Genomic DNA, 72,089 nt, shown 5'->3' on the forward strand with positions numbered 1-72,089 from the left:
AAAATAAAAGATGCTAATGGAGCTGACACAGAAGAATTGAAACCAGAGGAAGACTGGACCACATCAGAAGATACAGAAGCTCTTGGAAACTCTAAAGCATTGAATGCTTTATTCAATGGAGTTGATCAACACATGTTCCAACTGATCAAGAAGTGTACTCTTGCTAAAGATGCTTGAGAAATCTTGAAAACCACTCATGAAGGAACTACCAAAGTAAAGATCTCAAGACTTCAGATGCTGACTAGAAAGTTTGAAAATCTCTCAATGAAAATCTCTTATTTGAATAAGCACTTATATGAATAAGCAATAAAAACGCTACTGCGGGTGTAAACTGGGTTCTGGGGGTGAAGCAATAGCAATCTGCAACACCAAGCCCAGCCCGTCTGATTTTCGTCCAAACAAACAAAAAAAGCAAGAATCTAGTGTGGCATATGCAAAGAGGTGTACAATGGACGTCATGGATCTGAGCCTTTTGATTAAATCAAGTGGCTTGAATTTAAAAATCCTAAAACAGATTTCGGCCCTTGGATCCTTTAAAGAAGATCTAACGGACATTTTATAAACTTGGAGGGATCCATTGACGTGCTAACACGTCATCGTCTCCTACCTCTATCTTCTTCAACCTCGCGCAAGAGTGAAGGGAAGGAAGCCATTGAAGCTTCATGAAGCTCTCAGCCCCTAACAACAACTACATCAATTCTTGACCAAAAATTGAAAGTGGATATACCATTTTACTCGAAATTTAACACTGGTTATTAAAATGGTTTTAGATTTTCAAAAGGATGCTTAGTTTTCAAAACACAGTTCAAACTTTAAAAACCCCAAAAAATTGTAAGCTCAGATTTGACTATAATCAAGCAAAACGAACCATCCAAAAGCTTCAGTGGAATTTTAGAAGCATAAAAAAACTGAAACTCACTAGGTTTGAGCCTCGAGTTGGATTAACCACTCCAAGCTTTTTTTTAGCAATTTTGTGATTTGGGTAGGCTTTTCTCGATGCTTTTCTTCGTGTTTTCCTTGTTGGTTTATTGGATGAATAAAAGTGAAGGTTTAGTGGTGTTTGATGATTTTTCGAATTTTGGTCAAATCACTCAAATGGTGAAAAGAGATGAAATTTCTGGTTATTTCTCCGCTCTGATTTCTCTCTAACTATCGCCTCCCTTTGCTCTAAAATGTTGCCTCTACTTATACTAGAAAATTAGGGTTTTTTGGTGAATCAAAAGACAAAATTGAGAGTTAGAGAGATTGTGACATGAGGAGTGTTGATGCAGTGGTTCAGTTTTGCAGTAAAACACAAGAATGACAAAGAGAAAAGGTCAGTGAAGAAAGAGGGCAATATTAGAGCTCAAAGAAGGAGATGAGATGCAAGCAGCAACATCAAAAACGTGCTGCTCTGTTTTTTGTGTTTGTCCTCTTCTTCTTCAATTAATAACCCTAAATTGTTGGCCGGTTACATTGTCCCTTGATGACTTCGATTGCAAAATTCTATATTGGAGCCTTGATAACCAATTGTTGGCTAAATGCAATTTCTATATTAATGTTTATTCATAATTTGAAATACATGTTGAAATGACCCTTGATGCAATTATACCGGGCATTTTTCATAAATTGGATGATGGTAGTGTACTAATGTGCGCCTTGGTAATCTTAGATGTAAAAATTTAATATATGTCTTTGATGACTTGAATGCAAAATTCGATATTTGAGTCTTCATACCCTGAATTGGTGGCTTAAATGCAATTTTATACTTTTTGAGTATGTAGGGTTTATGCATACTATAATTTAGAGAAGAAAGCACTAGATTATGTTGTTCAAAAGGCATAATATCAAGAGCCCTTTCTGCACAAGGTACATCTTATGTTACAATGAAGTGATAAATGTTAATGTACCAACTCTTCAAAGAATGAGAAAGATGTTATTATGTTTTTTTTTACGAATCGAGTTTTGTTTGTTGTTCAAATGTAGAAATCAGTTGCTATTTGCTTGATGGAAGTTGTAACATATAAAAAATAGTAGGAAATATTGCTCATCTATTGTCAATACCACCGGATGCGTTCTTATTTAGTCGACATAAACTATTAGAGGACTCTTTCACTTATTTTCTGAATGTGCATAACATCTTTCTATTCAGAGAGTTAAACAGTGAAACCATTTGTATTGTAAAATGGTTTTATGTGTTTACTGAAACCAATATTGTCTTTTTATGGTTTTAAAAATCCTGGAAACCATTATGCTGGTTAAATGGTTTCAGATAGTTATACACTGAAACCATTTGTATTGTAAAATGATTTTACACTAAATGATTTAATGATTTTAAATACTGAATATTACTGAAACCATAAGTATGGTTTAATGGTTTTGATAGTTTTCTATGTGAAACCAAAATAATTGTCTAATGATTTTGTAATAAAACAAAAACCCAATGATTTCGTCTAATGATTTATGTTAATTGTAATAAATTAAACCATAATTACAGTACATGTTTTAGTATGTAATTTTAAATTAAAATATAACTATATAATCATCCAACACAATTAATTGAAAATAGATTCTTATAATATGTACTTCAAAGGAACAAAAGTTATTATTTAATTGGAAATGGGGGGCGTTAGAAATTTGGGGGATGCGCTAGAAATCTGGAGGAGGAAAAAAAAATTGGGGGGCGCGCTAGAAATTTGGGGGAGGGAAAAAAACTGGGGGGGCTAGTAAGAAATCTACGGGAGAAGAAGGAAAAAAATTGGAATTGAGGGTGCGCTAAGTAAATGGGGGGCGCGCGAGTAATTGGGTAGCATATGGGGGTGCGCAAAGTAAATGGGGGGCGTGCGAGTAATGGGATAACATATGGGGGTGCGTGGAGTAAATGGTGAGTGCGTTGAGTAATTTTCGTTGTTTATGCATAGTGCATAGGAAAGAAGCTTATACACCATAACCACACCCACTAAACAGTACTAATAAAGCCAATGACTTTTTTTTTAAAGTATCATTATCCTTCAAAAGGTCAAATAACATGCAAAAGAAAAAGTAAAGAATTAATCCAAACTTGGCAGGTAGCCGCACAAAACTTGGTTAATACCCATAATTTAGAACGCGTAATCTAGCTGGCACCTCCACCAGTCACTCCACACCCTCCCCCATAATTTGACTTCACCAAGTACCTCTCTTGCCTCTTTCCTTCAACTTTCCTTTCCAATTCATTCTTACTAACCATATATGTATATATATACCTATAACCTCATCTTACCTTTCCATCACCTCACTACACACAACACAACAATTCCCTTCTTCTACTTCTTTGTGTTTTTTTTTTCAATAGTCAATACAAATCCCAAATGGCATCTTTTAACATAAGTCTAATCTTTACACTTTCTCTCACAATTTGTCTACTTGATATGATCTCAGCTAGACAACTCACAGAATCGGATCAACAACTTAAATTTCAATACCACAAAGGCCCTCTCCTAACAGGCAAAATCTCAATCAACCTCATTTGGTATGGAAAATTCAAACCATCCCAAAGAGCCATCATAACTGATTTCATAACTTCCCTCACTTCTCCCAAACTAACAACAACTAAATCACAACCCTCCGTCACCACGTGGTGGAAATCAACCGAGAAATATTACCACCTCACCAACAACAGGAAATCAGTTAATCTCGTTGCTCTGTCTCTTGGTGCTCAAATTCTCGATGACAAATACTCTTTAGGGAAATCTCTCACAACTAACCAAATCCTTAAACTAGCATCGAAAGGACAACAACAAAACGCAATCAACATTGTTCTAACAGCGGCTAATGTAGCAGTTGATGGTTTTTGTTTAAATAGGTGTGGCACCCATGGTTCTTCTTATGGTGCACGCGTAAATGGAAAACGTCATAAATTCGCGTATATTTGGGTTGGGAATTCAGAAACTCAATGTGCTGGTCAATGTGCGTGGCCATTTCACCAACCAATTTATGGTCCACAAAGTGCACCATTGGTTGCACCAAATAACGACGTTGGTCTCGATGGAATGGTCATAAATGTGGCTAGTCTTTTAGCTGGAACCGTAACGAATCCTTTTGGTAATGGATATTTTCAAGGACCCAAAGAAGCTCCTTTGGAAGCTGCTTCGGCTTGTACTGGTATTTATGCTAAAGGGGCATACCCTGGTTATGCTGGCAATCTTTTGATGGACAAAACAACTGGTGCTAGTTACAACGCAGATGGTGTTAATGGAAGGAAATATTTGTTGCCTGCAATTTTTGATCCTAAAACCTTAGCTTGTGCTACGTTGGTGTAAAACAAGAGTGTGCTTTATTTAGTTGTTAGACAACAAGAGATATTCTTTGATTTGTTAATTCAATTAAATTGTTAAACTTTTTTTTTTATTCTTTTTTATCTAAAATTACTGAACTTACCTATTACTCTCTCTGTGAAAATAGCTAGTGTTTTGATCACCAGCTTCACATTCCTATAAAATCAATTTTTCATAATATTGACATGAGAGTGATGATACGTATAGTATTAATTAAATGGTAAAATAAAAATAAATTAGGGGGTGTATTGGATTAGGATTTCAAAGAATTTTAAAAGAATTTTTTATGATAAAAGAATCTTGTGATATTCAATTAAGACTTTTACAAAAGTTAGATAAATAATGCGCTGATAATAAAAACACCGGGTTTTTTTTTTTGACATAAAGGTGCCACCATTTCACTCATAACTAAATAATGAATACAAGTCGGTACATCAATGAAAATATTAGAGGTAGCTAGAGATGGGCCTACCCTTGCAAGAGCATGAGCTACCTCATGCCCGTAACACGAGAGTTTTCAAGATATAGACTAAATAAACGTTTACATTCCTGTAACACATCCCCACCTCCGTTAAAGCAATCCCTTTATTATGGAATTGATCAACAACAGTTTTGGAATCCATAGCAAAATCCATTTTAGTAAACTCAACACGAGAATTTTCAAGATATAGACTAAATAAATGTTTATATTCCTGTAACACATCCTCATCTCTGTTAAAGCAATCCCTTTATTATGGAATTAATCAACATCAGTTTTTGTTGGAACATGATGAAGGAATAAGAGGAAACTTGGTATTGAAGTAAACACATTTGTTAGAACCATGTGTAGTGTGAATTGAAAAAAGGCTCTTTGAGTCCCACATTGGAAAAATCACACCACTTGGTAGTGTTTATATACCACAAGGTGGCAATCCAAGGGTGTGCCCTTGGGGTACCCACTTTTGTAAGAAAGGGAGACCACACACAATGTCGAATATCACACACGCGCGCGCGCGCCGCCGTCCGTCCGACCGGCCGGCTCGGTTCGGGCCGGGCTTGGGCTTGGGTGATATATTAATTTTTTAATACTAAGAAAAAGAAATTTTTGAAATTTAAATTTCTTTTAGTGTGTCCCTTAATTCGCACATGTTAAATGTGCTAAGACCAAGTCTGAACAGATTTTCATCTGTTACACGGTCAAATGACGTGTCCCTATATTTATGCCACGTTTTGAAATTTTGACTGAGCACTAACGGTCAAAAACGTGTGCCTTCAGCTCCTGAAATCTCTCTGATTCCAGCTCCCTACTTGCCTATATATATACCACTTATTTTCTTCAGTTTTCACTCACTTCTTTTTCTCTGCATTCTGAGAAAACTGCTTCTTTCCTTCTCTCTTTTTTCTTCTTCGAAATTATTGTTTTTGTTGTTTCAAAATTTGAACGGTTGTAAACCGTAGAATTGATATTCGTATATCAATTAGAGTGGTTCGAAATTTTCGACCATACTTGGTGTTATTCTGGCCGATACTACAGTGCAGTAGTTTATCGGTATTTTCATTGAAAACGGCTGTTTTATCCTGGGGACTTCGCGGTTGATATACTACAGTGCACTATTTCGAGTAGTTCCGCGAAACGTCTTAAAGAAAGCGACCTAGTACGCGACTCAGCCAATAATAGTTTCGTTGCCAATTTTTTAAAAATCGTTTTCCTGTTTTTATTAAACTCAGTAAACCGTTTTACAACAATTTTAAGACGTTTCGAAAATATCATGGCAAACGAAGAGATTATTGGTAACTCATCTGTCGGTGCTACCGAAAGGCCGTTTAAGTTTGAGGGTAATCATTTCAAACGTTGGCAGCAAAAAATGTTTTTCTTTCTAACTCTCAAAAAGTGTGCCTACGTTTTGAAACAGCCCATTCCTGTGGTTCCTGCTGAAGCTTCGGCTTCTGGAACTAATGAACAGACCGTTAACACCAACGGTGATGCTGTCTCTGCCGAGAAAGATAAAGGCAAGGCCACGGCAGAACAGCTTAAAGAGAAAGCGCTGCAACTAGAAATAGATAGGAAGCTCTGGATTGATAATGATTATGTTTGCAAAAACTATATCATTAATGGATTGGAGGATGATCTGTATGATTATTACAGAACTTATAACACAGCCAGTGATGTGTGGGAGGCTCTGAGTAAGAAGTACGATACTGAGGAAGCTGGAGTGAAGAAGTATGCTGTGAGTAGGTATTTGAAATACCAGATGGTTGATGAGAGGTCGGTGGAAGTGCAGTCACATGAACTGCAAAAGATTGCTCATGAGATAATAACTGAAGGTATGCCTTTACATGAGCAGTTTCAAATTTCTGTTATAATTGATAAGCTGCCCCCTAGTTGGAAGGATTTTAAGAATCAGCTCCGTCATAAGACAAAGGAATTTTCCATTGAGGGTCTGATTACCCGTCTTCGTATAGAAGAAGAATCCCGGAAACAGGATATGAAAGAGGAAGAAAAGATATTGGTTGTTTCTAACACCAATAAAAAGAAATTCGGTGCAGCTCTGAAGCCTACGGGCAAACCTATGAAAAATCAGAATCAGAGCCGCGTACAAAACCGAGTTAAGAATGGTAACCCGGTTAGGGGCCATATTGCTAAGCAACATCAGCAACAACCACCTCCTAGAAATGACGCTGTTGAGCCATTTTACTGCTTCAATTGCTGGAAAACAGGTCATATATCAAAGAAGTGCAGAAATCCAAAGAGGCCTAAACCGGCCAATCTTGCACATATTAATGTGAATGTGGCTGATGAGCCATATGCTGCTATGATCACCGAAATTAATATGGTCGGTGGTACTGATGGATGGTGGATAGATACTGGCGCTACCCGCCATGTCTGTTATGATCGTGCTATGTTTAAAACATACACGAATGCTGAAAATAAGAAGGTGCAGATGGGTAATGCTCACACCTCTGATGTTGCTGGTATTGGAGAGGTTGTTCTGAAGTTCACCTCTGGAAAGACTCTTATCTTGAAGGAAGTCCTTCATGTTCCTGAGATGAAGAAGAATCTTGTTTCTGGTTTCCTCTTAAATAAGGCTGGGTTTAATCAAACTATTGGGGCTGATATGTACACCATCACTAAGAATGGTATTTTTATTGGGAAAGGGTACGCCTCTGATGGCATGTTTAAGCTTAATGTTGATGAAATGATTATTAATAAAATTTCTCCTTCTGTTTACTCTTTGTGTGATTTTAATATTTGGCATTCTAGACTTTGTCATGTTAATAAACGATCTATTTTGAATATTAGTAACTTAGGATTAATTCCTAAACTTAGTTTTAATGACATAGAAAAATGTGAATTTTGTAGTCAAGCTAAAATAACAAAGAGCAAACATAAATCAGTAATACGAGAATCTGAACCAATGGACCTTATACATTCTGATATATGTGAACTAGATGGAACCATGACTAGGAATAACAAACGTTATTTTATCACTTTTATTGATGATTGTTCAGATTATACTTTTGTTTATTTAATGAAAAATAAAAGTGATGCTTTTGACATGTTCAAAATTTTTGTGAAAGAAATAGAAAATCAATTTAATACGAAAATCAAGAGACTTCGTAGTGATAGGGGAACCGAATATAATTCTAGTTTATTTAATGATTTTTATAAACAACACGGAATTATACATGAAACGACTGCACCATATTCCCCTGAAATGAATGGTAAAGCAGAAAGAAAGAATAGAACTCTTACTGAATTAGTAGTTGCTATTATGTTAAATTCTGGTGCCGCTAAACATTGGTGGGGGGAAATAATTTTGACTGTCTGCTTTGTTTTGAATAGAATTCCCAAATCTAAAAGAAGCGAATCTGCTTATGAAATATTAAAGAAAAGACAACCAAACTTGTCTTATTTAAGAACTTGGGGATGTCTAGCCTATGTCCGTAAACCGGACCCGAAGCGAGTTAAACTCGCTAGTAGAGCCTATGAATGTGTATTCATTGGTTACGCAGCAAACAGTAAAGCATATAGGTTCTTCGACCTAAATGAAAAAGTGATCATAGAATCTAATGATGCAGATTTCTATGAAAATAAATTTCCCTTTAAATCAAGAAATAGTGGGGGCACTGAACAGGATAATATTCCTGAGTCGAGTCACTTACCAGTGATACCAAATGCGGATAGCAATGACGAAGTAGAAAATGAACTTCGTAGAAGCAAACGTGTAAGAGTTGCTAAAGACTATGGTCCAGACTATGCGACCTTTACATTGAATGAAGATCCGGCAAATCTTCAAGAAGCCTTGTCATCGATGGATGCAGATCTTTGGCAAGAAGCTATTAATGATGAGATGGATTCTCTAGAATCTAACAAAACATGGCACTTAGTAGACTTACCTCCCGGTTGCAAACCAATTGGTTGCAAATGGATTTTGAAAAAGAAACTAAAACCCGACGGCACGGTTGAAAAATACAAGGCTCGCCTTGTAGCCAAAGGTTTTAGACAAAGAGAAAATATAGATTTCTTCGACACATTTTCACCAGTCACTAGAATAACGTCCATTCGAGTACTTATTTCAATAGCAGCTATTTATAACTTAATTGTACACCAAATGGACGTTAAAACTGCTTTTTTAAATGGTGACTTAGAAGAAGAAATCTATATGGAACAACCCGAAGGGTTTGTTATACATGGACAAGAAACTAAGGTCTGCAAGTTAGATAAATCTCTGTATGGTCTTAAACAAGCTCCGAAACAATGGCATGAAAAGTTTGATAACTTAATGATATTGAATGGGTTCAGACTCAATGAGAGTGACAAATGCATTTACTATAAATGTGATGGCAACATTTGCACTATAATATGTCTCTATGTAGATGACATGTTGATATTTGGCTCAAACCTTTCTGCCATAAATAATGTGAAATCACTGTTGAGTAACAACTTTGATATGAAAGACCTCGGAGAAGCAAGTGTGATTCTTGGAATAAAAATCACTAGGTCTGAGAAGGGGATATCCCTAGATCAATCACATTATGTGGAAAAGATCCTAAAGAAATACGGTTACTTTAACTGTAAACCTGCCTGCACACCTTATGATCCCAGTGTAAAACTGTTTAAGAACACTGGTGATAGCGTAAGACAAACAGAATACGCGAGCATCATTGGTAGTCTTAGGTATGCCACTGATTGTACTAGACCCGACATCGCCTATGTCGTGGGACTCTTGTGTAGGTTTACCAGCAGACCCAGTAATGAGCATTGGCACGCTATTGAGAGAGTCATGAGATACCTGAAAAGGACCATGAATCTCGGATTACACTATCAGAGATTTCCAGCTGTACTTGAAGGGTACAGTGATGCTGATTGGAACACCTTGTCAGATGATTCCAAAGCAACTAGTGGCTTTATATTTAGTATAGCCGGTGGAGCTGTATCATGGAAGTCTAAGAAACAGACCATTTTGGCACAGTCCACTATGGAATCTGAAATGATAGCACTAGCAACTGCTAGTGAAGAAGCAAGCTGGTTGAGATGCTTGTTATCTGAGATTCCCTTATGGGAAAAACCTATGCCTGCTGTCTTGATCCATTGTGATAGTACTGCAGCTATCGCTAAAATTGAGAATCGTTTTTATAACGGTAAAAGACGTCAAATTAGAAGAAAGCACAGCACAGTGAGAGAGCTCATCACTACAGGTGCTGTGAGAGTGGATCATGTACGCACTAATGATAACCTAGCAGATCCTTTGACGAAAGGACTGGCTAGAGAGAAAGTCCAAAATACATCTGTCAAGATGGGACTAATGCCTATGAAGTGAATTACTTATGATGGTAACCCAACCTAAAAGACTGGAGATCCCAAGAATTAGGTTCCAATGGGTAAACAACAAGTTGTGAGTAATATGAGATGAACATGCAAATTAAGAAGCATGAATCCTGAAATGAGAAAGGTTGAGTTAGCAAAACTCTTAATGAAATCTATACTCTATAGGAGTGGAGTACATCAGGAGTACTCTTGATAGAATCACCTATATGAATGTGGAACTGAGGCCGGTTCCTCTGGAGTTTCGGGGCGAATTCCTAGAGCATTCATGAAACTGGGATATACGTGCAGGGCCATTAATGCACGGGCCTTAGAAAACACCTTACGAAAGGTTGTGTGCTGGTTTGAGGAAAATCTGAGATAGAGTTCCAAGACTAAACGTCACTCTTGCTTAATCAGGCTCTTACTGGCTACGTGAAGGTTCCAAGACTTAGCTCACCTTCGCTTATGCACAATCTTACTGAAACGTTTAACGTTATGACTGAAACAACTTTTTTAAATTCAAGTGGGGGATTGTTGGAACATGATGAAGGAATAAGAGGAAACTTGGTATTGAAGTAAACACATTTGTTAGAACCATGTGTAGTGTGAATTGAAAAAAGGCTCTTTGAGTCCCACATTGGAAAAATCACACCACTTGGTAGTGTTTATATACCACAAGGTGGCAATCCAAGGGTGTGCCCTTGGGGTACCCACTTTTGTGGTATATAAACACTACCAAGTGGTGTGATTTTTCCAATGTGGGACTCAAAGAGCCTTTTTTCAATTCACACTACACATGGTTCTAACAAATGTGTTTACTTCAATACCAAGTTTCCTCTTATTCCTTCATCATGTTCCAACAATCCCCCACTTGAATTTAAAAAAGTTGTTTCAGTCATAACGTTAAACGTTTCAGTAAGATTGTGCATAAGCGAAGGTGAGCTAAGTCTTGGAACCTTCACGTAGCCAGTAAGAGCCTGATTAAGCAAGAGTGACGTTTAGTCTTGGAACTCTATCTCAGATTTTCCTCAAACCAGCACACAACCTTTCGTAAGGTGTTTTCTAAGGCCCGTGCATTAATGGCCCTGCACGTATATCCCAGTTTCATGAATGCTCTAGGAATTCGCCCCGAAACTCCAGAGGAACCGGCCTCAGTTCCACATTCATATAGGTGATTCTATCAAGAGTACTCCTGATGTACTCCACTCCTATAGAGTATAGATTTCATTAAGAGTTTTGCTAACTCAACCTTTCTCATTTCAGGATTCATGCTTCTTAATTTGCATGTTCATCTCATATTACTCACAACTTGTTGTTTACCCATTGGAACCTAATTCTTGGGATCTCCAGTCTTTTAGGTTGGGTTACCATCATAAGTAATTCACTTCATAGGCATTAGTCCCATCTTGACAGATGTATTTTGGACTTTCTCTCTAGCCAGTCCTTTCGTCAAAGGATCTGCTAGGTTATCATTAGTGCGTACATGATCCACTCTCACAGCACCTGTAGTGATGAGCTCTCTCACTGTGCTGTGCTTTCTTCTAATTTGACGTCTTTTACCGTTATAAAAACGATTCTCAATTTTAGCGATAGCTGCAGTACTATCACAATGGATCAAGACAGCAGGCATAGGTTTTTCCCATAAGGGAATCTCAGATAACAAGCATCTCAACCAGCTTGCTTCTTCACTAGCAGTTGCTAGTGCTATCATTTCAGATTCCATAGTGGACTGTGCCAAAATGGTCTGTTTCTTAGACTTCCATGATACAAATCCATAGCAAAATCCACATTACCAAGTTGCAGCTCTTGAACCCACCGGATGGCATGCAGAAGACCAAGTGCCTCGCCTAAATCCACATTACAGATTGGTGATTTCCATATAGTCTTCGCGAGCACAAATCTACCTTCATCATCACAGATGCACATATCAATACCAACACGGCTAAGTTGAGACGAGAACGACGCATCAATATTACACTTGTATCTCCCTCTTGCCGGCTTCTCCCACTTGGCTAATATCAACGACAAGTGTATCATGTCGTTCGTTCATGATGTTCAAATTAACAATATCATTATAACGAATACGAATTTTATAAAATCTATCGTTGGATCGAAAGTTTGTATCATATGTATCGAATTTTGAAGAAATTAAAAATCATACAATATGTTATTGAGATCCATCAAAATTAACATATAATTGGATGAATACTACCTACTTATCCTACCAATACCATTGTGGATAGAATATTAATTTCTTGTACTTTTTCCGACTTATATTTATAATATAGTTTTGTGTTAATGAAAAAAATATTTAAATCATCTCCTAAAATATAAACAGGGTAGAAAAATATTATTTGTTGATTTTTTTTTTACTATTCTACTATTTTCGCTCTATTTTTGTAACACAAGGACGATGGTAATTTGGTAAGTATAGTTTCTATATGCACATTATACTTGATTTATCTTACACATACCCAGCTAATATGAAAATTTGTAGCTGGCTAGCTAACATCATATTTGTAACAAAAAATAATTAAAATAAAAAATAAAAAATTGGACTTGGCTTCTTGATCTTGATAGCATATATTTATATTAGTATATGTCATTGAGCATGAAGCTGATGATTAGGTTGTTTACATTGATCATATTGATCTGTTGATTCATTTTTAGGTGGTTCAACTTGAGAGGCAGTGATTGGCATGTTCATTTGTCCATGTGGTATCATATCTTGAATATTGTGATGGTGATGATGATGATGATGATGATCAGTTCCAACCATGTCATGTTGAATATGATGATGTTGATGTTGTTGTTGTTGTTGTTGATGTTGTTGTTGATGATGAGGATATAATGTGTATCCTTGAGGCCATGCTTGAAGGTTACCATCATTTGGGTTTGCCACGTGGCACTCTCCTATTCCTCTTTGGTCAACATTTGAACTCGTCCCTTGTGAAAATGAACCATACACCGTAGAGGACAAATCCCTAAACACATATTTATGCACAAAAATCAAATTTTCAAATTTATATTTTAGTAACAAATTGTAAAATTTTGATCATACTAAGTACTTCTCAGTGCTAGATCGGTCCAACAAATTTAGAAAAACTCTTTTTAAATGTGTGATATAATAATAATAATATAAAAAGTAACTGTCTTATTACAAAAAAAATTATTCGTTTTGCATATATTTTAAAAATAATTATTTTATTGTCCATCAAAATTGTTTCAAGGAATACTTGAATTTGTAAAAGAAAAAAGGAGTTTGAACCATGAAACACATTCAAAACCTCACATTTGTCAATTGAACTATAACCAATAACTATGGATGAAATTGTAACATAATTAATAATAATGCTACTACTTTACTGGATATTTTTAAAAATTGGATGTTTTTTAACTATATATATAAAAATGCAAAATTTGTCAATAATTTTGTCATTTAGCGTAAGAAACTTTAAATTTGGTCTCCAAATTTATTTTTTTTATCTCTAACTTTCATAGTTATTTCAATTTTAGTGATAGTATTTTACAATATAATTAAGTTGTATAAAAAAATCAAAAATTGAGAAATTAAAACCTGAGAGGATCCAAAGGAGCTGATGCATCAAACAAATGGGGATGATTTTGGGTACCATCCTGTAACCAACCTACATTCTCGAATGATGTCGGCATCCCCTGCCATATTTGTTTGCAATTTTAATTAATTATTATAAATAATGAATCTTTACATAAATTTGTATTACCACTTACTATAAAAATAATCATGACACTAGCTACTATCTTTTCCAAGATATATATGACATATACTACTTGACCCAAAAATAAAAAATAAAAAAATATGACATATACTGAATTACTTTATTAAAAATTTCAATTCCAAAAACTAAATTTGCTAAGGATAAAAATTGAAAGCTGATATTAATTTATAAATAGTAGTAGTTTGATTTAATACCTGAATACCAGATGGATCATATGAAGATAGCTGGTTGTTCAATAAAAGTTCCTGCAACCACAAGTAAATTAACATGCATATTTTTTCAAATAATAAATCACATATGTGAGCATATTTCAGTAAAAAATAAAAATAAAAATACATAACATTTGAAAAAGTAAATTTATTAAGCCCAGCCCAAGACCCAATCTAGTGAGCCAAGATCTTTGGGCTTCGATTCCTTATAATAATAATAATAATAATAATAATAATAATAATAATAATAATAATAATAATAATAATAATAATAATAATAATAATAATAAAAATATAAAATAATAAATAATCAACAGATAGTTTTTTTTTCCTTCAAATTTTTCCTTTTTTTGTACATTCAAAAGATAGATTTCTACCAAAAAAGTAAAAATTAGATAGATTAGTCTGATTATTATTAAACCTTTCTCTGCATGACACGTGCCAAGGTTTCTACAACGTTTTTTTCACTTGTTTCGAGCTCCGCCATAGATGTCATCTTTAATGGTTCGGGTTCGTATATCCTGTGATCATTTTTCCAACATTAGAACAATTATAAAAAAAAGGCCAATATTATTACAAAAAATTAATCATCTATTATATTTGTGATTATATAACCTTATCTGCTCCTCTGCCATTTGAAGTTGTTGTTGTAACCTACTAACTTCTTGTTGGAGTTCCTAATTAAGAACACAATTTAAAGATCATGAAAAAAAGTTTAATCTAAAAAAATTAAATATGTTACATAATTAAATCAATTTTGTAGTGAACATAAAAATTGCAAGGTGACATGTTTTTTACCTCAATCTCAGAGTTAATGTCTCCCGGACTTGATTGAAGAAGATTAAACAATATAGAAAAGGACAAAATATACAAGTTTAGTACTAAAATAATTTCATATATCATCCAAAATTCTATTATAAAGTAATTCAAGCAAAGTTCAAAGATTTCACATATTTACGAACTTGGACATATGAAGAGCTATGTCATTTTCACTTCTCAATTGCTGAAGCGTCCTGAGTAAATACTGCATAATACAAAAATAAAATTATAAAGATATTTTTGTTTTTAAGTAAAGTACAATTCTCGTATTTCCTTATGTAGTAGTATATTCAGAAATAATGTAGTTGATTTTATGTTATGCTTTGCTCAACCTTTAGGGCTTACTACTTCTTATCAAGCTGAGCTTTGTGGTGCCATTAGTGCTATAGAAATTGCTTATCAAATGAATTGGCATAATCTGGTCTGGGGTTGGAAACTGACTCTGCATCAGTAGTTCTGGTTGTCAGTAACCCTTCTAGACATGTAACTTGGTCTCTAAGAAACAAATGGAAGAATGCTATGGTGCTTCTTAAGCAGAAAAATTGTATTGTTACACATATTTTCAGAGCGGGAAACTAGGTAGCATATTCTCTTGCAAATTTGGTTTAGCTTTAACCGATACATGTGTAATTATCTTTCATTCATGTGTAATTATCTTGACTATATATATATATATATATATATATATATATATATATATATATATATATATATATATATATATATATATATATATATATACATTGCTTATTGGAATGAAACTCATTTGTTTATTATAGATAGTTTTGTTAAGAATCAACTAGGTTTGTCTAAGTTCGTTTATGCACCTCTTTGTATTTGTTGCCTTATTAATATATTTTAAGATGTCGAGCACTTGGCTAGCATCCTTTTTATTTTAAAAAAAAAAGTACAAGCGCAATTCTCGGTAATTTAATTTGGAGATTTTCTTTTATTTCTAGAAAAAATAAGTAAATTAGGTGAAAAATATTGAAGGGTGAAAAATATTGAAGAAAATACTCTGTACTGTGTTTTCGAGACCGACAAATGAGACTGACAAATATTACTATTATTTTTTTTACTAACAAATTATAGATGATTATTATCAAATTATTATTTTTTGCTCATATTTTCAGTAAATATATAAACTTTTTTATCTAAATATAGTTAGTGAAATTACCTCTTTGTTCTGAATACCCCTGCAAATAAATTAAATAAGAAATAAATTAGTAACAAAAGAACAAACACTAAGTAAACAGTCACTATTATAATAACAGAAACATACTAATTAAAAAAGAATATTAATTAATTTATTGGTCAAAGAGGTGAAATAAAGGAACCCAAAAAAGAATACTGAGTATACCTCCGGTAGGGCAGCTCTGGAAAACTGACAGCACTGCAAGAAACAAATTACTATAAATAATGAAATTAAAAAGCCAAATGTGTTTAGAAGTTTAGAACCACCGTATAATATAGCTCATACAAAATGAAGTTATTTGTTGAGAACATACTTATCTCTTTCATTGTCAGGAAGATTAATGTACCGAGTTAAAACATCCTCTATCCTGTTTACCACAACAATTTGGATATAATTATACATAATGGATTTATACACTCATAATATATACAACAACATTGTAATATACTACGACTAAGAATTTGTCACTCAAAAAAAATATATAAACAAAAAAAAAAAACACAAAGTGATGAATTCTTTGATACATTTTTTTTTTGAATATATATATATATATATATATATATATATATATATATATATATATATATATATATATCAGTATACAGGTTAACAAAAAATATTTATGAATCTTTGGAACTATAAGAATTATCTGTCCCGTGAACTTAACTAAGTTGGCATGATATTGCATTATATATGTAGGCTAACTGGGATTCAAACCTCGGTGATCCCACTTATATACCTCAAAGGTGAAATTTCTATTCACTAGACTACTTACCAACAAAAAATGGAATTATTCACCTCCATCGTGTACTAATGTAGTACTAGTCTATGAAGCACGGATACAAATACGGACACCGGACAAGACACGAACACTGACACGTCGATACCGATAAAAATTTAGAAAAATGAATTATAAGTGTGGTGTCGTAAAAAGTAAGTGGAATTCATTTAAACCACTATATTGAATGATATGGATGTGTATTAAAAAGTTGAGGAGCGTGAGACACCTTATTTGAGGCGTGGTGTGAGCTACAGTATATGGTTAATAAGATATAGTAGAAATTTGGAGATGAAATTTTCAGAAGAGTGCTCTTGTCCGATGACTCGGAGAATGTTGGGTTAGAATACCGTATTTGAGGAGTGCTAGCAACACACTCCAATAACAAACACACTCTAACACACTATCTTTTATTGGTTAAAATTTATATAGGTCCCATAAAAGTTATATGGGTCCACATTTTTTTATGGGACCCATGTGAATTTCAACCAATAAAAGAGAGTGTGTTGGAGTGTGTTTGTTAAAGAGTGTGTTGCTAGCATTATTCTACCGTATTTTTTATCTAAAATTTTTTGTTTATATATAAAATGGAAAATGCTAACTAGTGCTCCCGGGGCACTAGTTAAGGATACTAATTATAGTAAAATTACATTGAAACTTGTGTAGTCAATGTTTGTAAAGTATAAAAAGTGTCATTTCCAATACAAAAATTGCTTTTTTTGTATCCTTAACTAGTGCCCCGGGGGCACTAGTTAGCATGACTCATATAAAATAAGGGTGATGCTAAACAGTGTCCCGACATTTGTTAAGCACACCAAAAAATGAAATAGAAAATAAAATAAATATTGAAAAGATAACTTTTTATAATTTTAAGTATTGAATATACGCATTTCGAGGTAAAATTTTTATTTTTAAATGCTTAACCAGTGCCCGGGGGCACCGTTTAGCATTAAGCAAACAAGCATCTTGTATATATTGGTTTAAAGAAGAATTAAAACCCATAAACATTTTTTAAAAAATTTAAAAAAAACAACCCATAAACAAAGGAAATTCAGAGTCTACTCCGAGAGGTTTTGAAAATTACTATTATCGTCATTTGATTACATTGAAATGCATTTATTTTTGTTCTTTTGTAAAAAATTATTTGATGCTGTTTAGCAATAAATTATGAAAGCCAGCAATGATTTCAAGACAAATTTTCTAGTCAAGATCCTAATCCATAGGACAAACAAGAAGAATACAAATTATAACTTCTAACAAATAAACAAATTATTATCCTACGAGCCACAACCATTGCATCAGAAGCACCAACCAACAATGATCCAGTTGTAATCTCAACTTTGAAAAAAAAAATTGGGCTCAAACTTTGGATATGCAGAACAAACAATCTTAATTTTCACAAAATCTATCAAAAGCAATCTAATAAATTAACCAATAAATGAAATGAAATCCATATATGATGAATATGGTGCAATTAATGCATACCTTTTTTTACCCGAAAAATGACTAAGACGATTTGATGGAGAAAACATTATAAGGGCAATATCAATATCACAAAGAATTGATAACTCATAAGCTTTTTTGATGAGACCATTTCTTCGCTTTGAAAATGTAACTTGTCGATTTGTTGTGTTCTCTATTCTTTTAATCTCAAGTTTAACACGACCCATCTCGAGATAATATAATGTTTACCAACTCTAATTAAATTGTTTGTGTTCATGCAAAAAAAGGAAATCAAGAATCCATAGGAGGAAATCTAAGATGCCCTCTTTTTTTTTTTGAACAATAAAACAAAAACAAAAATTATAAATGGGGACGTACATGCATGAAGAACCTTAAAAGAAGGAACCGTGGGATAGGAGAGAAAGGGAAGGTAATGGTTATAAATGGGTGAGAGGAGAAAAGGGAGGGAGGTGGAGAGATTTATGAGTTTGTAAGGGAAAGGGTCACAGTTGCTTTGGCTCATTAGTTTGTTGATGAATAGAGCATATATAATCGAGTCAAATAAACCATTAGCTTGTAATAAATTTTTTTTTTTTTGGGTTAATTAAATTAAATGAATAGCAGGGTATATTCGTTCCTAGCTATATGATCTATCTAGAGTTGTCAAATGACCAACCCGACTCGGCCAACTCTGGCCCGATGGATCCAATCACATATATTAATGAAGATGTTTTCTCTCCCCACCCCCGTGATTCTTTTATACCCCCAATATTCCGATTTTGCCCTTGCAAAAAACTTCGGTTCGCAGAAATCGAATTTTTTCTAGTACAAATTTTGAGTAAATTTCGGTTTTCAAGGCAAAAAAAAACTTCGGTTTCTATAAACCGAAATTTTTTGCAAGGGTAAAATTGGAAATTCAGGGGGTATAAAAGAATCACGGGGGGTGGGGAGAGAAAACATCATTAATGAACCATATTAGACCGATATGTATGCTTTTATTGGGCTATAAAGTATATTACACTTGTTTTGATGGGAGATTTTTCGCAGCCTTGCCTTACTCACGCTGCTCTCTGAAATTTCAAAAATACCCCCTTGCAAGATAACGAGTGTCGAACAAATGTAAAATTTGGAAAAGAAAAAAAAATTTGCTACTTAAGTAGCGAACTGAGTTCGCACTTAATAAATGAACCTTATAAAAGGGTGTAGGGGAGACAAATATTTGGATCAATAGTGTTTCAGTTGATCCATAGTTTAATTTATTTTCCCATAAACATACTACTAGTACTATATATATGATAATTTATTATAATTTCGCTAACTTTATTAGTATAATATTAGACGTAAAATTTAAAATAAGCTATGCTAGCACAATTGGTTGTTCATACTTAAGTGACAATTCATGTAAACATCATCACTTCCTTCCAAAACCGAGATATTATAATAAGGTAGTTAGCAAAATCCCATTAGTGCAGCATAGCACAATCCTATTTAGTACAGCCGATATCATGCATTAAAGATGTAACAATGCCAAAACCATCGTAAGTACATATAGAGCTAGCTTTTGAGGATGAGATCTAAGCATATTTAACACAAACGACATTAAGCGGTAGCGATTTTAGAAGAGAGACACGCATCTACGGCCTCTCCAACAGTGAGAAAAACCCATTGTTTCCCAATTTTGTCCACAAAGTGTGCAAGCTTGAGCTTATGAATTACGAGCCATCTTGGGTTGACCATAGCTAACTGTAAAAATCATCATATAGCATACATAAGTGTTAGAGCATAAGGGTTTAATATATACTCTCTGAGTCTGAACTTAAAGAATGAAAAGTTATATATGGTAGACTAGCTGAGCTCACTTCTACGCCGCGTGAAAGCAGCCTCTTATGCAATTCCTCTAGTGCTAGAATTCCAGAAGTATCAACATTCATCAAGTCTATTAAACAGAAATTAGGAAGATTGTTGTGATCAGTCATATCAATCAATTTAGAAGTAAAAATCATGAATGAATTCTTAAAAATATATATATAACAATTAAAACTCACTAGTCATGTCCATAACGATGGCTCGGACATTTCCCTTGGAAGTGTCTTGAATGTCATCTTCTTCCACGACCCACTTCAGTATTCTGGAACAAAACAAGTGAAAAAAGTAAGTTCATAATTAAGGGATAATAAATAAATCCCTTTCTAGATCATTTGTTAAGTGCTTGCTTGCCTTTCTTTGACAAAATTGGCATTTGCGAAGCAGAGTGAGCCGGAACTTATGCGGATCACTATGATGCCTGGCGTGCTTGTGGCCATCGGATATTGAGTAACATCACAGAAGGCTTCTGTTCTTGGAACTCTTCCCAGAATTTCCACTCCAGGTCGAATTGATTGTATTAGTATCTTTGCAAATGAGATTGTCACCTGCACATAAAGGGTGGTCAACCTTAGTTACTTACTTTACTGCTTATACATAAGGGTGCTTGCTAGTTATTCTGAAGCCGTCGGTGACTTACTGCAACAAGAAGACCAATCTCTACGGATGCAAACAAGACGCCAACAAAAGCGCCAATACAGGCAAGAAAGTCTAATTTGTCGACCTTCCAGATATAGCGAGCCTCGTTTATATCTATTAATCCAGGAAGTGCAGAGAGGATGATAGCAGCAAGGATTGCCATAGGTGTGTAGTATAAGAGCCTTGCAAATAATTGCAGGAACAAAATCACAGTTAATGCCATCACAATATTTGATACTGCTGTTTGACATCCTGCACTGAAATTAACCGCTGTCCTTGAAAAAGATCCTGCACAAACAAAATGTAAAACAATGTTAGACACACCTCACCTCAAGATTACAGTATTGAATCAAGATATTACATTACTCGTATATATATATATATATATATATATATATATATATATATATATATATATATATATATATTGCAGCTTGTAAGATACTAACTAATAACCTTGATAATGATTAACAAAAGACATTACCAGTTGCGACATAGCATGAAGATAAGGATCCTGCAATGTTCATGATTCCCATTGAGAACATTTCTCTGTTCCCATCAAGTTGGTATGCCTTGATGGAAGCGAAAGATCGACCAACAGCCATTGCTTCCTGAATAAATATTCATATGCCATCAGGGTCGCAACACTCTTCCGAATTATTAAATAGAAACAAACAATAATGAAAATTAGCTAGGCAAGGATTTGTTTAACTTACAGTGAGGGCGATAACTGCACAAACTAATCCGATTTTGGCCGCTTGACCAACATTTTGACCGTGGAATTGTAACTGCTGAACTGAACTCTGATTCAGGCCTCCTTTTACATGCTTTATTATATTAACTCCTTGCTTATCAGCTTTTGTTAAATACACAATTAAAGTTGATAGTATAACTGATAGCAGAGGAGCAATAGCAGGCAACCAGAAAAGTTTTTTCTTTTTCCTAGCCTGAAATGAGATAATAACACATCATATATAACAAATTCACCTGTAACAGGAGATATTAAAGTACTACTCCGGACCGGACTTAAGAATAAGCAAAAAAAACAGTGTGTCTTGTCCAAAGTGAACCAGATACACATGCTTTTTTTGCTTATATTTGGATTCGGAGAGACTAATGATATGTAAATACCAGAATTTTGATAACTTACTATAAAACGGGTAACTAGAAGGAAAATCAAGAAAGAACACCCAAGGACAAAATTCAGAGGGCTCCACTGTCAAAATAGTAAACAAAGAGTAACATCAAATATCAACTAGAAGATCTATACAAAATCAATACTTCAAATTTATGAATAGGAATGAAACTATGGTAAAAGAAAAAACTAAATCAAACTTTATTTGAATATAAATGAATAAACGGTTATTTTGGTCCTTAAATATGTTAAGAGTCCCACATCGGTTGAGAGATGGCCTGACTAAGTGTTTATATACTAGAGACAATCCTCACCTTACAAGCCGGTTTTGTAAGGATGAGTTAGGTCCAATACTCATTTCTAGCAAAAATTGTTCATAAAGAAATGATGAAACCAACTCACTTTTTCTTCAGAAGTAATTTGTTCATGTAATGACTTATAAACAGAAACCAGTACTGATATTGCATCAGTTTTGGTGGTGAAGTGAGTAATCCCCAAAAGACCCTTGAGCTGCTGAAGACCAATAATAAGGGCTGCTCCAGCCATAAATCCAACTAGTGCAGCATGTGAAAGAAAATCCACAAGAAAACCCAATCTGTAAATATTGAAAAATAAATAAACAACATGATTTATAAATTATACTATTAAATATGTTTTTAGTCCCTATAAAATTTACATAAATTTTGTCCAGTTTTATTCCATATTTTACTTTTATTAGAACAAGATACACAGCATTTTTTATGAAGTGTTTTAAATTCGAGAAAATACATATCCAAGATACTATACTTAAAAATTCGTAATTTTGAATGGACTGAAAAAATACAATGAAATTTTCAAGGCAATTAAGAAATAACCTGAAAATACCGAATGCAGCTTGAAAAATTCCAGTAAAGAAGGTGACAGTAAAGACAAAATCTCTATAAGCATGAGGATTAGCAACAGGATCTATGACTTTTGTGACCAATGAAGATAACAGCATAGAAACTACAGCTACAGGTCCAATTGCAATGTCTCTTGAGCTCCCCATGACAGCATAGATAAGAGGAGGAACAATACTGGTATCTGAATGTAAACAAAACCAAGTAAAAACGATTAATTATGCGGATACATTCACGTGAAAGGGAGTTGATCGATTAATTTGAATTGTAAAAATCACATTTGGTGACAAAAACTACAAATCCTAGTTTCAAGTTTGGATCCCCCGAACGAACATACGAAAATATATTTTAAATCTTCAGAATCACTTTTGACTCTTCTAAAAGTGAATTCATACATGCACAATAACATAAAGTCACAAACTTACATAGGCCATATTGAGATCAACTTTTGCCAAACTTGCATATCCTATACTCTGCAACAATCAAGTACACAAAAATATAGAAAATGATGTGAAAAAATCTTGAGAAATATAAATGTTACTGTTTCACATGCATTATTTTGAGAGTTTTTTTTTTTCTTCTCCCGTTGTTTCTAAGAAACCACACATGTATTCGAAAGTCTAGACAGTTAAAAAAATTGTCTTTGTCCAGAAGTATACTTTCAGACGGCATAAAATAATTTATTTATTTTCTTTCAAAAAGTATACTTTCAGACACATGTAGAGACACCAGCAATGGTTTATGAGTATACTATACCTGAGGTATGCAAAGGCTGGCAAGAGTTAAACCAGCTAACAAATCATCTTTAAATTTGGATGCTGTATAATCTTTAAACCAAACAAGGATTGGAAACAAACTCTGCAAGAAAGAGTAAGCATGTCCATAAAAACTTTTTTTCTTAGATGATGATGATGATGATAAACACAAGTTGTTTCCATGAGGCAAAAGGGTTTCTTTCAATGAACTCAATATTTTTTTCCATAATGGTGGTGGATTAGGAGAATCCAAAACCCATTTAGATCTCTCAATTTGACTAGTATTTTCAATATGAAGGACCCTTTGTTCTCTCATAATTTGAAGTGTTTGGGTGAACTCTTGTCACACTAGTACTTAATGTACAATAACTTTATGATCAGAGTTAATAAATACCATCAACATCATTCAATTTGCATTGGGGTCAATTTATGTGTATGATTGATTAATTGGGGTGGTGTGGAAGAGAGCTCTAAATTCTAATAGAAAAAGTGTATGCTAATTGAGGGGTGGTTATGTCACCACATTCATTGGTTAGTGTCAAAAGTTGAAACCATAATAAGATATATAGTATGAACACGTAATACCCCTTTAATATGAGTAGAATATATTCTTGGACAGGGAAAATTTACCTTTTTTGGGTCTTGTTAAATTTCAACTCTAACTTAAATTTTGCATGTATTGGAAGGGAAATTAAAAGCAAATTATATGTGGTTCATCAACCTCTTTAGGATAAGAAAGCAAAATAAAGCAAGTACTTTTTAACAGGGATGCAATAAATACAGTTTTGGTTTATTTTCCTTAGGGTGATCTGCTAAAAAATAAGGGATTGGACCTGACAACTTCTGTTGTACTATGTTTGGTTTTAAAACTGTTCATGGTACTGGACAAACTGGGGGTCAAAGGACAGACAAAACTTGAAATTCTTGTCCTACACAGAACCACGGGACAATTTTTTGTCCTCAGCACAAGTTGTCAAAAATACCAAAATAACATTTGTTCACCAAACATCGTACAACACAAAGTTTGTTCAATACCGTAAACGTTTGTCATGTGTTGTTCTGTATTGTTCTGTCCAGTATTTATATTTTGCAGATCAAACGGACCCTTAATTTCATTACCAAAACTTAATTTCATGATTTTTGTATATATGCACAATTGATCCGGTGCATTGGTTTTACATATATCTGACTCTTTTTTTTCACTTATACATCTTGAGGCTCAATTTTTTAAGTCGTGACAACTGAGATGCATATGTGACAATTTAGCCGATGATGTGAAGTTTTTAAGATAGATTATCATTATGCAACTATTTATCATTTAATCAAAATATACATTAATCAATTATAACAAAAGTAACAAAATTTTATGCTAGCTGACATCCTTTCCATTTTCAATTATTTTATTTCTTTCATTACTATATAGTTTTGGTAATGGAATAAATGAAAATAATTTAAAATAGAGAGGATCCCAACTTATTTTACGCAAGACAATATTAAAATGGATCTTAGTGTAAAAACTGATTTTTATCCAAAGTTAGGTTTTTTCTTTTTTGTTTTGAGACCGAATACCACAAAGTTAGTTGTCACAATTGCATCAAAAAAATTAGTTGTCACATAAATATCTCCCTTGCAAAATGCCTAATGTAGAAAATAGATGTATTAAAATTGTGAATGAAATAAAATGGGGAACAAAAATTGTTTTAACCTAAATTCCCATGAATTTCAAAGTCATAATATTCAGCAGCACATTGTTTTCAGTGTAATTGATGCGTAATAAAATTCACATTATTTTCGGTCATAATGAAAACAGGGTCAATGATTTTCAACCCATTAAAGCGAGGTACACCTATGAAACACGGAAACCAGAAATGATACGGACACTGACACGTCGACACCGATAAAAATTTGGAAAAATGACATAATTTAGTGTAATCATAAGTATCGGTGTCGGACACAGACACCGACACGTGTCCGACACGGACACGTCTAATCTGAGGAGTGTCGATGTTTCCAAGAGGTACACACTGCTGAGTACGGTCGGGTTGGACAATTTTAACCAAATCTATTATCCTCAATTAAAGATAAGTGGGTTGGGTAATTTTTTGATAAGTGGGTTGGGTAATTAAAATATGCATTTTGTGTGTTAAATTCGAACCGACTTAATTTGGTGGTGAGCGAGTTGGATTGATCGAGTTGGATCAACAGGTCATTACATATAAATTTTATAAACAATTCTCAAAATAATATATAGTTATATGACATTCATTTCGTGAAAATTTTAAAATTTAGACTAAATTTTAATATTTAAAATTTAAACATTTGAAATTACATGAAATACTATAAAAAATAAAAATTTAAAACATAAAAATATTAAACTATATTATAAACCATAATAAATATAACATTTTTTAAAAAAACGGATTGAATTCGCGGGTTCATGGGTTTAGATTTTAGAATCATAAACTCGTTAGCCAAAACCAAACCACTTCGGGCTTGAATGGATTGGTTCGAATTAAACTTGCAACTGAACGAGTTCAAATAAAATACGGCTTAAATTGATTTGGGTTACTGAGTTGAACGGATCACTTACCCTACTATGAGGTTGACCTTATTTTGTTTCCTACGTAGTAGTATTTTTAAGCTCTTTTTATTTAGAATGGTTAATCACTTGATTTTATATGGGAAATATTTGTAACTCAGTGTGACTATGGGAGCTGTTGAAAGGTTGAGATATGTGTCACTTTTGGTTGGGTTAATTAGATCTAATTTAGCTAGTAATTTTTAATTCCAAGAGGAATAAGTAAAAACTATTTAAATTTCTAAAAATATATTTATGTTTGATTGATAACTACTCTAATTTGGTCAAAATATCTTTTTAATTGATTGAAGAAAAAAAAAAGGTAACTTTTATATGCGATAATTTCAAATATATCTTTAATCAAATTATACTATAATATCATTTTTGTTATATTTTTCTAAAATGTATCCAAATAAACTCAACAACAAAGTTATTATAAAAAGAGAAAAATAGATGTTTACAATGAGCAATAATTTTACCAAACTCGATATTGTCAACCACCACTAATTTTGAGTTTAATTCAAATTAAATTGGACCAAGGTTTAACACATTTATCCAATTGAGAGCCAATATTAAAACAAGAGCTTTTCCTATCAGAATATCACATATTGGTGTATATTTGAGATAGATTATTATAAGGATTTAATTGATATGCACCGATGTTGTAAAATAATTTTACATTGTTAACCAATATCAACTATGTTTTCCGTCACGTTACCCAACTTTCTTGACATGACATGGCAAAATAATGGTTATTTATTAGACGACCGTGTAAAATTATTTTACACCGTCAGTGCATATCAATTAAACTCTTATTATAACGAGGGCTGTCATGAGCATGTACAAAAGTAGGCTAAAAATACTGTAGTAGATCTCTAAACTGTCTTTTGGTTAAAGTTGACCATTGATTTTATAATCGATGATGAGATAAATTACATTATTGCGTTGTAATGTAAGAAATCTAATTACATGTGTTACAGACTGAGAATAAACTTGCAAAAATGGGACAAGCTATGAGCATTTAAAAAAAAAACAAAAAACAAAGAAGAATATTAGAATGTTGATCAAAAGACATGTTGGGACAATTTAACATGTATCTCACTCGATCATGAATTTTCATCAAACTCAACCTAACATGAAAGTAAGTTGATGTACAAGTGGATTGGACCAGAAGAATCAAAGTACAAACAAAATAAATTATAAAATGTGCATAAGGTGTAGGTGTATTCTTTTTTTTTTTAATAAATTTTCATAAGGTGTATTGTTAAATAAATAAATGTAAATAAATATATGCAAAAGTTAGGTGTATGTATGTGTGGGATATATGAATTGAGGGCAGTTGATTCTCTCTTTTGCTAGTCTCAAACCAAGTATCTCTCTATTTTATAAAGTGATTTCTTAACCAAGTGCTTTTTGAAAAACAGGCAGATTCTCTCTGAATACATTATAATCGGTCTTTTTTGAACCATTTAAATAAGATCGAACGATTTAAATTAAATGTAATGACTGCATTGCATTCAATTTGACTGCACCCAATCTATATTCATATGTGTGGAATTTTGTTATCTTTTTTATTTTTATAGTCAAGATTTTTTAAAAACATAAAAAACAAAAAAGTATACTAAAACATTTTAAACACGAGATATGTCTAAAAATAAGAATTCATACAAAACTAAAGGCCAATTGCATTCATGCATCCTTTAATTTTTGTGTTTGTAATAGTTATGTTCTTTAAGTTTTTCAGATAACAAATAGATTATATATGTTTATAACTTGTTGCATCGTTATCCTTTTAGTTATCTTAGGTTTACAAAAATGTTGACGTGACCATTAATTATAATATTAACCATGATGAATTTGAGACTCAATCTGATGTGAATCATGAGCCCAAGACAGTTGAGGCCCAACTTGAAAGGAGCATAATAATTGAAAGAAGGGTAATATAGTGCAACAAGTTAGAAACTTAAAGAGTTGATTTGTTAGCTAAAAAACTTAAATGCGCTATTAGTTACCTAAAAAACTTTAAAATCATAACTTTTTGATAGATTTGCCAAAACTAAAACACAACAAAATAACCAAATGTTAGTTGGTTCAGTGGTGATTGGCGCTAGACTTGGTAGGGAGGACCACAGTTCGATCCCCCGCAATTACATTTGGGAGGAGACTGAAACTACTTGATGCCAAAACTCGTCCCGAACTCTGAACTACTATGACCCACTTTCCCTATGAACCAGAAGGTGAAAAAAAAAACACAACAAAATATACATCAACCCGTGCCAAACCCCAGACAAATTTTTAAGTTTAAAGATTTAAATAAAAACAAAACTGTTTATTCTAAAGTGAGCAATTTATTTTATAATTCATTTGGATGTGGTTATTGAAATTTCTAGGCAAACTATAATCTTAAGAAATTTAAGCGCTTTAGTTAAATTCTTTATTTTATTTTTATTTGGATAGAATAGTAGAATTCTCTATTCTTAAATTTTTTGGATAGAGTAGTAGAATTCTACATTCTTAAAATTTGTTGGGTTAATTTTATGAAATTTCAAGAAGTTGACAAACCAATTTGCAAAATTTTAAAAGTTAGGGACTGTTTTGTAGTTTTGTAAAGATTTACGGGAACAAATTTTAATATTGAAAGAATTATATATAAGAATCAATTTAAAAATCACATTGCATAGAGTAGTATATGTAATAAAGCATCGTAAATGTTTGATATTGCTATGTAGAAAAAGTTTAGGAAATTGATTTTTGGGTAACCAAAAAATTAATAAGGGTCCGTTTGAATTTATCTATTTTGGAACTTATATAAAACAATTTACGTAAATAAATAAATTTTTAGATTAATTTTAAGTTTTCACTGACTTAAATTATATTTTTATGAGCTGTTTTTTTAATGATTATCTTGAAAAACTTATAGTAATACACACAAAAATTTATTTATTTATATAAACTGTTTTACATAAACTCAAAAATAATTCGATACAAATGGACTTTAAGTCTTAGTAAGTTACTAACATGATTCATAATCTGTGTAACCCTGTGTAACGTGTTTTTGCATACTCGAAGTTGTGTGCTAGCATATAGGGGTGTAAACAGGTCAGAAAAATTCAATTGAACTGACGATCCAAACCAATTCAAACCGAATTAAAATTGATTTTTATGGTTCGGATCCAAAACCGAACAAATAAAAAACCTGATTTGGATTGGTTCGGTTCTCAAATTCAATTTTTAAGAACCGGACCGATGAACCAAAATAATAGGTGTATTATTAACCAAATATTTATTTAATTAGTTCAGCCCACGCCATGTTATTGGCGATTCAACTGGAAAAAAGAATTGAAAGTTTACTTTAGTTGTACTTTGTTTTTTGATGTTGAACTTATGAACTTATTTTAGTTTGGTACGATCTCATTTTTGAAAAACACCATAAACCGAACCAAACAAACCAATCGAGAGTTCATTGGACCGTACATTAGATTCACTAAAAAATGATCCAAACCAGACCAATTACACTCCTAGTAACATATATAATGAAGAAGAAAAAATCCACAAATTCTAGCTTAAATGATAGAAATACCGAAATTGCGTCTATCAACAAAAAAAAAAAACTATTTGTTGAAATCTTGGACAAAATAAGTGCATATTCTCAATTGTCTTTAAAGACAAAACTACCTTAATTTTTCCAAGGACAAAACTTACATGCATTACTTTAGATGCAGTTTTTACTTTTCCTCTCATAAAAAATAATAATTTTTTAAATAAAAAAAGATTTTCTTTTATTTTTTCAAAATTAAAAAATACAAAAAATCACCTCTTTGTGAGTAGTTAAACCACTACAGTGGACAATGTCAATGTTAAATAAATAAATAATCTGCATTGATCCTAGTTAAACCTCTCCATGCGGTGTCGGTAAGAGGTGTAACCTGACTTTCCACTACATTGGACAATGTCAATTAATAATCTGCATTGCTTTTTTTTTTTTTTTCTCTTAATACTATAATAGTTTGAAATTTCACCTTAAAAGTGAATTAGTGAAGTTTTTTGGATTTGAACGTCGATTCTTGCATAATATATACGATATTCATATCAACTTAGTTAAACTAGGTTAAATGCCGAATAATATGAGTTTGGGTTCGGGTGACACCCGATAATATGGGTGTGGGTTTGGTATCAGTCAAAACCACACCCGAATCTCATACACCCACCCGAAATATTTTATAATTATCTAATTACCCTCATAATCTCCCTCAATTTCCTTGAAAAACCTTAAATTTTAGTTATAATTTAATTTCTTGAAAGTCTATGTTTGAATTTTCTTGGAAGACCTTAATTTTAGTTGTAATTTAATTCAAAGTGTATGTTGGAATTTAATTTCTTAAATTTGCAAATTATTTTCAAATGTGCTGCGGGTTTGGGTTTGGGTGGAAAAAATCCGAACCCAATGGGTGTGGGCGTGAGTGTTGTTTTGTCACCCGAACAGCCTTTGGATTTGGTTTTGGGTGATGATTTCAAATATGAGTTTAGTAAGTGTCAAACCCGTACCCATGAGCGTCCGTTGCCATCCCTAAGACTAAGCAACTGGACATGTTCAAAAAGTATATTTTTCTCATTGCTTAACAATTAATAAAAAGTTCCTTAAAAAAAATTAATAAAAAGTTTAAAATAAAAATAATTTTAGAAAGTACTACTAGGTGCTCTAAAAGTGTGTACTGTAGTAGTATTGTCCAAAATGAATGTGGCCAAGTTTTTGGCTTTATTCAACCGTTTGGCATTGTGTTGCACGTGTGAGCCATGCGGCGAATAGAAGCATCCACCAAAATGAATTTGGTCAAGTTTGTGGCTTTATTCAACCGTATAGGCTTTGGTACTTTTGACTTTTCTTAATGTAGGAGTATTCCTTGCCGCTACATTTATTTATTTGTTTATTTATGTGCGCTAACTTAAGGATATTAATGGACAGGATCGGTGGTGGACCTGACTGCCTCTTTTAGCTTTGGGTCATCACAATTGGGATTTGGTGTCTTTTATTAGTTGATCCATGTGCTCTTCTTTTACTTTTCTTTCTTTTTTTTTTTTTAATATGTTAAAACAACAATATTCATTCATTCAAATTTATAGAAAATACATCAATCAAAATCATTACATATTTTTGAGTAGTACTTCCTCCCAGCACAAATATGAGCAAAATAATATTTTTTTAAGATCCAACTCATGTGGACCGTCATGGCCATTTTGGGTCTTATTCATAATTGTTCTAGTTTGGCCTATACAATGAAGGTGCAACTATCAGCTGACTAAGTAATACTCATCAGGAAGAGATTGGAGAGTGTGGGAGTTGAACTCGCCTACTATTAGGATTGTCAATTTGCATCCGATGGAGCGGATCCCCGTGGGGATTGCCTCGTTTGGAGCTTTGAAAACAAAGATTTTATCCCGGTGGGGACAGGGATGGAGGCAAAATTCCCTCCGCAGGCACTTCGATGCGGGGATCGGGGACGAAGCATCCATCCCCGCGAATTATATTATTATTTATTTTTTACCGGATTATTATTATTATTGTCTACATTAACTATTGATAATTGTAGCACCAATGATGCTATGATTGATCGTTTGTTCGATAAGATACCAACTTATGGATTTGTTTTGGATGGGAAATTATTTCAATTGTGTTGTTGTGCGCATATCTTAAACTTGATAGTAAAAGATGGCATGCAAGCAATTTCTTCTTCGATTGAAAAGATTCGGGAAAGTGTTCGTTATTGGGTTGGAACACCAAAAAGGGAGGAGACTTTTAGAGAAAAGTGTCACCAGTTAAACATGGCTGTTAGGTTTTGTATGATTACTAGTAGCCAAATGTTTTTGCAATGTTTTTGCGGTTATGAATGCATTACGTGTTGTTTTTATTTTTTTAAAAAGAAAGATGCAAAAATTTTTTTTTAAATAAGACAGAAAAAATAACGTCATACTATTGTCATAATTTGACCGAAAAATATAGAAAATTTGTTAATATTTTATATCAGTGGATCTCCACGGGAACCGTGGGGATGGGGATGGGGACAAATATTCCCTCGTGGAGATGGGAATGGTGGCAAAATCTCCCCCGCATGCACTTTGAGACGGGGAAAGTGGAAGTTTCCCCCACACATTCTCTGCCGCGTTGACATCCCTGCCCACTACTCCTATGTTTACTCTTATAATCTTTACTCTACTTCCTCCTTTATCCCCTATGACACTCCTATATATAAGGGATCATAAGCATGAGAAAGAGATCACGTTCTTCTTCCACCAAATATTCAGAGAAGCTAATATCAGTGCCTAGCATACTGCCCGCCTAATACTCTTAAAATACACATATATTGTCGGTTCACAAGAAAACTATGTGGTTCTGCTTCCCTATCGAGCTACATTAAAAACATCACCGGCTTCCCCGACGGAGATTTGTCATCGCTAACGATGGTGGAAACTTCGTACCAATATCATGATAAAAAAAAAAATCACCGGCTAGGTCTCAATTTATACGCCCTTAAATCTTTGTAGATACATTACTCTGGAAAAGAAAAGAAAAACAATTTGACAACATAGTCGGTAAAGAATTTATACATGAGTTGTGTGAAAAAAACTAATAAATATAATATACTCTCTCTAATTTCATATATAAGCAAAGCTTTGTCTAACATCAGAAACCTCTGAAGTCGTGCATGGTGCATAAGTAGTGAATAACATTGTAGCGAATACGAATTTTACAAAATTTCAGCTTTTGATTGAAAGTTTATATCATATAGATCATCCATAAAATATTTTTTTTAAAGAAATTAAAAATCGTTTGATATGTTATTGAGACTCGGCCGTCTTCGACTATTTGGAGACCCTGTGAAAATGATAAAAATAGGCAAAATAAAAAAATGCACAAAAAGAGTTATAATCTATTTAAATTCCAAATAACATCAATAACATTAAAAAGAATAAACGGAATCTGAAATAATTGGATCCACGATCCCTCATTTTATACTTCTTATTTACTAATACTACTACCTATAATATTTTTTCGAGGTCCCCATTTTTAGGAGGCCCTATGTCATGGCCCATGTGGCACATGGCTAGTAGTGACCCCTATTTATTGAATACCGTTAATTTTGATGAGTCTTAATAAGATATCAAATGATTTTCAATTTTTTTTAAAAAAATTATTGATAATCTATATAATATAAATTTTCAATCCAACGATGAATTTTGTAAAATTTGTATTTATTATAATGTTATTCACTATTTGTCCATTATGTATCAAGCATAATTAGTATTTAATTATTATCATTATTATTTTAGGATTTGTAAAAAGTCTATAGAGTCAATCACCTTAATTGTTGGAGATATTTGTTCCTTAATTTACTCCAATTAGGTTACTATACTTGTGTATATATACACCTCTTGTAAACTCTCAAAAGTAATGCAATATACAACTTTATTCATTCCTTTATATGGTATCAGTTGGTAACGTTCCAGCCCTACCCTGTTAAACCAGAAAACGCCGTTTTTTCTCCGTTTGCCGTAACACTTTGCCTCCCATGGCTTCCGATGGCTCTCGCTCCATAGCTAACCCCTATGAACCCTCCAAACCCTTTGCGTGTATCACCCTCAGCGGTGTCACCAAGCTTCTCCCTACCAATTACCTCAATTAGAAACTCCAGGTAGAAGCCTTCCTTGATGGTTTTGATCTACTCAAATACACTGATGGATCGTTCCCTGCGCCGACAGCAACGATCACCACCACCGCAACGCCTCCGGTAACATCACCAAACTCTGCTTTTCAAACATGGCGTCGCCAGGATCGTCTCATCTATGGTGCCATCCTCACCACTCTTTCCGACGAGGTGGCCTCCTTGGTGTCCCAGACGAAGACCTCGCACGACCTCTGGGAGCTTCTCAAGAACACCTATGCCAAAGCCTCCCGCAGTCACCTTAAACAACTTAAGGAACGTCTTCGGATGGCCTCGAAAGGTACTCAATCCATCACGACCTACATGCACTCTCTGAAGCAAACTGCTGATCTCCTCGCCTCTCTCGGATCTGCTGTCTCCGTCGAGGACATGACCGACCATGTCTTGCGCGGCCTTGATGACGGTTACCGAGCAGTCATTGATGGAGTCAACGCAAGGGACACTCCAATCACCTTTGATGATCTCCTCGAAAAGCTCCTCATCCAGGAACTCTCTCTTGCTGCTGCTCAACGCCAATCACCTGCTCCTGTTACTGCGCTGCACGCTCAGGCAAGGTCGACCAACAACAAGCCTCGACCAAGTCAGGCACCTGCACCGACCAACCAACGCCCAGGTGATCGCAAACCATTCCTTGGTCGCTGTCAATGGTGCAACACCAAGGGACACGTCCTCGCTGACTGCCAACTCTTTCGGACCCAACACCCCAGCGTCCCCGCACCTCCTCGTTCTTCTCCGAGCACCACTGGCCAGGCCCAGGCCCACACCGCTACTGCTGGCACATCCTCGCCTGGTTTTCTGCTCGACAGTGGAGCAACACATCATGTGACCAACGACCTTACAAATCTGGCACTTCACCATCCATACACTGGCCCCGACTCCCTCTTCATGGGGAATGGTTCAGGTTTAAACATCTCTCACTCTGGAACACTTTTAATTAATGATTTATCCCTGTCTAATGCTCTTTATGTTCCCTCCATGAAACAACAAATCATTTCTGTTTCTCAACTCACCAAACAAACTAACTCTGCCGTTGTTTTCTTACCAAACTCTTTTTATGTCATGGACTTGCAGACACGCCAAACAACCCATAAAGGCTCATGTGTGAATGGACTTTATCTGTTGCCCACGACCTCACCTTCCGCCCACACCGTCCAAGTGGAATCCTCTGCTTCCTGGCATCACAAGCTTGGACACCCTTCAACTTCCATCTTTAAATTTATTCAACATCATTTTTCTTTAGGTTCAAATAAATTTCCACAATCAGATTGTAATTCATGCCAAATTAATAAAAGTCATAAACTTCCTTTTCTTGAATCTACTCTTACATCTACTTATCCATTAGAAATAATTTTTTCTGATGTATGGACTTCCCCTGTTTTATCTATTGATGGTCTTCGTTACTATTGTTTGTTTGTTGATCATTATACTCGCTATATATGGCTATATCCCATGAAACTAAAATCTGATGTGCAATCTATTTTTCCCAAATTTAAAACACTAGTTGAAAACTTCTACCAACACAAAATAAAAGTCCTATACACTGACAATGGTGGCGAATACATTGGTCTTCGTTCCTTTCTAAGTACTCATGGCATAAGTCACCACACCACTCCCCCTCATACACCCGAACACAATGGCATCTCTGAACGGCGGAATCGGCACATTGCCGAAACCGGTCTCTCCCTCCTTCACCACGCTGGCCTTCCCCTCACCTACTGGCCTCACGCCATGACCACTGCAGCCTACCTCATTAACCGTCTCCCTACCCCAATCCTCGGGCACCAATCACCTTACTCTAAACTCATCCGCATTAGTCCGGATTATCATAAATTAAAATGTTTTGGATGTTTGTGTTTTCCCTGGATTAAACCTTATGCTAACCATAAACTTGCTCCAAAGTCTACTATGTGTGTTTTTGTAGGTTACTCAGCTGATCAACATGCATATCTATGCCTCGATCCTTCAACTGGACGGATTTACACCTCTCGCCATGTCAAGTTCGTCGAAACTGAATTCCCCTTCCGTTCACTGGTGGCCCAACCGATCACGTCCACGACCTCACAGACTGGTCCACTCCAACTGCCCGTCTTGCCGACCATCGCTCCACCTACTGCGAGCACCAATCCCACATCCCCGGATACCTCACTTGTTGAGCCTCCCTCCCCGTCTGGCATTTCCTCCCCGACCACATCCCAATCCTCGTCCTCAAATACAACGAGCAATGAAACGACCAGTAATGACCCCCCTTCCTCCTTACAGCCAACATTGCTCCCACAACCACAAACGACCTCTCCCCCCACAACGACCACTGAACCCCATGGCGGTGGGATCATCACCCGGTCCAAAAACAACATCGTCAAATCCATCCACAAACTCAACCTCCATGTCCGTCCCTCATCCCCGATGGAACCTAGTACTATTACCCAAGCCCTTCGTGATCCGGACTGGCGTTCCGCCATGTTGGCTGAATTTGATGCCCTACATCGCAACAACACCTGGGAACTCGTTGGTCGTTCCTCTGCTCAAAATTTGGTTGGTTGTAAGTGGGTCTTTCGCATCAAGAGAAATCCAGATGGGTCCATTGATAGGTACAAGGCTCGATTAGTCGCTAAGGGTTTCCATCAACGCCCTGGTTGTGACTACACAGAAACATTTAGCCCCGTCGTCAAACCAGTGACAATTCGGATCATCCTCGCCTTGGCAGTTCGACAAGGATGGTCCGTCCGCCAGCTTGATGTTAACAATGCCTTTCTTCAAGGGACGCTCAACGAGGAGGTCTACATGGCTCAACCACCTGGCTTTGTTAACAAAAGCTTCCCTGATCATGTCTGTCGCCTAAAGAAGGCGCTCTACGGGTTAAAGCAAGCTCCTCGCGCTTGGTATATGGAACTTCGTGTATTCCTGCTCTCCATTGGCTTCGTCAATTCCACCGCCGATGCTTCTTTGTTCATTCAGCGGACACCACGCGCGACACTATACTTGCTCGTCTATGTCGACGACATCATTGTTACGGGGAGCTCCTCGACAGAATTGTCTCGTCTCATTGCTACACTTGCTGCCCGTTTCTCATTGAAAGATCTTGGCTATCTCAATTATTTCCTGGGTGTTGAAGTCATTCCTTCCGCTGCGGGCATGTTTCTTTCACAACGGAAATACATCACTGATCTCCTTCAAAAGTCGGGCATGACAGAAGCTAAACCAGCGTCCACTCCAATAACTGCTACTCCTCCGCTGCTCAAAAACTCTGGTGATCCCTTGCCCTCCCCGACTGAATACCGAGCACTAGTTGGAAGTCTCCAATACTTGAGTCTTACTCGACCAGACATTGCCTTCGCGACCAACAAACTTGCTCAGTTCATGCAGAACCCGAGCACCATGCACTGGTTGGCTCTCAAGCGCCTACTTCGCTATCTGGCCGGCTCTTGCGACAAAGGCATTTTCATCTCCGCGACTGCTCCCCTGAACTTTCATGCGTACTCAGATGCGGACTGGGCGGGTGACAAAGATGATTACATCTCTACCACTGGTTACCTGCTCTATCTTGGCGACACCCCCATCTCTTGGAGTTCCCGCAAGCAACGCTCGATTGCTCGATCATCCACTGAAGCTGAATATAAAGCCTTGGCCGACACGGCCAGTGAACTCCTTTGGGTACTCTCTTTGTTCACTGAACTTGGTCACACTCCTACAGCTGGTCCTGTCATCTACTGCGACAATCTTGGTGCTACACATCTGAGTGCTAATCCTGTCTTCCACTCCAGAATGAAGCACATAGCCTTAGCTTATCACTTTGTCCGTGAAAACGTTCAACGTGGCCGTTTTCGTGTTTCCTTCGTCTCTACCAACGACCAGCTTGCTGACATTCTCACCAAGCCTCTGCTTCGCCCCCGGTTCGAGTTTCTACTATCCAAGTTGCATCTTTCTTCCAGGTCGCCCAACTTGCGGGGGGATATCAAACATAATTAGTATTTAATTATTATCATTATTATTTTAGGATTTGTATAAAGTCTATAGAGTCAATCACCTTAATTGTTGGAGATATTTGTTCCTTAATTTACTCCAATTAGGTTACTATACTTGTGTATATATACACCTCTTGTAAACTCTCAAAAGTAATGCAATATACAACTTTATTCATTCCTTTATATTATGCACCATTTGAAAAACTTGTACATGTTAAACATCGCCTATAAGTAAAAGTTATTTTCTAAGTTCATTCAATAACAAATATATTTGGTCTATATTATAGACCACATGCATCAATTAATAAATAAACTAAAAAGTGAAATTTTATTATATAAAACCCAAGGAAATATAAAATAATTTTAACAGGACACTCAATACTGGAGCTGATCCTTGTTGTTAATGTTCCCGAGCTACTCCCATAGACTTCAAATAAGACACTCCCCCATGGAATTTCTTTTAAAGGTGCAAATTGGCATCCTTTATCCGTATCATTTGTTTGTTGATAAAATGTCTACTATACGTGTTAGGTGACTCTTATATCATTAGATTAAATTGCATTTTTAATCCCCTAAATTTTATAAATTTGTGATTTTGACCCCCTAATTTTCAAATAGCACTTTTGACCCTTATGTTTGTCCCATTTTGTAAAAGGACAATTTTGACCAAGTCAATACTGACGTGAAAAATCATTTAAATGACTTAGCTGCCACGTCAACTTCTTTTGCCATCTAATAAATAAATAAAAAATAGAAAAATTAAATAAAAACAAATTGAAGGAAGACACATTCAAAATCGGTTATGGATCGATCTTCCATTTTCATCTTCGACCATTCCCTCACCCACCATGCTCTCATTCAAAACTCCTCTGTTTTCTCCTACCTCCCTAAAGCACTCCCCACCTCCATAATCACCACAGCAACCAACATAACATTAGTTCTTAAATTAACCAATTGATATGTTCCACCACTTCTTGGATTTTGTTTTTCAAGACTTTCTGAAAAATGGCAAAGGTTCTAACACTTCGTGTTCGAGTTATGTCTAATGGTTAAAGTTTTAATTTTATCCAACAAAGCCACATTAGACACCATCTTGTTCTTGAATATTTAATAATTACGCGCCTTCTAAATGGACCTAACAATAGAGACATATCCCTACAAATTCTCCGTAAGTTCTTAAATGGATGATAAAGTGTGCACATTCTTGGTAATGAAATAAGTGATAAAGCGTGAACATTCTCCATAAATTCTTAAATGAAGATAAAGTCTCTCTTAAGAAATATTTGTTGACATTTTCACAATAGTACTTCCACTGCAACTCTTTCGTAATAGTCTCGTCAGCTTCTCACTTTAGCTACGGGGGCGATGACAAGAATTTATATGATTTTTTAGATAGTTTTTAAGTTATTTTAGTAGTTTTTAGTAAGTTTCAAGACCAAAGCATGAAAAATAGCTAAGGAAATAAAGTTATTTGATCAAAAAATAGAATTGAAGAAATTACACAAAAGGAGCAAAAAAGAGGAGAAAATGGCCGGTTACATTGTGTCACGATGAGGAATTATTTATTTGAAGAAAATCTGACATATTTTGGAAAAGAATCAGCACCTATTGTGCCACGGTGGAAGCCATTGTGGGACGATGATTGATTGTGAGAGATTGTGTCGTGATGGAAAGCTCAAGTCCAACTTTAAAAAAAAAAGAAAGATAAAAGGCGAATATGTTACGATTAAATAAGGATATGTGGGTATTTATATTTGATTCCTAAGCATTTGATTTAATAAGTTATTTGCGCATTAAATGTATTCAATTCGTTTTTTTGTCAGGTAGTCTAGTGGTTAGAAAATCATTCTTTAAGGTGAATACGTGGGTGTACTAGGGTTCAAACCCTAAATTTCTGCATATTATATGCAATGTTTTTACCAACTAAGTTATATTCACATAATATGTCAAAAAAAGAAGTTATATTCACATAAATTATTTTTCTTATAAATGTAATCATATTCATGATTTGTAAATTAGTAAATGTGTATACATTTTTCGATTATTATTTAAAGTTTTAATTGATCAACAAATATGGAAAAAACACAGTTTACTACTTAAATAGCTAACTCAGGCGCACAAAATATGGAAAAACAACTACTTAAAGTTTGTTATTTAAGTAGTGAATTTTGTCTCTTCAAATTTTATCCCCCCTTAAACATTAGCTGATTATGTTGCGAGGGTGATATTTTTAAAATTTGAGCGGATGCTCGAGAAAATCAAGGGGGCGTGAAAAGAAACCTTCACTTAGATGTGGTAAAGTCTAATCCTAACGCCCATTTTTTTTTGGAATAATCCCAACCCCATTGGTAAAAAAAGAAAAAAAAAATTGTTACCTTTTCTTTTGACCAAAATATAATTTGTTTCCGATGTAAAAAAAAAAAAAAAAATTTGTTTCCTTATTTTTCTGGGCAACTAAAAACAACCTAGCAAAATAAAAGTACTAACATTTTAGATTCATCGAACCAAGACGTAATTTGTTTCTATAATTTAGTGTCACTCATCATCAATTCTATTAATGGCTTTCAAATGTTTCACAATAAAAACTAATAAATTTCTTCAAAGACTCACGAGAACCATCGATTGTGGAGAATTGAAAACGAAGCTTCAAACTATTTCATGGTATTCTATTTCATGTGCATATAGTACAACAATGCGTATCTCTCTTTATTTCCTTTTTCATGTATTGTTTATTCAATTTTTAATTTGATTAATTTTTTGCTTCGTTGAAATTATGACAGGTTTATATTGGAATCTTCCACTATCAATGGTTTGCATGAGAAGAATAGAAAAAAGAGAGGTTAGTTTTTAGTCTATAGTTAGGTTTGGACTTTATTCTTTCAAATTTCGATCATTTTTTAATTTGACATTTAGTGGTTCTTGGTTGTTTGAAAAAGTTCAATTTTGGGTTCTCCATTGTTTTTTAAATATGGAAAAGTACAATTTGTGTTTTGTTGTATAGTGCTTATGTATATAAAGTGTCAACTAAAAAAGTAAATGTTGTGGCACCACGTTAACGATAATCTTTGATACTATATTTTATTTGATATTATTTTATTGTAAGCATATGTTTGGTTGATCGGTGGACAATCGACGTTGTGAGCTTAGAGCTCTAGAATCGCGAGTTTTAGAAAACTTAAGCGTGTGTTTGGTTCTGCGGCGGAGAGAATTGATTTTGGCAGGATTGATTCTGTAAAATTGATTCTGGTCAAAATTGATTTTAAGCTGAAGTGGTTTATGTTTGGATATATTCATAAAAAAGTGAGTTGAACAAAAAATTTGAGTGTAAAAATCAATTCTAGAATCAGAAGCTACGATTTCTAGCTTCAAGTAGAATCAATTCTGGAGGCAGAATCAATTCTACTTTTGAGAAACCAAACAAGTCAGAATCAATTCTACACGTCCAGAATCAATTCTGGATGCTCCAGAATTGAAACCAAACATACACTAAGTGTATGCTTGATTTCACTTTTGGAGGAGATTATTTGATTCTAGAGGAGTAAAATTGATTTTGACATGTTGGGATGTTTTCGAGTAGAATTGAATTTGTTCCAGAATCAATTCTAAATTGAAGCTAAAATTTTTAGTTTTTGCCTGCAGTCCTGTGTAATTGATTTTGCAGGCTCAAATGTGTTGTTTAATACTCCCGCTAGTCTCCTATATAAGCAAATATTAATTTCTCAGGTTCATTGAATAACTGATGTATTTTTGCTTATATATGAGACCGGAGGGAGACGAGGAGTAAACTTTTACATGAATATATCCAAATATAAACTACTTGTATTCACTTCACTTTTAGTTAGAATCAATATTACAAAGTCGATTAAGTCAAAATAAGTTTTTATCAACGCTTAACCAAACACACTAAATGTATAGCATAATGGTACACAGTGATTTTCCACCATGATTTTGGTGTTTTTCAAACACACTAAGTATGGTTGTCTATTGAGCATTGTTGTTGATGAGTCAAACATGATTGTAGTCTTTGTTATTTCTGGTAGAATTTGTTCATTCTTGGAACATTATTAAGGTTTAACTCAAACAAGTTGGCTTATTAGTGACACCCCACTAGGTTTTTTGAGGGTTAATATGTACATGGTCCGTGGTTCAAATCTTGTGAAAACGAAATCCTTATGAAGAGGGTATTCCCAACTGACACCGATTCAAAACTCTGAAAAACAAATCAATCTGAGTGATTATTTTTCTACAGGCAAATGTTAATAAGTTAGTGGTTATATTAGTTTTCAGAATTTGAACTGTGGACGTCCCTACTTTAAACTTCTTCTGTGTTGAACTGGTGCAAACCAAACCTCTGACATAACTATCTCCGAAGGAGGAAACTTGTCGATGGATATTCATAAAAAAAACAATATTAAGATTTAATAATTTGATTAATTTTTAACTTTGTATGAGATTGATGTACTTATATAGAAGCCGGATTATTATTTCTAAGAAACAGCATAAACAGATTTACACTTATATTAATCACACCTGTTTTTCATTGATGTGGTGGTGTTTCACATGTTGAAGCCATTAAATTGTTAAAACTATTATATTGGGTATTCGAAGCCATGAACTGGTGATATTCGAGAATTTGTTATCATTAGACTTAAAATGACAATGTTAATGTATGTGTATCTCTGGAATAACTTATCTTGCATGTACAATTTCAAAAAAAAATATGTTAACTAAGTTACATGCACATAATAGATTTAAAATTTCACAATCAATATCCCTCTATTTCAAACTGATTTATCATGTTATCTTTAATTTAGTATCCTAATTGTCCTCATAATATCTTCCAAGACATAGTGTCAGTGGAATTGTTAGGCGTGATAAACCAAAATTCAATTTGTTTCTGTTTTCACCTTTTGGACTCCTTGGTCATTGATTAAGGAAAACAAATACAACTTGTCCTGTGATTTAATTTAATAAATATATAATAATTTCCAACTGTTGGTAAGCTTTGCTCTTTCTCACACTATATATATCCTTTCAATCCTAACCATTCTTCATAAAAAGTAAATAATTGAATTGCTTACATGAGAACCTTAATTTCTGATTCTTCCATAAGTTGTTAATCAGAGTTGAACATTAACCTGGTATTACTTATTTAAAATTTCTAACTATTCATGACAGTGACATGTGTGGTATTTGAATTCACAGCTTATTTTTCTATATTTATTCTTTCAGCTTAGCACCAACTTTTGTCTTGAGTTATATAAACCAAAGTACCTTCTCAACAAGTCTTGAAAGTTTTGACCAGTTAGTTACACTCTTCTGTGAGCTTCCCATCTCTTTCATTCAGGTTGGTTAAATCTTTTTGAGCTATTACTCAGTTAGTAAGATCTCTATAATCACTATATAGAGGTGCTTATGTACCTCATTTTTGTTCACACTTGTGTTATATACACCAAAGCTTTAGGTTGTACTTTTAACTATGAAACTCTACAATTATAGAAGTTTAATGCAATATAAACCAAGTTCTTATGAATCCACGAGGTGCAAGTTTAGTAGTCAGAGTTTGACCGTTGTAAAATGGTCATTAGTGTTACTTTATTTAATAATAATATTGTTAAACTATTTTAATTTCAGTAGCTAATAGATGCAAACTTTTTAACTTGAATTGCAGTGAAAGTGATCGTCGACGTTCTCAATGAGTCATCCAGCTGATGAAAATGTTGAAACAAAAGAGATGGATAGTAGAAGTTTGTCTTCTTCGCAAGGTCAGGAACCATACGTGCACAAGGTTGGAGTTCCTCCAAAACAAAACCTCTTTAAGGAATTTCGATACACAGTAAAAGAAACATTCTTCTCGGATGATCCTCTACGGCCTTTTAAGGATCAGACGAAGTCCCGGAAGTTCATTCTGGGAATTGAAGCTATATTCCCTATACTTGGTTGGGGAAGAACTTATAACCTCAAAAAGTTTAGAGGAGATCTTATTGCCGGTTTAACTATTGCAAGTCTCTGCATTCCTCAGGTAAATTTACTTTAAAATGTTGTGCCTTTGAAGAACCGATAGATAGTTCATGACATGAGTACTGAATTGTAATTCATATTACTTATTCCATTTTTTATGTTTTGATATATTGGGTTTGAAAACAGGATATTGGATACGCAAAGCTTGCAAATTTGTCTCCTCAGTATGGACTGTGTAAGACTCTTATTTCTCATCACAATCTCAAGTTTTCTGTGTTTTTATTTGGATGTAAGACTGAGTAATTTTGTGTTTTGGTCTACCCTTTATAGATTCAAGCTTTGTTCCACCACTGATATATGCGGTCATGGGGAGTTCACGTGACATTGCGATAGGACCAGTGGCAGTGGTTTCTCTCTTGTTGGGGACTTTACTCCAGAATGAAATTGATCCAAATACAAATCCAACAGAATATAGAAGACTCGCTTTTACTGCCACATTTTTTGCTGGGATTACACAGGCAACTCTTGGAGTTTTTAGGTATGGCACATTTGTTCTACGCAAGTTTAGATTTGAATTTTTCTAGCACTAGTATTTTATGATACACACACCGAACACAACACTGACACGTAGACACTGGTTATCTATATCTGTTCTATACTATATATAATCTATACTATATATAAAGAGAATACATGAGTTTTGGTGTGGACTTTTCATAATACCAACAATATCCTTGATTTTTTTAGTAGCAACAAAAATCTTTTATTAACAAACTCACCATACATAAAGCACATCTTTTTTTAGCATAAAAAATCTTTTATTAACAAACTCACCGTAAATTAGACACAGACTTGCTAGTAGTTTAATAAAAAGAAAGTGAATGAATGCAACCACACTTGTCGGTGGTGTCAGACACCGGGGTGAAAGCCTTTAATCCAAAGTTTGGGTGCTACATATCTAGTGTTAGTGCTCTATACGTGTGCAGTGTGCTACCAATCTCTTATGCTAATGACATTCCAATTTGGGTGATCTTTTGAGCAGATTAGGATTTTTGATTGATTTCCTATCTCATGCTGCAATTGTCGGTTTTATGGGCGGAGCTGCCATCACAATTGCTCTTCAACAGCTTAAGGGTTTCCTTGGGATTGAAAAGTTCACAAGGAAAACCGATATAATCTCTGTGATGCATTCAGTATTCTCATCAGCCCATCATGGAGTATGCTTTTCATTTCTTTCTCTATACCTGCACGAGAAAATCAATAATAGAATTTTAAGATATGTGTCTGTGCATGAAAATTCCATTACTGATTAATATCTTAACATTTTGCAGTGGAACTGGCAAACTATATTAATTGGATCTACCTTTCTTTCTTTTCTTCTGTTTGCCAAGTATATCGTAAGCACTCTTATTCATTTTACTTAACATTTCTTAGACAATTAAAAAATTGTTAGGATTGTAATTATTTTCTAATTATATAATGGTACGTTGTTGATCAGGGAAAGAAGGGCCCGAAATTCTTCTGGGTTCCAGCAATTGCTCCATTGATATCTGTTGTACTCTCCACTTTTTTTGTATACATAACCCGTGCAGACAAACATGGTGTTGCCATTGTAAGTATATATAACCCTCCCTTCTCTTATCCTGAACATTGCAGATTATAATTGTATTCAGTATTTGTAAAAGTACTATACCTGGCATAAGCACTATGAGACTGTTTAAAAGACCATATGGAAACAATTTATGATAATTTCATAAGCTGTTTTCAGCTTATTTACTTAAACTCTCCAAGATAGCTTATGAAAACAACTTACAGTTTATATGAAAACAATTTGATTTTATTTCGACTTTTCTTATAGAAATAGATTATACATAATCACTTATATGATAATCTCTTAATTAAGTTGTTTATCCAAAGTAATAAGGGCTTTTGTCTATTGATGTGTGTAGGTAAAACACATAGAGAAAGGGATAAATCCATCCTCCGTGAAGGAAATTTATTTTACTGGTGACTACCTTGCGAAAGGTGTTAGAATTGGCATTGTAGCTGGCATGATAGCTTTAACTGTAAGCAAACTTTGAGATTATTATTTTCATTCAAAGAGTTTTTTACCATTTACTTTTGCTTCTAAACTGATATGTTTCTGTTATCAGGAAGCAATAGCAATTGGAAGAACATTTGCGTCTATGAAGGACTATCAACTGGATGGAAACAAAGAAATGGTGGCATTAGGAGCTATGAATGTTGTTGGTTCAATGACTTCCTGTTATGTAGCAACTGGTAAGATAAACGATGTTTTTTGAACCAACCTGTTTTTCCATTGTCAGATACAACTACTGATATATTCCTCGCTATTGTCAGGTTCTTTCTCTCGGTCAGCAGTAAATTTCATGGCTGGCTGCGAAACTGCGGTCTCTAATATTGTCATGTCTGTTGTTGTGTTCTTAACCTTGCAATTTATCACGCCTCTTTTCAAATACACTCCAAATGCCATTCTTGCTTCAATCATCATTTGTGCCGTCATCAACCTTGTAGACTATAAGGCAGCAATTTTGATATGGAAAATTGATAAATTTGACTTTGTTGCTTGCATGGGAGCATTTTTCGGGGTCGTTTTTGCCTCGGTTGAGATAGGACTTTTGATTGCTGTAAGTTCCAACACTCAGTTATCTTATTATGCTATGTTACTATAATTTTAAAGCAGTTTCTAATTCGTTATTATTGTTAAATGTTGTGGCAGGTTTCTATATCCTTTGCAAAAATCTTATTGCAAGTCACGAGGCCCCGAACTGCTATTCTAGGGAAGATCCCTAGGACAACTGTTTATAGAAACATCCAGCAATATCCAGAGGCAACAAGGGTTCCTGGTGTACTGATTATAAGAGTTGATTCTGCAATATATTTTTCCAACTCCAATTATGTTAAAGAAAGGTAACAACGCATTCCCCTCTGTTTGTATAGTTCTCTTAGGCAGATCATTTATTATTTTTTGGCAATTACTTAAATAGATAAGCCATAAGGGCAGAGATTGTATATGGTTCAGAAAATGTTAGGAGTCTACATAAATTTTTAATCTACAGTTGCACTCGTAATTATTGTGGTAAAATATAGCTGATGCGGCGGTAATTATGACTGCTGAGACCTCAAAGACCTTTAGCGTCACGGCTACCATTGTAGTTGCGGACTGTTTTTCAAAAACATGGGATATGTATGTATCTTAAATTTGAATTGTTTGTCTAATTATTCAACAGAATCGAATAGTGTTTCACTTTTCTCATGTACACAACTATTATAAATTGATATTTTTCCTTGTTTTTGGTATCAAATCATATTTCTAATGCTCAAGGACTATTCTCTTGCAGGATACTAAGATGGCTTATGGATGAGGAAGAACGGGTGAATAGAGACTACCAAACTCGAATCCAATTTTTGATAGTTGAGATGTCACGTGAGTGTCTAAATTTTTCCTTTGTCCTCGATTCAACTAAGCACATACTATTGGATTGTTGTGCTTAACCTCAAATTCGTGTTTAATTTTTTGCAGCTGTTACTGACATTGATACTAGTGGCATCCATGCCCTGGAAGAGTTATTTAGAAGTCTTCAGAAGAGAGAGGTTCAGGTAATAATCAAACTATGGTACTGTTTGGATTGGATAAACAACTTAATTAAATGTTTATTTATAAGCTATTTCTGTGACAAAAAGATAAATAAAGTCAAATTGTTTTCATATAAACAACTGTTGTATAAGCAATTATTGAGAGCATGAAAACATGCTGAAATAACTTATAGACATGTAAATGACATAAACTGTTTTCATATAGGCCATAAGTTGTTTTCATAAGCTATTGTTGAGAACATATCAAAAAAAGCTGAAAACAACTTATAGGCATGTCAATATCCTAGACTATTTTCATAAACTCATCCAAATAGTCTCACAAATGTTTATGTCAGCCGATAAACTCAAATAAGTCAATTAAAATAACAAAATTTCAAAACTATATAATATAATGTGACAATTATATATATCTTAACTAAAAAAGTTACCTCTTTTTTGAGCAGCTTGTACTTGCAAATCCTGGTCCACTAGTGATAGACAAACTCCACACATCCAACTTTGCAAATTTTCTTGGTGAAGACAAGATCTTCCTGACTGTTGCTGAGGCTGTTGCATACTGTTCTCCCAAGCTAGCTGAGGAACCTTGAATGAAAAATGTGGGAAATGTGATTTTACAATTGTTATAGGATACAGGGAAAAGTGATTAAGAAATGAAGTAAGAATATAGAGAGAAGAGATATGTGGCTTTCAGCTGTGAGTTAGTTGAGGTTGTCACTAGGAAAAAAAAGTTGGTATAAAAGTGGCCCTTTTTGGTGTTAGTGCGATGGGTAAGTGTCTTATATTACGAGAATGTTAGGAACATACGCTTTAGGCAAATTCTTAACTACTCATTCTATAAGATTGGGGCAGGTAGCTCATCCTAAGTGTCTTAAGTATATTGGTCCACCAAAAGGTGTTTTATAATATTATTAGAATATAGTTAATTTTCAATTGTTATCACACAACTTTTAACGATTGCAAATATACACATGTTCCAATTCATGTTTTCTATCCTTCTCTTCCTTTTTTTTTCTTCGTATTATTCATCATTCTCTTCGATCTTCTTCCTCTTGATATGCATCTTAAGGATTCTCAAAAATCTCTTTTTACTTCTTCTCTAAATGCATCTCTTAAGGATTCTCAAACATGTCACAACATCAGACCGGAGTTTCTTTCTGGTCTCATATTTCAGGATTTCGGGAAATGTTTTCCAAAATCCTCTTGGATTATATTTTCGAAATTGTTTTGGAATATGTTTTCCTAAATAACTTGCATATCGAAAAACATTTTTCGCAATACTGAAAAATATATTAAAAAACTGACAATTTCATTTTCAAATGTATATAAAAGGACATTTCAAAAAAGTTTTCCGAAAAAAATTGTGAGTTGAAAAACGGTTTCCAAAATAAATTTAAAGGCAAAACTATAAATTTGAGGGATCTAAGAGAAACATTCACATAGTCTGGCTCATTTTCTTGGTGGAGACTTCTTGTGCTAAATTAATGGGCTTGGCCCAGTGCAAAATAGGAACGAAGTGAGTATGTCAAAATGCACAAATATTATACTGAGAATTTCTTTGGCACTTGCCAATTTTTTTACGCGTCTTACAAAATTATCAAAATACTCTTGCCCGATATTTAATTTGCTATTTCAGTAGCGGACGTATAAAATCTTGAAAATTTCATGTTAGAGTTTTTTTTTCTTTCAAATTTATCATTTTTATAACGTCCGTTACTTAAGTAGCAGACATGTAAAATCTTAAAAATTTCATGATAGAAGATATTTTTTTCTCATTTTTTCTTATTTTTATAACATCCGCTACTCTTAAGTTACCGGAAGGCTAAAAATAAAAATGAAAAGAGCGCGTGAGAAATACACAGGAGATATTGCAGGTAATTGGTATTGGGGGCTTGAGCCCCCGCCAAAAAATTTAATTTTCCTTTAATATTAGTATTATATTTTTTTAACCCTCATGACTAGATCTATTAGCCACTCATATATACATTTATCTTCTTATTTTTAAATTTTTTTTACTACTTCAATTACTTAATTTCTACACACTTTCCATCTTAACTTTACTATTTTTCTTTCGTAATTAATCTAAGCATTAACTATCTTTTCGCCCAACATCTTTTGAATTTTTTTATCACTATAATTGTGTATTTTATAAAAGTTCATATTATTTTTAGTCAAAGTATATACACTCTTTTCTAGCCCGCATTAGAAAAGATTTCTGAATCCGCCACTAAAAATATATATGATGAAAAAAGAAAATCTCATATTATACATCTTCCACGAAAGTGAGTATAATTATGCATTGCCAAGACTATGATATAATTAGTGAGGTGCTGTCCACTTTAAATGTGTTCAAACCATCCAAGGAAGTAACAATCGTATGTCATATAGAACAATTAAAATGCCCTCCTCAGCAGGCCATTTGGACGGCTACGCATGAATAAGCCAATAGAAGATCCAAATTTTGTAGTAGCAATAGCAAAATAATATGCAACAAAACAAACGGTATATATAAACAAAATAAATATTTAAAAAATAATTGATGTCCACATATATAATATAATATATATAATATGTGTGTATATATACGGATAATTTTGAGAAGCATTAATTTCAAATTTATAAGCCAATATGTGTTTCAGAGTGAGCAGGGAACTCACTAGAGAAGAGTTAAAAGAAAAAGAGAAACAGAATAAAGCTAAATTGAAGGAGAAGGAAAAGATAGAAAGGGAGAGGAAAGCTAAAGAGAAAGAAAGGAAAAAGAAAGAGGAGAGGGAGAGAAAGGAAGAGGAAGATAGAAAGAGTAAGGTGAGGAAAAGACTAGCACAAGATGAAGCGGTAAGAAAACAAAAGAAGGAAATGAAAAAATATGAAGAGTTTAAAAGAAAAGGGAATAAAGAAAAAAGGAAATGAGTGTGAAAATCAAGCACAAGGGAAGATAATATATGGTATGTTTGGCTAGTTATGTCTAATATGAAATACTCGTTCAAATGGTGCATAACATGAATAATATTATAACAAATATAAATTTTATTGTTTGATCAAAATTTTATATTATATAGATTATCCGTAATTTTATTTAAAAAAATTAAAAATCATTTGATATATTATTGACATTCAATAAGATTAATGATATTTAATAAAAATTTATAAGCCGTTAATTTTGATAAATCTCAATAATATAATAAGATTAATGTTATTCATGACTTATACACTATACACCACTTGAACAACTCTTTCGTGACTGTTTGGTTACACGTTGGGGAGACTCAAACGCACGTTTTCCGTGGCAAACGTGATTCACAACTGTTAGAATGATGTTTGGATGTCTGCTGCAAAATTGATTCTTGCTCTGTAAAATCGATTCTAGTTGAAGCAGGTATTTGTAGCTTCTGCGTCTGATCTAAATCAATTCTCCAATAAACAAATCAGATGAGTTCCAATTTTCCGGTTTTGCCCCTCAAAAACTTTTCACTCTAAAGATGAAACAAAGGTACGAAATAAAAATACAACCTTAGAAAGCAAGAGAAGGAAAAAAAGAAAAGGAATATCTTTATTATAAATGAAACTAACAGAACTTATCGTTGTTTATTCTGAAAGAAGGAAAGATTGGTTTCACTGCTACAAGTTTTGTTCATCATTGATGTTGTTGCAGACTTCTAGTTTTTTTTCTTTCTTCCTGAAGGTACAAATGACACATATGTAGAATGTTCTAGTTAGTGATGGAGAAATAATAGGATTTTTTTGTTTTGTTTTTTTACTATTGGGTTGGTTTTTTGTTAATTTTTATTTTTACATTGGGTTGGATTTTTTGTCCAACAAAACATACTAAGGGTGTGATTATAATTAACTTTCGGAAATTTAGTTTTTTAGTAAAAAAAAATAATCAGTAAATTAGTTTTATGTTTTATGAAAATATGTATTAAAATTCAATACGGTAATTATGCATCTAAAAGTGATTTTGGTTCAAATTATCCAAACAACATCAAATATTGAAAATCACTTCTATGTTAATGTATCCAAACATAAATTAATTTATATTCAATTCACTTTTAACTAAAATCAATTATATCAGAATCAATTCTGTCATAATCAATTCTAGTCGCCGCTCAACCAAACACATACTTCATATTAGATAAGTCTTATTTGGCAAGTACAATATGCTAACATATAGCAAGCACATTACTAGCACGGATCTACATTGTAACAATTTGGGCCAGCTAACCTCACTTGTATTTTTTTGCAACGACAATAATATTATGGATTTTTTTTTTCAACCATATTTATCCCTTTAAATAATCAAATATTCTCATTTTATCCTTTTTATTATTTCACTTCACTTCTATATATCTTTTTCAGAACACTTGAATAAAGTGTTCAGATAAAAGATTTGCTAACCAGAATAGTGAATAAAGTGTTCCGATATAAAAAATGAGTCATTCAAGTATTCCGGTAAAAAATGAGTCTTGTCGCAACCACACATATTCTCTTATTTTCTTGATTTTTTTTTTAATTCAAGAAAAAAAACCAAACAATACCACATTCTCATTCACTTCACTCACACCATGACACCGTCTCCAGTTCCTAAAATCACCGATTCACCATGTTTCAACAAAAAACAACACCCTTCTTCTCATCTTGTTCACTCTCTATAATTCCTTGCTATCTATCTTTCCCTATCCTTGATGCAACGACTTCAATGTTAGAGCATGAGCTGCAGGCATGCTCATTGGCAAGCCAAGCCTGCGTGTGAGCCAACTGCGGCTGCTAGGCCTGCGCGCGCGTGGTTGCTTAAGGCACAAGTTAGTTAGATAAGTTGGTTAGTTTGTTGTTTGATTGATTGTAACCATTTTGCAAGAGCTATATAAGGCCTTGCCTATGTGAATGAGAACTCAGTGATTGCATTTGCCTTAACATTTGGTATCAGTTTACCTCCAAAACGATCCAATCCGTTGATTCCTAACCGTTGTTAGTTACAAAGATTCATCGTTTTCTTTCGTTTCTTGCTTGAAGATTCCATGGCGGAATCAAGCACTTACCTGCAACCATCAATCCCTAGATTTGATGGACACTATGATCATTGGTCAATGCTTATGGAAAATCTGCTGAGATCCAAAGAGTATTGGAGTCTCATTGAAGATGGAGTGTTTGTTGCTCCTGCTGGCGCATCGCAAGAACAAATTCAACGTGCACATGAGAGCAAGTTGAATGATCTGAAGGCGAAGAACTTCCTGTTTCAAGCTATTGATAGAGCAATACTTGAAACCATTCTTGCAAGAGGCACAACCAAAGAGATATGGGACTCAATGCGACAGAAGTATCAAGGATCCACCAAAGTGAAGAGAGCACAACTTCAGGCTTTGAGGAAGGAATTTGAAACTCTTAACATGAAGATTGGTGAATCCATTGAGGAGTATTTCTCAAGAACTCTGTGCATTGCCAACAAGATGAGTAGTCATGGTGAGACTGTGACACAGTCTATGATTGTTGAAAAGATCTTGAGATCTTTGACATCTAGATTCAACTATGTTGCTTGTTCAATAGAAGAATCTAATGACACAACAACCATGACAGTTGATGAGCTGCAGAGCAGCCTACTTGTTCAAGAACAAAGAATGAAGAGTCAGAAAGATGAGCAAGAACAGATCCTCGAGGTCTCTAATGGTGGAAGAGGCTACAATGGTGGTAGAGGAGAAGGTTCTTACAGCAGAGGTCGAGGTAGGGCCAGAGGAAGAGGGGGAAGAGGTGCTTCAATCAATAAAGATTCAGTGGAATGCTACAAATGTCACAAACTTGGTCACTATCAAGCTGATTGCCCAAGTTGGGAAGAAGATCATGCTAACTATGCACAATTTGATGAGACAAAAGAAATTCTTCTGATGGCTCAAGAGACTGCAGTCAATGATGCAATAGAATCTGATGATAAGCTAGAATTGTGGTTCTTGGATTCAGGTTGTAGCAATCACATGGTGGGAAACAAGAACTGGTTATTTGATTTTGATGACACATTCAAAGACTCAGTGAAATTGGGTGATGATTCAAAGATGGCTGTTGAAGGTAAAGGAAATTTGAAATTGTACTTCAAAGGTTTTGTTCAAACTCTCACAAGTGTGTATTACTTGCCTGGCTTGAAGAACAATCTATTGAGTATTGGCCAATTGCAGCAAAAGAACTTGACAATTATATTCAAAGATGATACCTGCAAAGTGTTTCATGATGAGAAAGGTTTAATCATGGCCACAGCTATGACTTTCAATAGAATGTTTGTGATCAAAGCACCTGTCATAGTCCCTCAATGCATGAAGATCTCAGGAGCTGATGACTCTACCCTGTGGCATCAGAGATATGGCCACTTGAGCTTCAAAGGTATGAATATACTGACTCAAAAGCAAATGGTTATTGGTTTGCCTAAGTTGAAGGAATCAAATGAAAAATGTACAAACTGTATGAAAGGCAAACAACAAAAACAATCTGCACCTAAGAAAAGTTCATGGAGAGCTAGCACAAAGTTAGAATTGGTACATTCTGATATATGTGGGCCAATTAGTCCTGAGTCAAATGGAAAGAAAAGGTATTTCATCACCTTTACAGATGACATGAGCAGAAAGACATGGATTTACTTCATGTATGAGAAATCTGAGGCCCTAACCATGTTTAAGAAGTTCAAAGCATTAGTTGAGAATGAATGTAAGCAAGCCATTCAATGTTTCAGAACAGATAGGGGAGGTGAGTATACTTCATCTGCTTTCAATGAATTTTGTGACACTCATGGCATAAGAAGACAGCTTACAACAGCCTACACTCCACATCAGAATGGAGTCTCTGAGAGAAAGAATAGAACCATTATGAATATGGTTAGATGCATGATTAGTGAAAAGAATGTTCCCAAAAGTTTTTGGCCTGAAGCTGTGAATTGGGCTGCTCACATACTCAACAGATCTCCCACTTTTGCAGTCAAAGATGTGACTCTTGAGGAAGCTTGGAGTGGGATTAAACCATCTGTAAGCCATTTTAAAGTGTTTGGATGTATTGCTTATGTACATGTTCCAGATAACTTGAGAAAGAAGCTAGATGACAAAAGTACAGTCTGCATTCATTTAGGCTTAAGTGAAGAATCTAAGGCTTACAAGTTGTATGATCCAGTCAAAATGAGAATTGTTGTCAGCAAAGATGTCAAGTTTGATGAAAGCAAATAGTGGAATTGGGATGATAAGAATACTGAAAATTCCAACAAGATGAGACAGTTAATTGACTGTGATGATGTTGAAATCCCTACCACAGGTTATGCACATGAGACAGACAATGATGCTGAAGAACAAGCCAGCAATTCTCAGAGTGAAGAAATGGATCTAGTTGTGTTTGATTCAGAAGAGGAAGATGGAAATAATGCAAATCCATTGGGCAAAAGAGTTTCAAAGAGGCCTGATTACTTGAATGATTATGAAACAGGTGACATTGAGATTGGAGAAAGCAGCAACAGCCAAGCTTTTTTCATTCCAAGTGAAGATCCTATATCTTACAATGATGCTGCAAAGCATGATGTCTGGAGGCAAGCCATGGATAATGAAATTACAGCTATTGAAAGTAATGATACTTGGGAACTAACACATCTTCCTTCTGGAGCTAAGAAAATTGGAGTCAAGTGGATCTATAAAACAAAGTATAATGAACAGGGAAAGATAGATAAATACAAAGCAAGATTGGTGGCAAAGGGATATACTCAGCAGCAGGGCATTGATTACAATGAAGTTTTTGCTCCTGTGGCTAGATGGGATACCATTAGAACCTTGTTGGCTATAGCTGCAGCTAGAAACTGGTGTGTATTTCAACTTGATGTAAAAAGTGCTTTCTTACATGGTGAGCTGGATGAGGAAGTGTATGTTGAACAGCCTTTAGGTTATCAGAAAGCAGGGAAAGATATGGTTTACAAGTTGAAAAAGTCTCTTTATGGATTGAAGCAAGCCCCTAGAGCTTGGTATAGTAAAATAGAAGCCTATTTTTGCAAGGAAGGCTTCATGAAGTGTGCTCATGAACACACTCTCTTTGTAAAGAAAGAAGCAGAAAGCAAGGTGATCATTGTAAGTTTGTATGTGGATGATCTGATTTTTACTGGTAATGATCAAAGATTGTTTGATGAATTCAAAAAGTCCATGGAAGAGAATTTTGCTATGACTGACCTAGGAAGAATGAGGTACTTCCTTGGAGTTGAAGTAAAGCAGACCAAGGAAGGTATATTCATGTCCCAGCAGAAATATGCTTTTGAAATTCTCAAGAGGTTCAATATGGAAAATTGTAATGGTGTGTGCAACCCAATAGTACCAGGCAACAAATTGATGAAAGATGATAATGGAACAGCATGTGATGCAACTAATTACAAACAGATGGTAGGATGTCTGATGTATATGCTTGCTACTAGACCAGATTTGGCTTTTTCAGTCTGCTTAGTTGCAAGGTTTATGGAGAGGCCTACAGATATCCATGTTGCTGCAGTTAAGAGAATTCTTAGGTACTTGAAGGACACCATCAGCTATGGCCTGTGGTATGAAAAGAGAAATGGTGAGGAACTATCTGGCTGGTCTGATAGTGATTATGCAGGTGACTTAGATGACAGGAAAAGCACATCAGGTTATGTGTTTATGATTGGCTCTAAAGTAGTTTCATGGTCCTCTAAGAAACAGCCTATTGTAACACTATCCACCACTGAGGCAGAATTCATAGCAGCAGCCAATTGTGCTTGTCAAGCCATTTGGTTATCTAGGATTCTTGCTCATATCTGTGCAGGCAAAGAAGAATGCATCACTGTATACTGTGATAATAGCTCTTCAATTAAGCTATCAAGGAATCCAGTGATGCATGGAAGAAGCAAGCACATTGATGTCAGATTTCATTTTCTTAGGGATCTAACCAAAGAGGGAAAGATTCAAATGCTGCATTGTTCATCCTTTGAGCAAGTTGCTGATATTATGACTAAGGCTTTGAGCCTTGACAACTTTTGTAGGATCAGGGATATGCTAGGCTTGTGTAAGATTGAAGATGTGTTTGTAAACTGAATCTTTGTATAGTATGCAGTTTAGGAGAGGCATTGTTAGAGCATGAGCTGCAGGCATGCTCATTGGCAAGCCAAGCCCGCGTGTGAGCCAACTGCGGCTGCTAGGCCTGCGCGCGCGTGGTTGCTTAAGGCACAAGTTAGTTAGATAAGTTGGTTAGTTTGTTGTTTGATTGATTGTAACCGTTTTGCAAGAGCTATATAAGGCCTTGCCTATGTGAATGAGAACTCAGTGATTGCATTTGCCTTAACATTCAATGGAACCTCTCACACAAAATCCATCACAAGGAACAACCCCCTTCCAAGAATAAGCTGGTGTTGCAAGATGTCCTTTAATTTTCTAAGATGAACACTTCAATGGAAAAAAAGGTATGCAGTTCCAAAACCAACAAACATGGTTCTTTTGATGATAACAATGAACTCCACCGTAACTGATGTTGTCCTGTTCTTGCTGCCTGACTCTATTATGCTTGTTCAGCCACTGCCCTTGGTGGATTGGAACATGAACACACCTCATCTTATGATATGCCTTTCTTACCAGATAATTTTGAAATATGTGAGAGTGATTTGGAAAAGGCTTTGAATGTTAGAGGAATTGAGTTTTTTCGACCCAATCAGATTTTTCCGGAACGATATTTTCACCTATTCCGATTTGCAATCAAACGTCACAGAAATTAAGTTTTTTTCAACCAAATAAGACTTTACCGGAACATTTATTTTTTTAATTAAAAGATGATTATAAATATTTTATTCATAAGTGTTAGTTGTTTTTAAGAAACAAAGTATACTCTCTGTTAAAGTTTAGGGTGTTAATTGTGGAATTGATTTACTTTCTAATTCAAATTAAAATACGATTTTATTGATAAATGTTAGATGTTAAAATAAACGCACACTCGTTGTTAAAAATTTAAATTTACATACCTCCAGGTTCAGTTGTGTGTATTAGAGCTTAATAGTGCTTGTTTAAGATGGAATGTAATTTTAACCTGAAGTTGTTGTCCGGAATCTGCCTCCAATCAAATAAATCTGGTCACCACCCTCTTCTTTTTTCCTTACCTCAGACGACATTCTAGAGACCTTTGTTCTTTGAAGCAGCTTGGTTGACTCATACTCATAAAAAAATAGTTTAATTAGTTTGTGAAGCAAAATGAGAACTGAGGGCGCGTTTGGTGTGGTATCGTACGTATATAAAGGAAGCTACATTTTTGGGAGTGATCTTCTATCAATTGAATAAGAAAGACTTTCTAGGCTTGCCTCTATCTAAGTAAGAGGAAGCTTAGCTTGCTTTAGCAGCTACATGATTCAAGATTCAATGTAGGCGCAAGAGCTGGGCGAAGCAGTAGTGAAGCTCAGGTGGTGATGCAAGTGCGCGCTCTTTTTTTTTGTGTTACCATGATATTGGTAGTTGGTACGAAGTTTCCACCGCTGTCCATCAGAGAACCTGTGGGACACATTGGGTTCTCCCCTCCCGACCGAATTTTCTCGATACATGCATATGAGCTCCGTGCCTTCCGTACCACCACAAGACTGGTTGTTCCAGGTGTTAGATAATAGTATTGTTAGGGCTTTAAGTATTTGACTTTATATGTTAGTAGTCTAAGTAGTCCATTAGTAATTATTATAAATTGTCTTGTAATCCTTATTTTGTTAAGAAATATCATTCTCATATTATTGAAACCCTAACTGTCACTTTGTGTTTCTCTGAACTTTAACATGGTATCTAGAGCAAGCTTGTGTTTCTTCCGCCTTGAACTGTCTGTTTCTTCCGCCGCTTGTGTTCTCAAAAATTTTAGAACGAAATTATGAATCAAGTTTGTGGATTTTTAAGTTACGGTAATTAGTTTGATTTTGTGGATTTTTTTTGATGATTATTTTAATTTGTAGCGTCTGTTCATTGAAAAGAAAAAAAAAATCGAGTCTTCCGTTGTCGAATTCCCATAGGTTTGGGAGTATTGTGTGATCGATATGTTGTTTTGTTGAAAGTCAAGGTTCGCCGTCAGTTTCTGTTTGGGTTTGCAATTTATGTTCGGTTTCTTCGTTTTGCTCACTTTGCACCAATTGAAATTAATTTCTTTGAGTTATTCGATTGAAGGTATGTCGTATGTGTGCCATAAGTAAGTTGGTTAAAAACAAAGGTGAATTTGTTGATTGTCGCATCGTATTGTCCGTAAATTGTCGGGTTATCGGTTTTGATTGCCTATGTTTAATTTATTTAGTTTGGGTATGCTCCGTTTAGTTTAAGTTTCTTGCGGTTTGATTCTGTCTGGTGGGTTAAGATACTATTCACAATTTGTCTGGGGAGCGAAAACTCACAATCTGAATCTGGTGAGAGAATACTTACCATCTGAATCCGGTGAGAGAATACCCACAATCTGAAATCTGAAGCTAAAGTTGAATCTGAAGCTATTAGTTAATTTAGTTTATTTTCAGGGTTAATTTTGTGACAAGTTTAAAACTTAATAAGCTTTAGCTTGAGAGGTAATATTAAAAATAAAATTTAGTTAGAGTTAGTATGATTTTGGTTTTTTTGTTTAACAAACTCTCGATAATTATCTGTTAATGCATCATGAGTTTGAGAGGAAGTGTTAGATAATAGTATTATTAGGGCTTTAAGTATTGGATTTTATATGTTAATTAGTAGTTTAACTAGTCAATTAAGAATTATTATAAATTGTCTTGTAATTCTTATTTTAATAAGAAATGTCATTCTGATATTATTGAAACCGTAACCGTCACTTTGTGTTGTGTTTCTCTCTGAACTTTAACACCACGAACTAGGAACTGAATACCTGGCTGGCCACATGCTTATTAAGCCGTGTATATTACAGACCTGTCTATTATATTATAAGCCGTGTATATTTTGTCTTATCTACCTATATAGTATATATGATGTTAATACATTATACATATCCTTTAGTAACAACTTGACATTCCCATCGTTCTCTTTTAAACGTCACCTTATATTATAGTATTAGGATTAGAAGACGTTGGCATTAATTGTCATCATAAGTGCATCCTCTAATAATAAAAGACCGAAGCAAGTTCTTGGTGGGTGGTAAAATTTTGTCTAGACACTCTTTTGAGATGGGGTGGTTAATTGATATATATATTGTTAAATTTATAATTGACGAATTGAAAGAAGATTGATTTTGCAAATTGGCAACCAAATAGTGTAAAATATAGTTTTCCAACGACCACATTATTGGTAACAATTGTTTGGATGATTAGAGAAGGTGAGATGCTTTCAACGATAAAGTTACTATTGCAATATAAAATTAAGCATTGAAACGACGATGCTAAATTAGGCAGGCGGCTATGTATGTATGTATGAATGAATATAAAAACAATATATAGTAGCAATGTACCAAAATATATATATATATATATATATATATATATATATATAGTAGCAAATAGCAATCACCCAATGATATAAATTGTAAGAATAATAGGCCTTGCCTTTTCCATTACATTGTGATAGGTTATATACAAAGAGAGTTTCCTATACAATTATGACTCATCAAATATAATTATTGACTAATCAAATATAATTATTGCTAATCAAATACAATAATAGTCTAATACACCCCCGTAGTCGAAACAGGAGGTTGACGAATGTTGAGACTATCACGAAAATCTTCAAAGAGTTGCAACGGAAGTCCTTTGGTAAATATGTCAGCAATTTGGTAACGAGAGGGAACATGTAAGACTCGTACTTGGCCGCGAGCAACTTTTTCGCGCACAAAATGTATATCCATCTCGATGTGTTTGGTGCGCTGATGTTGAACTGGGTTACCGGATAGATAAACTGCACTCACATTATCACAATAGACTAGAGTAGCTGTTGTAACTGGGCAATATAGTTCTAATAGTAAATTTCTGATCCAACAAGATTCAGACACTACATTAGCTACTCCACGATACTCAGCTTCTGCACTAGACCGAGAAAGAGTGTGTTGGCGTTTGGCAGACCATGAAATCAAATTGTCACCAAGATAAACACAATAGCCAGAGGTGGATCGTCTGGTGTCTGGGCAACCAGCCCAATCCGCATCGGTGTAAGATACCAATTTGCTGACAGATGAGGGATATAAGTGAAGGCCAAAATCAAGAGTGCCGTGAATATACCGAATGATACGCTTTAGAGCTGACATGTGTTGCGTTTTCGGGTCATGCATGAATAAGCACACTTGTTGCACAGCGTAAGAGATATCTGGTCTTGTAAAAGTTAAATATTGCAATGCACCGGCAAGACTTCGATACTCGGTTGGGTCATTATATGGATTCCCAGAAGAACCACTGAGTTTTGCCTTGGTGTCAACTGGTGTAGGTGATGACTTGCAAGAGGACATGCCTGCTCGTTCTATAATTTCCTCTGCATATTTCTTTTGAGACAGAAAAAGACCACCTGTGTGTCTAGTGACAGATATTCCCAGAAAATAACTCAGAGGACCTAAATCCTTCATGGCGAATTCAGAGCTAAGTTTAGACATAATAGAGTCACGAAGAGCATCAGAGGAAGCAGTGAGAATTATGTCATCCACATATAGAAGGATATAAGCAGTATCATTACCGTGATGATAAATGAATAAAGAGTGATCAGAAATACTATGAGAGAACCCCAATTTGGCAACATAGTCAGTGAATCTTTGGTACCAGGCACGAGGTGCTTGTTTGAGACCATAAAGAGATTTCTTTAGAAGACAGACATGCTCAGGATACTGGGGATCACGGAATCCAGGAGGCTGGTGCATATACACGGTTTCGTCAAGATTTCCATGCAAAAAGGCATTCTTGACATCTAGTTGATGAAGACACCATGACTTGGATAATGCAATGCTGAGTACCGTGCGAATAGTGGCCGGTTTGACGACGGGGCTGAAAGTTTCACCACAATCGACACCTGATTGTTGATTAGCACCATTACCTACAAGCCGAGCTTTGTATCGCTCAAAAGAACCATCAGATTTCTTTTTGTGCCTGAAAATCCACAAACTTCGAATAACATTAGCATTAGAGGGACGAGGAACTAATTCCCACGTCTTATTTTCAATAAGAGCATCATATTCGTCTTTCATGGCCATTTTCCAATTATGATTATTTAATGCATCAATGGGATTTGTAGGCAAAGGAGAGATAGATTGGTGGGTTGATGTATGTAAGTTGAAAAGTGTACGGGGTTTGAAAATGCCATGTTGTGCTCGGGTTGTCATTTGAGGTGAGTGAGGTGCAGGAGGGGAAATAGGGGTCTGAGTAGGCGGAGAAGAGGTGGTAGGTGTTCTTTGTGTAGATGAGGTTGTTGTTTGAGTCATGGGTGTAGGTTGTTGGGCTGAAGAGGTTGAGGGGGAAAAGGTTGTTTGGTCTGTGGTTTGAGGGGGAGGAGTTTGTTGGGCTGCTGGTGATGGTGGTTGAGTGACTGTTATGTTGGGAGATGAGGTTCGTGGAGATGTGGTGTACACTTGTGTGGTAAGAAGTGGGTTTATGCCGTCATCTAAGAAGTTATAGTTAGTTGTTGTAGGAGCATTCATGGTGGAAAAGGGAAACGTATTTTCCTCAAAAATAACATGCCGAGAGATAATGATTTTGCGACTTGACAATTCGTAACACTTATAACCTCTATGATTGGATGGATATCCTAGAAAGACACATGGTGTAGACCGAGGTTGGAGTTTATTCCTAGTGGTGGACGGAACTAAGGGATAACAAAGACACCCAAAGACTCGGAGATATGAATAAGACAGATCTTTTTGGTAGAGAATTTTGGTGGGTGATTGGAGACTGAGTTTCTTATTTGGAAGTATGTTGTGTAGGTAAGTGGCCATTTGAAGAGCATGGTGCCAGAAAATTGGTGGAATAGAAGCATGAGCAAGGAGAGTTCGGATTATGTTATTGATCGTACGAATTTTTCTTTCAGCTTTTCCATTTTGAGGGGAGGTGTGAGGACAAGAGAATCTAAAAGACATTCCATTTAGTTCACAAAACTTATGAAAGTGAGCATTATCACATTCTTTGCCATTATCACATTGAAAACATTTTATTTCACGCTCAAACTGTGTTGTAATGTAAGCACGAAATTGTAAAAAAATGGAATGTACTTGTGATTTGTTTGAAATTGGAAAAGTCCATAAAAAATCAGTAAAATCATCAAGAAATAACACATAGTAACGATGTCCTCCGGAACTTAATACCGGAGAGGTCCAAAGATCACTGTGAACGATGTCAAAAGGCATATAAGTAGATGACAATGAATTATAAAAAGGCAATTTTGTTTGTTTCCCAAGTGCACAAGAGTGACAAAAGAAATCATTTCGAAACTTATTACATAGCAAAATTTTGTTTCGATGAAGAGAATTTAGAATAGGAGCTCCTGGATGTCCTAAACGACTATGCCATAATTCAGTAGATGAAGCGACAAGGGCGGATGGTGGTAATGATGTTGTGTTTGGTCTTGTAGGAAAAGGGTAAAGATCACCAGAACTATTACATCTCATTAAAAGGGTTCCTGTCTGAAAATCCTTCACAGAAAAACCAAAAGGATCGAATTCAACAGATACATCGTTATCGATTGTAAATTTTCTAACAGAAACAAGATTTTTTATAAGTTTCGGTGCATGTAAAACATTGTTTAAGGTTAGGGAATTAGGTAAAGATGCATGTCCACAACCTATAACTGGAATATGATGACCATTCCCAACAGTAATATTATTACTCATATTAAAATAGGACGTGAGATTACCTCTATTGTCCGTCATATGAGAAGTTGCACCGCTGTCCATATACCATTGATTATCATCGGGAGAGATGGATGAAGTATGCATTGCAGCCTGACGGTTCATAAGAGGTGGAGTAGCCGATGGCTGCCATGGATATGCCCATTGCTGCTGTTTGGGATAAGCAGGAGTGGTCCAGCAAGATTGTTGACAAGGAAATTGAGTCTGCTGATAAGGAGACTGAGTCCAATAATGTTGCTGAGGCTGGGAACGGCCTCTACTACGACCGTTGCTGCTGTTGCGCTTGGTTATCATGATAATTGTGTAACTGATAGTAAGTAACAGAGGATACAGTGATGTGAATTTTTTTTTTTTTTTTTGAATATGTGTTTTTACTGTCTCAGCTTCAGAGAATAGAACAGACTCAGAGAAGCACACGAACTGAGAAGATGCACACAAACGGAAACGCGGCGGCGGCGCGATAGCTGATAGAGAGAAATTGTCGATGATGGCGCAAGAAAAAAAAAAAAAAAGGCAGCACGGTTGCACGGAGAGAAACGCGAATACTATAGCGCGATCGGAAAAGCTGGAAAACGATTGGAAACTAAACACAGAGAGAAGCTTTCTGCGGTTTTAGTTTGAATATGTGGTTTTTTTTTTTTTTTGGATTGAATGGACTAAAAAGGTGCGGCTGTATCTTTTAACTTTATGAATAAATTTGAGGAGTAGTAGATAATAGAAAGAATGTGATGTCAGAGATGAAAATGAAAACAAGAAGTGAAAAGAATTCTGGCAGTGAAGAAAGAATGAAGGCTGCCGACTGGTTTTTAGGGTTTGGGATCAAACCAAGTGTGATACCATGTAAGAATAATAGGCCTTGCCTTTTCCATTACATTGTGATAGGTTATATACAAAGAGAGTTTCCTATACAATTATGACTCATCAAATATAATTATTGACTAATCAAATATAATTATTGCTAATCAAATATAATAATAGTCTAATATAAATAACCACAAACACAACGTACACAACACAAGCTCATTTTAAGAATCATTCATTACTTTCATATTTGTAAGCCATTATGCCATTTTTCGGGTTCGGAAAAAAGCCGACGCCGCTCACGAATGCAGAAAAAAAGAAGCAGAATGAAATTTTGAAACATACAGTAGAGAGACTGGAAGAAAGCAAGGCATTGGATGAAGAACATCAGAAACTTGTGGGCAGAATGTTAAAGATTCACGGGTAAATCCATATATATATATATATATGGGGGCTGCTAATTTAGACCCAGTTGGGTCTAAATTAGTAAAGTGCACCTTTTCAGTTGGACCAAAATACCCATTCATTTTAATTAATTAACCAAATTACCATCAATGGATGCGGATCCAGTGTCGCGCGCGTACCGCAGGACCATGGTTACAGGCCGTTGATTTCCATCAGACAACCAAGATATGATCTCATCAAGACTGTCTGATCAATCAGACAGCCCAGATCATCCGAATCCATCAGATTCCAGCGCATGCACCACACTGGATTACACCATGGAGAGAGAAGAATCTACTTTTTAAAAGCAGGACACGTGTCGCTGTCTGATTGGCTGGGCGTGATTTTTTTCCATTTAATACTTTGAACTCAATTATTTCGTTGTAAATTAATTTTTTATTTTTTTTTATACCAAAATTCATAATTTTTTTTTCTCTACAAATAGAGACTTGGTTCGTTTGATTTGGACACAGAAAAAAAAAACCCAATTTTTCACTACCTTAATCTCATTTTTCACTACCTTACATCAACTCACTGAAACCATTCTACCAGGAAAATGGTTTCAGAGTACAAATCTCTGAAACCATTCTACCAGCTAAATGGTTTCAGAAGCAAACACAATTAATAAATTACTCACTGAAACCATTCTACCAGGAAAATAGTTTCAGAGTACAACTATGTGCAACCATTCTACAAGCTAAATGGTTTCAGAAGCAAATAACTAATAATCAACTTACTGAAACCATTCTACCAGCAAAATGGTTTCAGATTACAACTCTCTGAAACCATTGTACCAGATAAATGGTTTCAGAAGCAAACACAATTAATAAATTACTCATTGAAACCATTCTACCAGTAAAATGGTTTCAGAATACAACTATGTGCAACCATTCTACCAGTAAAATGGTTTCAGAAGCAAACATTAGTTTTTAATTACCGTTTTATCTCATTTAATTAACTAAAAATAGTTTCAGGTCTCCAAAAATTTCATAAAATATACCAAAAGTTCCAGAATATTATCTACTATTTTCCTGGTATAATGGTTTCAGTGAGTTGGTTGAGTGGTGCGTGTTAAATTACAACACACAAGTAACGTATTTAGTAGACAAAAATGAGATTAAGGTAGTGAAAAATTGTATTTTTTTTTCGGTGTCCAAATCAAACGAACCAAGTCTCTATTTGTAGAAAAAAAAAATTATGAATTTTGGTATAAAAAAAAAAAAAAAAATTTACAACGAAATAATTGAGTTCAAAGTATTAAATGAACAAAAATCACGTCCAGCCAACCATTGTGTGACACGTGTCCTACTTTTAAAAAGCAAATTTTTCTCTCTCCAGGGTGTAATCCAGTGTGGCGCACGCGCTGGAATCTGATGGATCAGGATGATCTGGGCTGTCGGATTGATCAGACAGTCTTGATGAGATCAGATCTTGGCTGTCTGATGGAAATCAACGGTCTGTAACCATGGTCCTTCGGTACGCGCGCGACACTGGATCCGCGTCTATTAATGGGTATTTTGGTTAATTAATTAAAAAGAATGAGTATTTTGGTCCAATTGAAAAGGTGCACCTTGCTAACTTAACCTAACTAGGGTCTAAGTTAGAAAAGCCCTATATATATATATATATATATATATATATATATATATATATATATATATATATATATATTGATAATAAATCCATATATATTTTAATTAAATACATATCGCGTTTCAATCTATTTGATGTTTTAAATTCTTACCGAAGTGTTTCAAAAAAAAAAAAAAAACTTACTGGAGTGTTATGGAATTATTTCCTCCGTAACTATATTTATTTATGTACCAAATAATTAACTATATTTATTTTGTAAATACTAACTATTTATTTCTGCCATGTTATTAATTAACTTATATGCTATATCCGTTTGTGTATATCTACTATATCTATTTATATTTATTGAATTATTACTTCTAATTATAAATATTTATAAACTATTTATATTTTATTCTATTTAAAAAATATAATATAATATAAAATTATTTTATGTTCCTCTCAAGTACAAGTAGTGGGCTTATAAAAAAAAGGACTTATTTTCGGTATACCTTTGTGAAATTATATCTTCTTTTGTAAATTATATGGAGTTTTTAATCATTGACATGTTTTATGTGTCGCATGATGCATACCCCATTTCTATGGGTCTAATTATCTTTTTTTTCTTTCTTTCTTATTCTTCTGTATTTATATATAGAACGAAGAAGAAGGTTGGAAGAGAAATCCATAAGGTGGGAAAATGAAGACTGAGTTCTTATGAAAATAATTGGGCTATTGACCAAGGAAGCAACATAATGGCAAATATTGTTAATGCCACCTTATTTTTATTTCTCTTTTTTTGTCTGATTTTGTATGTTGTTGTCTTGGCTACTCTAGAAGAGGTCAATGTATTTTATCTAGCTCCAAATATATTTTGCATCTTTTTTATTATAATTATCAATAAGAGGATTTTTCATTTTTTTAATTAACATAATGATAGCTCATGTTATTAAGGAGATTATTTTTTTTATAATATTATTTATATATCTTGAAGCATAGAAAGAGTCTGAAACCTTGAGAGCATATTTTCAATGCTTTCATTATCCTTCATTTTGAATAACTCATACTGTTGAACCACCAGCATATTTTATAATATTTTTGGTTGCTTATTACATTATGTAATTAATTTTAAATTCCTCCATATATATCTAGGAACCTAATATACATAATATTGACAACTATAAATATACATAATATTTTTTATATAATATTTTTGGTTGCTTATTACATTATGTAATTAATTTTAAATTCCTCCATATATATCTAGGAACCTATCCACAACCACAACGAGAACTGAAACTCATCCACGAAAGGCAATTATAAATTGGATAGATACGGTTAAAACTTCCATGTCTTATAAACAATCCTTTTATAGTCATTATTTTTTTTTTTGACGAACTTTTATAGTCATTATTATATAACCAATAATATTTTCTTTAGAAGAATGAAATGAACTAATGGACTCGCTGTTCAATAAAAAAAAATCCTATTGTAAACTGAGTTCTTTACAAAAAAAATAAAAAATCCTATTTGAAAAAATATCATGAAATTAAAATAATTTTTTGCATATAAAAAAAATTATATATAGCTTCAAAAATACAAGACACTTATTCTTAAATAAGACAATCTATAAATTACAAGTCCATAATTGGAAGGTGTGTGAAATTATGAAAGGAAAAATAAAAATACAATTATTTGGTGACAACAAAATAACTAAATGGAAGTACATGGAATATTTCCAGCCAAATGTATGACGTGCACGACATTTGTGCACTCTCTTTGGTTGGATGAGGAGCGCTAGCAACACACTTTTTAACAAAATATGTTGGAATGTGTTTGTTAAAGAGTGTGTTGCTAGCATTATTCTTGGTTGGATACTTACACAATCAGCTGCTTCACTCCAGCACATACACATATGTTGTCAATGCACTTATTATAAACAAAAGGAAAGAGGCAGATACTCTTTTTACAATCGTCATCACTATTACATTCGTCATGTGCTGTAGTTAAAAAATAGATTAGAATAATTAACTTAACTAATTAGTTGATAGGAACTTTGTAAAATATATGCAACGCAAGGGTTAAAGTTTGAACTTTAAACATTTCATTTATTTATTTTAAGTGTGAAATTCTAGTCACTAGACTACTTAAAAATTTTAAATTTTTTTTGTACAAACTACAAATTAAAGATGTAAAATTAAAACATGTGAAATAATGGCTTACCATCGGCGTATGTTGCAACAAGAAATAGAAAAAGAAATAGAATCATAACATAAATAAACTTGAGAATTTGAGTCATATTTTTCTCATTTACATGTAGAAAATAGGGCATGATTTGATCACTTTTATAGTGTTTAAAGTTCATGCTCTCCAAAAAAATTCTTAAATATTCTTTAAAAAAAAATATTTTTAACACATAAAGCCTTCCTAAATTTAGAATAATTATTACATGTCTTTTTGGTAGATCAATGTGTTGTGTTTGTCTCTTTAGCAAACTTAGTAAAGGGCCAACATACAATACTTTCTGATCATCAATTTATTATTATTTTTTCAACCTTTCATGATAGAAAAGTGAGAAGAGAAAAAAAATTAAAAAATCACGGAATGTATTGTAGTATTTTTTTTAAAAAAATAAAAAATTGTTTGATCATAATGAGTATCAAATTTTGTGGTTTCTTAATTTGTTTTAAAATTCTTTGTTCAATTCAATCAGGTGATTCATGTTGATATACAAAATACATATTAGCAGGGACGGATCCAGAAATCAATTACATGGGGGGTCGAATTTCTTTTTTTAATAATAAATAATAGAGTTAAATATTTTTTTTTCCTTATAAAATAACGAGTTTTTATGTTTAGTCCTATTAAATTTTAACTGAAAATATCCTCTAAAATCTTGTAGTTTGGTATAAGAATAGTCCCTATTTTCAAATATTTTTACAAAAAATTGATACTTTTAGTCCTCAAAATAATTGCTATAAAATACAAATATGGACTAAAAGTAAATTTTTTGAAGGACAAAACTTAAAAACTCTTAATTTTATAAAGACAAAAAATACATTTAACTCAATATTATAAGATAAAATCACAATAATTTATTTAGAAGCATCTAAAACAAGAGTGAGTAAATTAAGAGGTGTCATTAGCAACTCATATACATTAAAAGTTATACATATTAAACATATTTGCATGGGTGAGAGGGGGTTGGAAACCCTGCTTGCCTCCCTTAGGTCCGTCCCTGATATTAGGGTTTTTGTATACTCGCTATGTTGTGACATATACAAGCTTCTCGTTGATGATATCACAAAGTCCTAATCTCATTTGTACCCTGGAAGTAAGTATTTTGGCATTAATGATAATGTGATATTAATTAATAATTACTATAATAAAATGATTTTCTACTGTAAAAAAAACATAAAATGACTAATTTTTATATAAAAACAAATATTAAATGTAAAAAGATATCATCATGATTAAAAACAAAGTTAATATATATTCGTAAGTATATTAAGGGTTAAATTATTTACTTCCCTATGAAATTACAAAATTTTATTTTTGGTCTATAAATAAAAGTGGTATGTTTTGGTCCCAAGAAGTTTTTAATTAAGACATGCGGCTTTAATCCCTACTATTCTTTAAAATTTTAAAACTTGTTTAATTATCCTTAAACTTTATATTTTTTAATAATTTTTTAGGCATGTTTAGAATACTATAAAAAGTTTCTTTACAAAACTTTAGAATATATATATTTTTTATGCAACTTTAGAATTTTTTAACATGAGAAAAATAAAGGACGAAACTTAAAAACAGTTCCATAGGTCCTGTTTATACTGTGTCCAATTATAAGAAGTCACGTGGATCTTGTTTTCCATATCAGTCACGTAAATTTGACGACTTCCTCTTCTTCCCGTAAAATCACGCATGGACAAACCTTCCTACTTCCACTTTTTCTCACCACCACACCACAACCCTGATTCCCCGTTTCTCTATCTTTGTTTGGCTAAAACAATTGACACATGCCCCTTATTTAAAAGAAATAACCATTGATGTTGTTAGCAATTTCACAAAATTAGTGTTTTGTTTCTTCAAATATTGTCAGACTTTTTGTTTTTTTTATTTTCTTATTGTCTGAATACAACAATATATCAAGAAATTCAGGTTTATAATTGGACAGAGGTTGAAATGGAGATATATTGTAAACCTGAATAAAGGAAACAATTTCATAGCAATTCCACATAAGTTTCAATCCATTTCAAATCCTGGTAAATTAAAAACAGAGGTTGCGTTTAATTTTTGGTTACTACTGTCAAAGCTAAACAATGGAAAAAGGGAGCGCATTTAAGAAGGAGAAGAAGGGTTAACAGAGTTTGACAGTAACGTTACAGTTATCAAATATTTTTTTTTTTTTTGACATAGTTATCAAATATTTTTGGTTGTTGCTATTTTTGTGGAAAATTTAATACAAGTGTCACTTTTGTATAGGGTTACAGCAAAAACAGCACATAAGTAACCGTACCTAAGTTTTGTCCAAAAATAAAATATGATTTTTAAATTGTTTTTAAAAACAAAAAACAAAAAAGTAACAAAAATATCTACTTGGAAATCAAACTTTGAGTTATTTTTTTTGGAGGAACTTGTTATCTATACTATATAAAGAGAACTAGTATAACTTACCCGTGCATTCGCACGGGTTAATGTTCAATGAAAAATATGAATAATTAAACTTTTAATATTTTGTTATTTTTTAATTATTGAATCAGAAAAAATATTTTGTGATTTTTTAATCATTTGTAAAATTAATTTGAATTTAATTTATATGCATCGTCGGTGTAAAGTTATTTTGCACATGCATCCAATAATATACCGACACATCATATATAGTAATTAAAAACACATGATGTGTCACATTCATTAAATGATGTGGCAACGCGTCATTAGATGCATGTGTAAAAAAAAATTACACCAACGATGCACAACAATTAAACTCAATTAATTTTACATTTAATGTAATAATTTATTTAAATATGAAAAATATTGTTATCAATTTTGGAAATTTTAAAGAGGAATGACGGAATGGAAAATGATATTCCACTTAAACTACATGTTATTTTTTTCCCCGTTTCATCAGTCTCTGCAAGGACATATACAGATATGTCCTTGTATATTTGTTCTTTTATTTTTGCAAAAAAAAAAATTACTACGCAAAATTAATCTAACGGGTATTATGCATCTATTCTTAATCGTCATCTCTCTATTGTAGACCTTCGCTTTCTTCTGGGAATTTACTCCCACGTCCCCGTGTGGAAAAATATTCTCATATGTGGGAATAAAAGAAATCTATAGAATCTTCAAAACTCAGTATCTATTTCAACAATAAATAAATGCCAGATTTTTTTTTATAAACAATAAATGCCAGAATTTCAATCTACCCTAAAATGGCGAGATTAGTCTATATTTGACACCACAAATAAATTCACCAATAACAACTATCTCAAAGAGACTGCACTTCCACCATCACTTAACCCATTACATTGTTCACAACACAAGAATGGTGAAATTTTTAAACATTTAGTCTCCTGCAAAATTGTAAATTATGTGTAACTAAAATATTTTTTCACCTTTTGGTACAAAAATTAAAATGTTTGTAATATAACATATGAACACCTAATTACTCAATCCGTTGCAATTTTCAAAAACAAAATCCAATATAATATAGATCACCTTGTTCAAAACTAAAACATAAAAGAAAATTTACAATAGAAAAAAAGATAAGATAAAGATAAACTTAACACTATTGAGAAAATACATCATTTGATCAATTTCTTAGTATATCCAACAATTAAACATATAGGCCACATTTTAGCTCATATATACATTTTTATTGATATTCCAATTTTCATTTTTTGAGAATGTGATGCATTTCTTCCCGTCTTTCAATTGAATTCCCTGTCGTAAACAAAAAAACGGATTAATAAAAAAAATGATAAACATCAAAATAAAATAATCTAAATAATAAAAAAGAAACATAAAAAATCAGGCAAAAAAGAAACATAAAAGTTGAACAAATCCGTCAAAAAAATTATTGATCAAAGAAGAAGAAATTAAAAAT

General features: G+C 34.0%; 4 protein-coding genes and 1 pseudogene across 6 annotated transcripts; 2 read left to right on the plus strand and 3 right to left on the minus strand.

Moving 5' to 3' along the window:
- The first annotated feature begins 3,253 nt into the window (after nt 1-3,253).
- LOC123908747 (protein PHOSPHATE-INDUCED 1-like) lies at nt 3,254-4,467 on the plus strand. The gene has a single exon (XM_045959468.1). It carries the CDS (start codon nt 3,330-3,332, stop codon nt 4,278-4,280), a length of 951 nt encoding a protein of 316 aa, XP_045815424.1. The 5' UTR covers nt 3,254-3,329; the 3' UTR covers nt 4,281-4,467.
- A 7,323-nt stretch (nt 4,468-11,790) lies between these two features.
- LOC123904494 (agamous-like MADS-box protein AGL104) lies at nt 11,791-18,512 on the minus strand. The gene is made up of 12 exons (XM_045954153.1): nt 18,328-18,512; nt 16,378-16,431; nt 16,230-16,262; nt 16,047-16,065; nt 15,013-15,074; nt 14,849-14,876; nt 14,666-14,727; nt 14,472-14,571; nt 14,036-14,086; nt 13,661-13,758; nt 12,967-13,067; nt 11,791-12,095 (listed from the first exon to the last, which is right to left on the minus strand). The coding sequence occupies exons 1-12, from the start codon at nt 18,510-18,512 to the stop codon at nt 11,791-11,793; spliced, it is 1,098 nt and encodes a 365-aa protein (XP_045810109.1).
- Nucleotides 18,513-19,608: 1,096 nt separating this feature from the next.
- LOC123909581 lies at nt 19,609-24,094 on the minus strand (annotated as a pseudogene).
- A 16,208-nt stretch (nt 24,095-40,302) lies between these two features.
- On the plus strand, nt 40,303-48,336 carry LOC123908577 (sulfate transporter 1.3-like). Of its 3 annotated transcripts, none has more exons than XM_045959249.1 (16): nt 40,303-40,474; nt 40,594-40,652; nt 43,046-43,160; nt 43,485-43,835; nt 43,961-44,009; nt 44,105-44,312; nt 44,817-44,991; nt 45,106-45,171; nt 45,273-45,386; nt 45,724-45,840; nt 45,928-46,054; nt 46,136-46,422; nt 46,515-46,705; nt 47,137-47,222; nt 47,319-47,395; nt 47,836-48,336. In XM_045959249.1, exons 4-16 carry the CDS (start codon nt 43,509-43,511, stop codon nt 47,977-47,979), a joined length of 1,968 nt encoding a protein of 655 aa, XP_045815205.1. In that variant the 5' UTR covers nt 40,303-40,474; nt 40,594-40,652; nt 43,046-43,160; nt 43,485-43,508; the 3' UTR covers nt 47,980-48,336. The 3 variants fall into 3 exon arrangements, with proteins under 3 accessions (XP_045815205.1, XP_045815209.1, XP_045815206.1); XM_045959253.1 differs by having other exon boundaries at nt 40,337-40,474; nt 43,474-43,835; XM_045959250.1 differs by lacking the exons at nt 40,303-40,474; nt 40,594-40,652 and adding an exon at nt 42,867-42,954.
- Nucleotides 48,337-67,521: 19,185 nt separating this feature from the next.
- LOC123909664 (nodulin-3-like) lies at nt 67,522-68,342 on the minus strand. Its single transcript, XM_045960539.1, has 2 exons — nt 68,204-68,342; nt 67,522-67,980 (listed from the first exon to the last, which is right to left on the minus strand). Exons 1-2 carry the CDS (start codon nt 68,310-68,312, stop codon nt 67,859-67,861), a joined length of 231 nt encoding a protein of 76 aa, XP_045816495.1. The 5' UTR covers nt 68,313-68,342; the 3' UTR covers nt 67,522-67,858.
- Nucleotides 68,343-72,089: the final 3,747 nt, after the last annotated feature.

This window comes from Trifolium pratense, linkage group LG2, assembly GCF_020283565.1.
Source record: "Trifolium pratense cultivar HEN17-A07 linkage group LG2, ARS_RC_1.1, whole genome shotgun sequence".
In the NCBI taxonomy this organism is placed as follows: Eukaryota; Viridiplantae; Streptophyta; class Magnoliopsida; order Fabales; family Fabaceae; genus Trifolium; species Trifolium pratense.

Bases quoted from the DNA above. Each gene is read 5' to 3' on its own strand.
- LOC123909664 (XM_045960539.1), bottom strand. From the start codon at position 68,312: ATGCCCTATTTTCTACATGTAAATGAGAAAAATATGACTCAAATTCTC. The intron at 67,981-68,203 runs GTAAGCCATTAT...TTTTAACTACAG, and splicing joins TGTTGCAACATACGCCGATG to CACATGACGAATGTAATAGT.
- LOC123908577 (XM_045959249.1), top strand. From the start codon at position 43,509: ATGAGTCATCCAGCTGATGAAAATGTTGAAACAAAAGAGATGGATAGT. The intron at 47,223-47,318 runs GTGAGTGTCTAA...AATTTTTTGCAG, and splicing joins TTTGATAGTTGAGATGTCAC to CTGTTACTGACATTGATACT. The intron at 47,396-47,835 runs GTAATAATCAAA...TTTTTTGAGCAG, and splicing joins TTCAGAAGAGAGAGGTTCAG to CTTGTACTTGCAAATCCTGG.
- LOC123908747 (XM_045959468.1), top strand. From the start codon at position 3,330: ATGGCATCTTTTAACATAAGTCTAATCTTTACACTTTCTCTCACAATT.
- LOC123904494 (XM_045954153.1), bottom strand. From the start codon at position 18,512: ATGGGTCGTGTTAAACTTGAGATTAAAAGAATAGAGAACACAACAAAT. The intron at 14,877-15,012 runs GTTCGTAAATAT...TCTTCAATCAAG, and splicing joins ATAGCTCTTCATATGTCCAA to TCCGGGAGACATTAACTCTG. The intron at 14,728-14,848 runs GTAAAAAACATG...GTTCTTAATTAG, and splicing joins ACATTAACTCTGAGATTGAG to GAACTCCAACAAGAAGTTAG.